Source organism: Pelobates fuscus, chromosome 9 (assembly GCF_036172605.1).
Source record: "Pelobates fuscus isolate aPelFus1 chromosome 9, aPelFus1.pri, whole genome shotgun sequence".
Classification (NCBI taxonomy): Eukaryota; Metazoa; Chordata; class Amphibia; order Anura; family Pelobatidae; genus Pelobates; species Pelobates fuscus.
Genome location: NC_086325.1, coordinates 51,856,130 through 51,928,218, shown reverse-complemented (window position 1 = coordinate 51,928,218; position 72,089 = coordinate 51,856,130). Strand labels below are relative to the sequence as shown.

The following is a 72,089-nucleotide window of genomic DNA, read 5'->3' as shown; positions in this document are numbered from 1 at the left end:
CCCCCTCTACACTATACTGGCTTCCGAGGACCCAATGGGGCAGTGGTGGAACTATTGTAGAGAGGGCCCTGGTGCAAGAATTTATTTAGGGCTTTTAGCAAGAGGATGGCCAAAATGTAGATCCCCATTCCCCATCTGTCGTACAAGTCCCACAAATTGGGCAAATTGGGGATCTACAATTTGCCCATCTTTACAGGGTTGTATTTAGCTCTGAGAAGTGTCTGTGTGTTTCAACTTAAGGCATGTTTTTGTATGGAGAATATGTGCATGTGAAAGTTGGCATTTTGAATGCAGGCATACATTTGTGTGCAGTGTATACACTGCCACACATGCTGATATACATACAGATACACACACTGACACATACACACATGTCATAATGTTTTATTTGCAGCCACCCTCCTGTTAGCATGCCTTTTGTCTGGAGGAGGGTGGCTTGCTTGGGATGCTGCTGGCTGAGGTTGATGTGTGTGGGACCTGCAGCAGCTCACTCCTTTCTCTCCCCTGTGGCTGCCTGTGCTGTGTCGCACACCATCTCTCTGGGAGGAAGTGACAGACTCTCACTTCCTCCCTGCATCCGATATCACAGGTGCCTGACCAGGCCCCTGTTATGCAATATCCATCACGAGGCCTTACGTTCATAAGCCCCCATGATGCCCCTGGGTCACAAGCACAAATATGGGGCCTGAGCCCATGGCATCCCAGGACCACCGGGGCTCTGACAACTGTCACAGTTGTCACACCCTGATGGCGGCCCTGCCAGAAGCTAACGTAGAACTAAAACCATTATAATAATTATAACAAACTTATCATACTTCTGCCTTTTGTCCTTAAAAACTTCCCGTTTCCCTGTCCATTTTGTTACCATTTACAAGCTTCAAATATCTCACAGGTGCAGAAGGTGTATGTGTATAAAAATAAATGACAAAGATAAAATAAGTGATATTATTGCATTAACAGAATTATCATGAGGTTACTAAAAGGATAAAGCATCATGTCACCCAGCAGTTTGGAGCCACCTGCATTCAGGAGTTACTTACAATATGCATTTAATAAGAAACAAACTAATTAGGTGAAACTGTGTGGATTTTGCTTCAAATAAATGTTGAGATTTGTCTCTAGATAAATGCGGCAAATAATCTTCCTAACTGTGGTGCACTGATTATAGATTCTTGGGTCGCCCTAGAAATAGGAAGTTCTATAATTTTAAAAAAATGCATCCTGCGGTTAATCATTACAACTAACACCGCAGGAGGTAAGCTACAAAAAATCTATTTCTAAATCCCCTTTTAAAGTTTTACAGTTGATTGTCTTTGGCATCAATATGGAAAAAATAAATTACCTGCTGATCATTTACTCATTTACTAACGTGCAGAATTGACTGCAGACTTTCCTAATAGCACAAAATAAATGAAAAAAAAAATATTAAATCAATACATTATAAAAACCCCAAACTCTGAGACTCTTACATATGCTTTAAGTTTATTTAACACAATGGCAAGAAAACTTATGTGATAGCACGTATGTATACATTTGGTTTAATGTTCAGCTAAGTTACAGTAATCAACAAACCACATTTGAACTAATAAGACACAAACTAGTATATTGTTCGTGTACGTATTGCATATATCACTCACATAGTCACAGTATAGATCAGAAAAAGTATGTGCAGTATGTGGTCCTAGGATAGTGATTTCAACATAAACTAATTATGTACAATAGTAACAGCATCAAACGGTGAGATGTTTCTCAGCTTATATCCCACAGCTTTTACTTGCACAGCATGGGGACTCTATGCATGCTCACGCAGTAGAGAGATTTGCATGTCTCTTACATGGCTTAGGCAGCAACATCACTATGGTTAATGTTACCTAATGTGGGAACTCATGGTGGGACTTCCCCCATGAACCTTTTTCTTTACTAGACCAGAAGAGATACCTGGTGGTCAAGTGGAGAGCTCTTCTGGCCTGCACATTTCATTTGCAGGGTGAGGTCTCTCCCTGTCAATCACAGCATTGGAAAATGTTATGCTTACTAAGCCAATGGTTCTGCAAACACCTCTAATTGCTGTCACTCAGACACTGAAAGTTCCCCATTGAGATTAATTGAGTCAATGCATCTCTATGAGGAAATGCTGATTGGCGCAGCGCTGCATTTTGCCACTCAGGCGCCATAGCTTCCTAAGTGCTTGTCTATGGGAAAGAATTGGATTGGCTGAGATCATCAAGACTGATGATCTTAGTCATGGAAGCAGAGCCAGCCGCTGCAAGTCCAGCACAGCGATGGAGAAAAGGTAAGTAAAATCACCTTTTTAGCTCAATCGGAGCAGGGACGGGGACCAGGGCCGGACTGGCCCACCGGGATACCGGGAAATTTCCCGGTGGGCCGCGGCACCTGGGGGGCTGGAGAGTGAGAGGGAGCCCTGCTGTCTAATAAAATCGCGGCCGCCGGCCGCATGGCACACTCTGAGGTGATTACTCACCTTGCGGCTGGCAGCCCCATCTCCTGTGCTGACAGCTATGCTGCTGTCAGTATCAGTGAGTGTGCCGGGCGGCCGCCTAAGCGATGCAGCAGCACACTCACTGATACTGACAGCAGCATAGCTGTCAGCACAGGAGGACTGAGGGAGGGAGCGGAGCTAACTACCAAGCTCCCTCGCGGTTCCCATAATTCCCAGCATCTACAGATCATAGAGTAGGGATTACTCTATGATCTGTAGATGCTGGGAATTATGGGAACCGGGAGGGAGCATGGTAGTTAGCTCCGCCCCCTCCCTCAGTCCTCCTGTAGCAGCAGCAGGTACAGAGAAAAATAGGGGAAGGGGAAGGGGACAAAAAGAGGTGAAGGGGGGGGGGGGACAAAAAGAGGTGAAGGGGGGGGGGACAAATAGAGGGGAAGGGGGGACAAATAGAGGGGAAGTGGAGGACAAAAAGAGGGGAAGGGGGACAAATAGAGGGGTAATAGAAACACTGGGGAAGGGGGGACACAGAGACTGAGGGGTAATAGAGAGACAGGGGATGGGGGGGACAAAGAGAGGGGTAATAGAGAGACACCAGGGAAGGGGGGGGACAAAGAGACAGAAGGGTAATAGAGAGACAGGGGATGGGGGGACAAAGAGAGGGGTAATAGAGAGACACCAGGGAAGGGGGGGGGGACAAAGAGACAGAGGGGTAATAGAGAGACAGGGGATGGGGAAATAAAGAGAGGGGTAATAGAGAGACACCAGGGAAGGGGAGGGGGACAAAGAGACAGAGGGGTAATAGAGAGACATAGGGGTTGGGGGGACAAAGAGATGGGTAATAGAGAGACACAGGAGAAGGGGGGACACAGAGACAGAGGGGTAATAGAGAGACACCAGGGAAGGGGGACAAAGAGGCAGAGGGGTAATAGAGAGACACATGGGATGGGGGTACAAAGAGACAGAGGGGTAAGAGAGAGACACAGGGAGGAGATGGGGAAGAGAGACTCAGGGAGGAGAGGGGGAAGAGAGACAGGGAGGAGAGGGAAGAAAGAGACACAGAAGGTTTGTTGGCTGGGGCTAAGAACAACACAAAAGGGGCTAGGGAAAGAGAAATACAGAGGCTGGAGAAGGGTAAAAAGAAACACAGGGACTGGGATGAAGTAAAAGAAACACAAGGGTCGCTGTAAGAGAAAAAAAGGAGACAATTGGAGACAAGATACACTAAACGAGGTAAAGGTAATAGACATAAATTGATGTGATCCTGACAGTAATACACACACACACACACATATATATATATATATATATGTGTGTGTGTGTGTGTAATGAGCACGTATTGGCCCAGTCTTGTTGCTAGTTGCATACTCATGCACCATAACATATTTAAAGTGAAGAGCGCACCCATAGAACTTCAAAATAAACAAGCTAACTTCATTTTTGTTTAGTTGTGCAATTGCAGACATTCAGCATTTCAGTCCCATTACTAAAATGTCCTTAATAGGCCAAAGTAGTTGTACTGGAACATTGATTACATGCAAATGTACGTCTACTTAAAATATAGGCACTCTTTTGTTTATTTTGAAGCCCTATATGCGTTCTTTCGTTGGAGTAAGAGTTTTCAATTTCAAGTTATTTTTTCACCCTCTATATCAGCACACTATGCTGGCGCGACGCATTATTGGGCTGGTATAGAATTTTTTTCCAGGGCTGCTTTTAGTTTCCAGTCCGGCCCTGACGGGGACCTAAGCCCCCATACCAGGACTACAGTGTCATAAATACATGTCTGTATTCCTGACACTACAGTGTTGCTTTAAGGAGACAACCGTGCAACATGGGATGCATAAGAAGACTAATCCAGGGTTTCACTTATTTTCCATAGAAACCCACTAAATGTGACTTATATAAGTTGAGTTCCCAGGTATTCCACTCTTAGTGACCAGGCTCTGATATAAACTCTCTCAATAAGGTTATAAAATGGCATATGGGGTTAAGTGGAAGCCTCTAATTTAACCCCTTCTGGAATAAAAGGGAATCATGACATGTCACACATGTCATGTGTCCTTAAGGGGTTTTAAACAGATTAGATGTTGCCGTGATTTGATTAGGAGAAAGGGGAATTGTTTTAATGCTTACTGCATATTTGTTTTCCTAATCAGTTACCATGAAAGCATTACATTCACCCCTTCTTCTGTGAGGCTTGTGGAGCTAATTACAAAACCTGTATAACAGAGAGGGGGCATTTCTATTTAAATGAATTGCTGAATTATGGTTCGTTGTCCTATCTGCCATGATTGGAGGAGCTGTCCCTCAGGTTAAAGGGCCACTGTAGTCATTAGAACCATGTCATGCCTTTGGAATGATTATAGTGCCTGCAGTCCCCTAGGATTGTCCCTCCATTCAGTGCTAGACCATTTTAGAGCAGTATTACACTAAATAATAGTCCCTTCTGGAGGTGTGGCTATGGCATATCAACCAATCACAGCTGCCTATTGCTGCTATGACTAATACTTCCTCATTAGCTAAAGCCGACAGACAGATTGGACTGCTAGGGACTCTTGTTGAGCATTTAAACATAAAATAATTAAAGGATCACTAAAGGGTCAAGAACACAAACATGTATTCCTGACCCTATAGTGTTAAAACCACATTCTAGCCCCCCTGGGCCCCTCATGCCTCCATAAATATAGTAAAAATCGTACTGTATTCAAGCCTTAAAGCTGTAACTCTGCATGCTGTTAGACTCCGAAAAACAAGCAGTCTGCTGACATCATCAGAAGTGGTAGCCTGATCCAATCACAATGCTTCCCCATAGGATTGGCTGAGACTGACAAGGAGGCAGATCAGGGGCAGAGCCAGCATGATTCAAACACAGCCCTGGCCAATCAGCATCTCCTTATAGAAATACATTGAATCAATGAATCTCTATGAGGAAAGTTCAGTGTCTGCATGCAGAGGGAGGAGACACTGAATGTTTGGATGCATTTTAGGCAGCCATGACCCAGGAAGGATCTCTAACAGCCATCTGAGGAGTGGCCAGTGAAGTTATCACTAGGCTGTAATGTAAACACTGCATTTTCTCTGAAAAGACAGTGTTTACAGCAAAAAGCCTGAAGGTAATGATTCTACTCACCAGAACAAATTCAATAAGCTGTAGTTGTTTTGGTGACTATAGTGTCCCTTTAAATTGTTTAATGTGCATTAAATTAGTGCACCAGGGGATTCCAGGTACACTATAACCAATTTAATTAGATGAAACATAAACCATGCCTACAGTGTCCCTTTAATGCTACCATAGTGATCAGGAAAATATTGATAGGTTAAACATTTTTCCTTTTCACTGAAGCTCTAAACTTTTCTAAGTTGAAAAAATACTCGCTTTGAAAAACCTGCAAAAAATGTTTTTTTGTGTTTTATGTTTTGCAACTTATCGACTTACAGTTTAGTAAATAAACCCAGCTAAAATGTGCTCATGGCAGTACCCTCACACACCGGTACAGCTTGGACTTTCAAACAATACCCTATTAAATAGGTTTTTGGTAAGTAAATTCCTTATTATTTCCAAGCAAAATTGAATGAATAGATATACTTAAATATTAAAGAATATAATTAAAATACAGTAAAGACTGTCTCCAAGGAAAACAAATAAGAAATAGAGACTCAGCAATATTTTTCTAAACTTTACGGTTTTATTTTTCATTTCATGTACAAAAATATTTATTTTTGTATGCCGCAATGACCATTTAAAGAGGAAAAAAAAAGATATAAAGCAGTGTTTTGTACAGACTAACCAAATTGCTTTTGAAATGTGCTGACATTGCCACTTTATTTTATCCCTACAAGACATAAGCACATGAAAATAAATTATAAATTTACATATGTAGCACAAGCCATCACTAAACGTCGATGCTGGTACCTTTTATGTTCTATTGATGGACATAGAGTTTGTTTAGGCAGGTTTCGCAAACATCTATAAATGCTGAAATATTGAGCAAAATAGATATTTGCATGCACTATGCATATAAATATAAAAAAATATATATAGGTACAGAGCCCTTTCCAATTTCACATGTTCCAATGAGATAAGTTAAAGATATGATTTTTTTTCATGCATATTGTATTCGATCATTCAGGATTTTATCATCGAATTTTAAAAAGAAATAAATAAAAGCACAGAAGAATTTAGATGGTTTAGAGAGAGAATACAAACGTTTTAGAAAAATAATTCTTTTGAAGGCTAGAATGGATTATATGAAGCACAGCATTATAATTTAGACGAGGAATTCAAAGACAAAATAGTGATTTATGAGATTTTAAAATGTTTTTTTTGTTACTTATGTTTTTATTATGAGATGGTGTTTGCATTATATAACATATAACTGACTATTTCAACAAGAAATCAGAGGATAGAATATTTGAAAGGATTCAAAAAGGCCCAACAAATATTTATGCTAAATAGTAGAGACCACGTTAAATAGATGTGGTTTGCGGTTTATAAATTGGATAATTACAAAGAAGAGTAAAGAAGGTAGAGAGGGGATTCATTTTTTCTGTTTAGAGCAAATTTTACCCAAACGTTAAAGACAGTTTCAATGTATTGAACTGTTCAGTCTTTTTTTAAAAAACCTCTTTCTTCATATTTATCTTTTTGAAACCTGTCTTAATTATGTGCTTTTAATTATTTTTATTTTTCATAATTATAACTTGCTTTCCAACACATTACAGGAAAATGTATTGTAAATGTATTTTCTGATTGTGTGTCTTTGTAATGAAAAATGACTGTTATTGAAAACAATACAGTTGCAAGAAAAAGTATGTGAACCCTTTGGAATGATATGGATTTCTGCACAAATTGGTCATAAAATGTGATCTGATCATCATCTAAGTCACAACAATAGACAATCACAGTCTGCTTAAACTAATAACACACAAAGAATGAAATGTTGCCATGTTTTTATTGAACACACCATGTAAACATTCACAGTGCAGGTGGAAAAAGTATGTGAACCCCTAGACTAATGGCATCTCCAAGAGCTAATTGGAGTGAGATGTCAGCCAACTGGAGTCCAATCAATGAGATGAGATTGGAGGTGTTGGTTACAGCTGCCCTGCACTATAAAAAAACACACACCAGTTCTGGGTTTGCTTTTCACAAGAAGCATTGCCTGATGTGAATGATGCCTCACACAAAAGAGCTCTCAGAAGACCTACGATTAAGAATTGTTGACTTGCATAAAGCTGGAAAGGGTTATAAAAGTATCTCCAAAAGCCTGGCTGTTCATCGGTCTTCATCATTTGTCTTCATCGGTAAGACAAATTGTCTATAAATGGAGAAAGTTCAGCACTGCTGCTACTCTCCCCAGGAGTGGCCGTCCTGTAAAGATGACTGCAAAAGCACAGCGCAGACTGCTCAATGAGGTGAAGAAGAATCCTAGAGTGTCAGCTAAAGACTTGCAAAAGTCACTGGCAAATGCTAACATCCCTGATACGTAAAACACTAAACAAGAATGGATTTCATGGGAGGATACTACAGAGGAAGCCACTGCTGTCCAAACAAAACAGCAGTACTGGCAAAATATTCTGTGGACAGATGAAACCAAAGTTGAGTTGTTTGGAAGAAACACCCAACACTATGTGTGGCGAAAAAGAGGCACAGCACACCAACATCAAAACCTCATCCCAACTGTGAAGTATGGTGGTGGGGGAATCATGGTTTGGGGCCTGGACGGATTGCTATCATCGAAGGAAAAATTAATTCCCAAGTTTATCAAGACATTTTGCAGGAGAACTTAAGGCCATCTGTCTACCAGCTGAAGCTCAACAGAAGATGGGTGTTGCAACAGGACAATGACCCAAAGCATAGAAGTAAATCAACAACAGAATGACTTAAACAGAAGAAAATACGCCTTCTGAAGTGGCCCAGTCAGAGTCCTGACCGCAACCCGATTGAGATGCTGTGGCATGACCTCAAGAAAGCGATTCACACCAAGAATATTGCTGAACTGAAACAGTTCTGTAAAGAGGAATGGTCAAGAATTACTCCTGACCGTTGTTCATGTCTGATCTGCAACTACAGGAAACGTTTGGTTGAAGTTATTGCTGCCAAAGGAGGTTCAACCAGTTATTAAATCAAGGGGTTCACATACTTTTTCCACCTGCACTGTGAATGTTTACATGGTGTGTTCAATAAAAACATGGCAACATTTCATTCTTTGTGTGTTATTAGTTTAAGCAGACTGTGATTGTCTATTGTTGTGACTTAGATGATGATCAGATCACATTTTATGACCAATTTGTGCAGAAATCCATATCATTCCAAAGGGTTCACATACTTTCTCTTGCAACTGTATAAACAGTCAGATGGAATCTGGCTGGTGATGGTAAGTGACCTCAACCTTTTAATTTGAGGTTCATGGTGGATGTGATTTACTTCTTCGTGTGTATACCTTTTTATATACTATACACATATACATATATATTACAGTTTGGAGCCATCCATTCTTGGACACGTGCGTCATTAGATACTTCTGAGTTCCTTGCTGTGAGACCCGGTAGAGAAAAGTTTCATGTACAGAATTTATTCTTTACACAAACCATTGGGTCAGGGCCTTTTTAGTGTTGCATGGAAACTTTGTTTAAAAAATTCTAGTTGTTTTATGCAGCTTGATAAACTGGTTTTATGTGGATTGATTTTCTGTATTGTATCTATTGACTTTAGCAGCATACTAGTATGAACCGTTATAATGGAAGGACCTGACAAACACGCAGTGCATTGTGTGGCCATACTGTGTAACTAATTCCTCACGATTTCATCAAAGATTTACGTCTTTATTTGAGGTGTTTTTCTTTCTCAAATTTTTATACATATTAGAGGTGATTAAGCGAGAAGTGCACTGAATTGTTGGTGACGTTTGGAGGACACAGACAGGACAAATAATCAGTCTGGGATAGTGTGTAGATACAGCTATACCATAGCCATAGGTGAACGGCAAAAGCATTGCTGGTCAACGTTAATAAATCCTCTTGTTCTCTGGGAGTTGATTTCTGAGGATTGGGATTCAAATTCTAGGCCATACTAGCAGACTGTGTGCTCAGCGTGGCCATACCGTTAGGAAAAACCCTACCAGCTCAAACTTCAATGTTGAGAGATCGCCGTAGATGATACAACTGAACAAAGCCTGTATGGTCATACTACAGACCAGTTAGATGTTGCGAACGCTTATTTTGTATGACATCTAAACTTTCCTATTGCTACATCTTTACTGTATTTTTTCTATAGATAAAACAAGATATTTATTTGCACTTTTGAAAGCAACACGAGTTTGGCTTGGTAGGATTTGGGAAGGCTATTCTGTTTGGGGGACTGTTCTCATATTTTTTGTGTTATTTATTTTGAAACTAGATTCTTCCTGCCCACGTAATGGAACTTATTTTTTTACGCAAGTGGTAATTTCTGTAGTTTTTTTTTTGCAGTCGATTACATACTTTAAGATTTCACGCAACCGGACTGATTGATTCAAACGTACAGTTTTTGTAAGATTTTCCAACTTATATTCTGCAGTTTAATTTTGAGTAACGAAATTGGAAAGTTAGCTCTCCAAGCCAATCCACCAAGTTTTTGTACTGAGTGTAAATCTAGAGCTGCACAGACAGGAAACTAAATGTTGCTTGTTTTTTTAAATTTGATTTCTTGTTCATTGTCTCAGTTGATCCCTAATTGTGCCACTAGCATATGGTTGATAAATTCCCCTGTACTCTTATGTAAAGTCAAGTGTAACATTTGATTTGTAGTTTAACGTTTTTGTGGCGGAATCTGCCTCGCCACTGGACATTGGAGAGGCCTGGCTGCCCGCCTCCTACCTGCTGACTATGACCCCTGGTAAATTTGTACTTTTGAATGCAATATTTGGGCATGTGGTATTTTATATTGCTGCTGCTGGCCCTTTAACCCCTTAAGGACACATGACATGTGTGACACGTCATGATTCCCTTTTATTCCAGAAATTTGGTCCTTAAGGGGTTAAGGGCCATCCGTGGACATATTATGACTTTTAGGAACAATGCCCCTTTAAGACTGTGTAGCAGATTGCATTCAGGCTGTCTTAAATATTATGTATGTTGTTATGTGTTCGGTAAATTGTATATGTGTATTTAGCATTCGTCTGATTGTTCAGTAGAATCACTCCATTCATTATATTGGGTGAAACTAACGAACAACCAGACCATCCAGGAATAAGTGTGCCTCCAATTACCGTTTGCAACAATGTTGCAAACAGGTAATTGGCCATTTAGGTAATGTGTTCTTCGTCCTCTGGGTGGCCGCCATTCGGGAAACAAACACGTGGCGGCGGCCATCTTAAACTCCCGAACAGCGGTGTTTTGCCGTCGAGTGTCTGGAACTAAAATCGGACACTCGACTAGGCAAACACCGCTGAGACCTCCAGACTTCCAGCAATTCGTGTAGAAACTACCGAATCCTCCCCAGGCTCCATAACCCAAGCAATTCGTGTGTTTTCATTCCCTTTTCTGTGACCGACTGCAGGGCCAAAATACATGGAACTATTTTCGGATACTTTTGCCATGCAGTCGGTCAAAACTTTAACCCTCCATAATTCCCGAACCCCTGGTCCGATCTGGGTGATTTTTTGGATATGTGTCTCACCCAGATCAGGGCTACCAGGGGATGTAACCCCATTTAAAGGGGTAATCCTATGTTTAGGGGTACATCCAGAAACCCAGGGAATTTGCGTCTGGAATAATGGGATTATGTGTCACATTAAGAGGAGGAGATGTGTGGGAGGTAACTGGTACATTATTGGCTGTGGTACTAATTGTTGTGGATCCCTCCCTTGCATGGAAGAATGTCTTAAAAGGAGGTTGTGTGAATAAATCTGCAGTTCCTGCTTAACCCTCAAAGTGAAGTGTCGTCTCATTATTGGGGGAGGATTTATTGTATGCTGTTCCAGTTTGACTGCTAGGAGTGTACACCTATTCGCATGGTTTGTCCTATTCGGCTGTATACAGCATTCATATGCTTGAGAGAATTTATATGTTTATCCGGTTTGTGGTTGTGGTGTCTGCTGCAGTGCTTGGAGCATCCTTCAATGGAGGTACCCAGTCGGGGTGCCCGTCGATCCGTTACAGTTTTCATTTTTGTTTAATGAAAAACAGGAATAAATAGGTGCATCACAATAAAATTTGTTTAGACACGTCATGAAGAGTAATGTGTGAAGCGTTGCGGGTACACTGTTTTTCTTGGTGTGCATAGTATCCCTATCTGTATATGATTTACATAGAAACATAGAATGTGACGGCAGATCAGAACCATTCGGCCCATCTAGGTCTGCCCAATTTAGATTTACGGCTGTCTGAAACTATAGCATCCAACCGTGCAGTGCCTTGTTCCATCTACTTTACAGATCAGCATTTTAGCATAAATGTTTTTTGAGAAGAAAAGGCTCTCAGCCTTCCAATAACGATTACTGTGGGTATTAACCCAATGTAATCCAGTGCTTCACTTTCCATAATTAAATGCTTCAACAGCTAATAACCATGAGGAAAATAGCACAGGCATCGCAGACTGTAAAATGGAGTATAATGTTTGGACAAAGTAAATGTTTGATATTCTTAACCTTCCCAGTAACCTCTGGATGGCACCCTCTACACACAAGCCATACCGTATATACTCGAGTACAAGTCGAGTTTTTCGGCACATTTTTTGTGCTGAAAAAGCCCCACTCGACTTACACTCAACTTACATTGCCATAATACAGACCAGGACCGCCAGGCTCATTACAAGCCCAGCGGTCCTGTTGGGGGCCAGCAGGAAGCGTTTACTTACCTTTCCTGTAGCTCCTGTCAGCTCCGTGCAGCTCCCCTGTCAGCTCCCACTGTAAGTCTAACGAGACCGCGGCCATCAGAGCGTTGCCACGGCTCCGCGTGGCATGCAAACCGCGAGACTTACAGTGGGAGCTGAACGGAGCTGCAGGAAAGGTAAGTAAACGCTTCCTGCCAGCTCCTCCCCTGCACAACCCATGCCACTGGACCACAAGGGATTAAGATAGCCCCCCTCCCTGACCAGTTAACAAGCAGATATATTCAAAAGTTTGTGTAGGTGCTTCCAATATAAATATAACAATTAGCTTGTTAACAAGCAGGGAGGGAGGGGGACAAAAAAAATTAAATAATATTAGAATAAAAAAAAAAAATGTATATAAAAAAAGCCCTCCGCCCACCCTGTTCACACACACTACACACTACACACACTCTGCATTCACACAAACACACACACTCTGCATTATATACACAGAGTGTGTGTGTTTGTATGCGTGTGTGTGTGTGTGTATATATATAATGCAGTGTGTGTGTTTGTATGAGTGTGTGTATATAATTATAAAAAATCACAGAATTTTATAGCCCCACGTTTTACCCTTGACTTATCCACGAGGCATAGCATATTTCACAATTGCTGGTCACAAAACTGCACTCGACTTATACACGAGTATATACGGTAATTTGTTTATTGCTCCATGACAGAGCTTATTGCATTGGTGAACTTGCAATTTTAAATAATGGCATTTAGAAATATATTTATGGTTGCACCAGTGTCACACAGCCAGGAGAGGGTTCTCCTGTTAACGGGCATGCCGAGCATAGGTTGTTCACTTCTAGGATAACAGCACTTAAATAACAGGAGGGAAAAGGCCTATTAGGTATTATTTTAGAGATATTCTTAAATATGCTAGCACAATGCACTGATAAAATATGATTCTTTATCATTTAAGATTAAGTTATTACCGGGGCGGAGCCTAACTGCGAAGCAGAGAGGTCGCATGGCGTCGGAGCTCCTGAGCAAATACCGCAAAAAACAGTGCTACAGCCCGATAAAACCGCTTAAAATCACCACGACCGTCAGCACAAGAGAGCAGAGCGATTATGGGTCGCAAATCGAAAAAATCAAAGCCGGATCGGCCAAGCCAGAACCATGACATTGGGGCAATGTGGAGACAGGCCCTCGAAACCTCAGGGCCCAATATGGCGACCTTCGCCGACAGCTACTCCGACTTATCGGAAGAATACTCCCTGGAGGAAGACCCGATAGCAACACCGAGACAACCGGTGGCTGTGCCCAAACCCCAGGACCCAGATGGAGCACCGGTCACAACAGCGGTGTTAAAAAACCTGCTTGCAGGCCTGCAAACCACGCTCCAAGGGGACATAGCCGCGCTCCGCACGGAGCTTCAAGGCATCACCACGAGGCTGGACACCCTGGAAGTCACCTCGACAGCCCACGAACTAACTTTCACCTCCCTGCAATTGGAGGTTACTCACCTTAAACAAACGACCATGGCCCTCGAACGGCGGTTCACCGCAGCGGAAGACGGGCGCAGAGCCACCAACATTAAGGTACGGGGGATACCGGACGATCTGCCCACAGAAGAACTGCCCCATTACGTGCGCAGGCTACTCACCGGCCTTCACACACCAAAAGCAGCCAAAGCCATTCCTCTGGAAAGTATATTCCGGATCCCAAAGCCGGCCACAGCCCCAGCGACGTCTTCCCGCGACCTCATAATCCGCTTTCAGTTCAGAAAAGACAAGGCCGCAACCATGGCAGCAGCTAGAGCGCAGGAGCCACTTACGTTTGAAGGACATTCATTGGCTTTCTTCCCGGATCTAACGGGCGACACATTGGCCTGGAGAGGCTCATTAAAGCCCTTTACCACGCTCCTTAGACAGAAAAATATACCATATAGATGGCGCCCGGACCGTTCCCTTCTCATCGTACGGGGCAAAAACAGGCATGTGGTCCACAACCTTCAAGACGCCCGAAACATGCTGCCAGTGCTGGGATTACCTCCGGACATCATGCAACAGGCGATGCCCCAGAAGAACGCGAGACCCTCACACGATTGGAACCCAGAGAAGGCTAAAATTTTCGTGCCACGACGATCGAGGCTGGATCCCCCTGAGGGGGCCGGTGCACGTGGACCCTAAAGGACTCTCAAGCTACATGTTGTCTTTATCAGGACTTTTGCATGTTTTCTAGTTTACCTACAGCCCTTTGGCACCATGACCTGCCCGCATATAGCCCATCACTTAACTCTGAGATCGCAGATAATCTGCGGAAAACGGCCACAGGAGGCTATTAGCACAGTCGCCTCTCTGCTCCCACCACTCACAGCCAACACGACAGGACACACACAGACTACCCTCCCCTCCCCATTGGTCTAGTGGCCCACGGGGCGACACACGAGGAACAACGACGCACACCATGACTACTCATGCATACACCAAATGAGCACTGACTGACCTGATGCTCACCACATAAGCACGAACCAACCTCAACATATTGTAAATGTCAGTGTGTTCAGTTAGACCACCTCCCACGACAACCAGACAGGTTGACCGAAAGTGTGAAGTGCCTGGCTCGACTAAGCTTCGCTAGCCGACTACCCGACCGTGAATCTCTTGGGCCCCCACAATTACCCCCACGTATGGCACCAAGCTGTCACCTTACCCCAACGTCAGCTCCACGACGATAGTCTCAAATGGCAGATGAAATTTAATGTTGAAAAATGCAAAGTTATGCACTTCGGCGTAAAGAATACACAAGCAACGTATACCCTTAATGGAAGCGAATTAGGGATAACAACACACGAAAAGGACTTGGGAATTGTTATAGACAACAAACTATGCAACAATGTGCAATGTCAATCAGCAGTGGCCAAGGCCAGTAAGGTATTGTCATGCATGAAAAAGGGCATTCATTCTCGGGACGAGAATATCATTTTGCCTCTCTATAAATCACTGGTAAGACCACATATTGAATATGCTGTGCAATTTTGGGCACCTGTTCTAAAGAGGGATATCATGGCACTAGAAAAAGTGCAGAGGCGGGCTACAAAATTAATAAAAGGAATGGAACATATCAGCTATGAAGAAAGGTTAACAAATTTAAACCTATTTAGTTTAGAAAAACGTCGCCTGAGAGGGGATATGATAACATTATACAAATATATTCGGGGCCAATACAAACCATTGTGTGGAAATCTATTCACAAACCGGACTTTACATAGGACACGAGGCCATGCGTTTAGACTGGAAGAAAGAAGATTTCGTCTAAGGCAAAGGAAAGGGTTTTTTACTGTAAGAACAATCAGGATGTGGAATTCTCTGCCTGAAGAAGTGGTTTTATCAGAGTCCATACAGATGTTCAAACAGCTACTAGATGCATACTTGCAAAGACGGAATATTCAAGGATATAATCTTTCAATGTAGGGTAATAACTGCTTGATTCAAGGATAAATCTGACTGCCATTCTGGGGTCAAGAAGGAATTTTTTGTCCTAGCTTGTTGCAAAATTGTGCTTCAAACTGGTTTTTTTTTTTTTCTTTTGGATCAACAGCAAAAAACAGGTGTGAGGAAGGCTGAACTTGATGGACGCAAGTCTCTTTTCAGCTATCTAACTATGTAACTATGTAACTATGTCTCGAAAAACAAATGCCAAAAGTCGACAGTTTTTTTATTATTGTTATTGTCTGTTAATCTAATATAAAAATGTGCAATGTTTATATGCCACCACTATATCACAATGTGACATGTTCAAGCTTATGACCGCTGTCGTGGCAGAGTAAGCTATGTTGTAATCCTCATGCACTCAAAAATAAAGAATTAAAAAAAAAAAAAAAAAAGATTAAGTTACCATGACATTTACAGATTAACTGTGTACTTATAAAATACCTTTATTTGCTATAGGTCTACACAGCAGTAGGTCCCACTGCAGTCCTCAGGCAACACCAATGCTTCAGGTTTTGTCAGAATACCCATAAGCAGAGAACTTAGAAATTGAAGATTATACTAGCTTTAGTGTACTAATAATCTTAATTTTAGTAATGACAGGAGGCGAATATTTGCATATCTTTCTTTACTGAAAACTCCAGCAGCATAGAAACAGTAACAACCAATCAGAGAAAAGATATGGTGCCCATAAAAGGCCCTGTCTATGACATCACTTCCTCTTTCTTTGAAGTGAAACAATAAATAGCAACAATAAACATAATCATATCACGTCAACAGTTCCACAACATAGTAGAATAATCAACTCCAGTAGTTCCGTGATGTAGATTTATGGGAGGTGAGTCTTTGTCTTGAGGAGAAGACGTTCACGCTGTAAGAATAAGAAAAAGGTGAAAGGACTCTGGCGTGATAACTTGTCCGCATACAATAAACATTAAGAATCTGATATACCAATGGATACTAGAATGAGTAACATATCCATATATATATTAATTCTAAAGCAATGATATTTAAGAATCTATAAATACAACATAATTCAAGGTACATGTCTAATTATTCAACCTATACAAGTCTCTCAAGCCACATATCTAAGTAGCAAACATACAACCATAACGTACTTACCTTCCTGAACATAAAGTGTATATTCTGTTCAACACGAGAAAACATGGGAGGGATCCTATAGGGTGGGAAATATTCGCCTCCTGTCATTACTAAAATTAAGATTATTAGTACACTAAAGCTAGTATAATCTTCAATTTTACCACATGACAGGAGGCTTCATATTTGCATTTTTAAAGCTTAGAATTGACCAGTGTGAAGGAAGTATGAGATGTTTGCTAAAATAGAGCGTTCTAAACGTACCCTCTCGCGCTCAAACTGCGCATCGTGTAGTGTCGGTTAGGGAAGCGTCGGCCGAAAAGAACTTGTGGGGCCACCGCTCCCTTGACCGAGTGGGCTCCAAAAAAGGTTTGACGCCCGCCAGATGCAATAGCCAGCGGCTCCATCTGGCCAGTGTAGCGGTAGGCACCTCTCCATGAGGTTCCACGTAAGAAGTCAGGAGTAGACCCGTTGCATGAATACGAAGGGGGAATGATTTCGGTATACTCCATTAGCGTTCCGACCCCACCTAGTTTGGTGTCTGACACAAAGTATGGGTATGACACCGAAGATGAACTGGACTTAGTTCGTCTTGATATGGTAAAGGTAATCCCATCTGGTGTCATAGAGAAAACCATTCATATCGAAAGCCCTAACGTCCGTCACCCGTCTAAATAAGACGAGGCATAACAAGAGGGCTAGTTTGGCTGAAAGTTGTTTCCGTGACAAGCAAGGATTGTCCTGCTATTCCCTCAAGGAATCACAGCACCACGTCCACCTGCCAGAGGTGTGAATACTTGGGTGCCGGGTCTCGATAATTCGGCACCCCGTAGTAGTCGACAACCCCGTGGATCTTGACCTACTGGTCCGTCCTGTACCGGAACGTGCGCCACCGATATGGCGGATCCGATTACGTTGAGGGATCGATATGACCGCCCCAACGAGACCAGGTGTAACAGATAGTTAAGGATCGGTGGGGCAGGTGCGGTAAAGGGATCGGAATCCCTTTCCACCCTACAAACACTCCAGGCCGGTCAGGCAGAAACATAGCATTTCCTGGTGCCGGGGACCTGAGTCCCATCAGAGGTCTTAGTTGATGCAATAGGTCGTGGACATTTCAGGAGGCCCTGAAATCGTCCAGTCCACTAGTGCCAGTCATCCTTCCCTGACAAAGGAGTGGGCTTCCCCTGAGGTCCCGTCAAAAGCAGAGGGAAGGTAGGGAGTGGTAGAGGGTCTTCGCGAGATGTCCCCAGGCGATCCGGGAAATCACGGTTGGCATTGTCCGAGGGGTGTCATGAGTATGAGCGATAACCAGTGTGTGTGTGTGTGTGTGTGTATCAAAGCACCCTTGCCATTGTGGAGAGCGGTTGGGTCAGTTTGCATGGGTTCATCCGCCACTACGTATCCAGAGGAAGAGTCAAAGATCGATTGCCGATCCAAGTTTGCAAGTGAAGTAGTCACCATCGAAATTCCATCCTCACTTCTGCCGACAGTGGGATCCAGTGGTCGCATGAGTGACCGGCGTGTATGTATCTAGCCAGCAGTCGTATGGTCCCGTAGTGTAGTGGGCCAGGGAATCTCGATTGTATGGAAGAGGAGAGGAGGAGAGGGATCCCACCATCCGGTGAGTATTCTGAGATGAATCGTATCCAACCTTAGAGCGTGTCCGACATCCATCCGTATAGGGGTTATCTTGTCGGGGACCGACGCGGAACGTAGTTCTCCAAGCCGATGTCGAAACGAGGAACTGACCCGACACAGATGGGGGAGCAATTAGTCTGCGTACTACCAAAAAACCCATGGAGTCCAGAACGTGAACGCCACTTTGACTGCAAACGTAGCCTGGATTCGCAGAGGGTCAGCAAGTCTTCCAGGTACCCGAGACATCGCACGTCCAAATTCGCGGATGTGAGTCCTCACCGTCTTCAGTAGCTTTGTGGGTACCACGGAGTCATAAACTGCTGTGTTAGTCCTCATCACTGGGATCGGAGGAAAATTAGGTAGTGTAGGGTAGCGGATATTGACAAGTATGTGTCCTCGGGGTCCAGATGTGTAAACCAGTCGTTATCATTCAGGAGGTCTAGTAGAAGGTTGATTTTCTCTATCCTGAAGCGTTTGTATACCACGTAGGATATACCACGTTCCCTTGATGATAGGATGTCTCACTAGTAGATGAAGCGGTTGGTGGTTCGGTTCCGCTACCAACCAGTCTTCCCAAAACACCTTTCCCCAAAGGGGTGTGGAGGATTTGCTTCAGCGAGGTTTGGACTAAAGTTAGTGTGGTGGGTAAGTTCCCGCTGTCAAATAGTAGAGCTTGTGCTTCAGGGCCGAATATTAGTCGTTCTTACATTCCACTTCCTCAGAAGGCGAGTTGTCTTCGTGTGAGTGATCTATTATTGTACAACGTGCATGGTGGATAGTAGTCTTCTTTGTCGGAAGATTGTGGTGGACCGGGTCACAAATTCCTGGTGTTCCGTCTACTTGGTCTGTTCCATGGGCGACTTGCCTTAGACCCTAGTGGCAGGGGGGTTGGAGCCCTTCTCTTGCCGTTTTTTACATGAAGGCTCGTGGGTCTGGGATTCGAACCCACGCCTCCAGAGAGACTGGAGCCTAAAACCAGCGCCTTAGACCGCTCGGCCACGCTACCTTGTTGCTGAGGTCTCCAGCAAGCAGTTTGGGGCAGAGCTCATAACAAGAAAACCTTCTCCACCGAGGCCGCTACTGCGTCGTTTACCAATGCCCAGAAGTCCTAGGGGGTTGAGAGTGTTCTTCATGACCCGTCAGTGGGAGTAGAGTTTGAGGGTCCGCACGTAGGGGTGCTAGACTCCTGGTAGCACTGGGGATCACCCAGGTAAAGCGGCTTGAATCGCCTGCATCAGATTGTCGGAGTGTATGAAATATTCGTGTCAATTGTAGAGGGGTCACCTCCATTAAATTAATCCGGCTATTGGGAGCTGTGGCGTAGGCACGATTGACCGGTAGTGCTGGTCCGGGTTCACCATAAATGCACGCCAGAGCTGTATGCACGGATGTAACTATACAGGCTTATTATAGAAACCCGTGGGACCTGTTTCCATAAAGTCTGCAGCAACAGGGCCCACGTGTATTCGACTGGGGTCATACCAGGTGGTGTGCCATGGTAAGCCCAGAGGACACCCACATTATAATTGTTTGCACTTTACAAGCATTGCATGCATGTCTGGGGGTCACCCCAGGCGGTGTGCCATGAGAATCTACTCAGAGGACACCCACGTTCAATATGTACGCCAGGTATGGTAAATGTACAGATATGTATCCCTGTGAAGGGTACTCCGCAATACACTCATGATCCTGTCTGCAAATCGTATCCAGCAAGGTGGTACTGTTGCTTTAATGTAGAACTGCCAGGCAGTGTTAAAACATCCATATATGTATGCAGTAATCAGTGGTAACGTTGAGGCATAGGACTTTGTGCATTTCATCGGGGTTCACCCCGGGTGGCGTGCCGTGGTAATCCAGAGGACACCCACATCAACGTAATGGTCTATGAATGACCGTGCGTGCATATCTGGGGGGTCACCCCGGGTGGTGTGCCATGAAAAATACCCAGAGGACACCCACATCAACGTAATGGTCTATGAATGACCTTGCATGCATATCTGGGGGGTCACCCCAGGTGGTGTGCCATGAAAAAATACCCAGAGGACACCCACATAAATTTGCACCGTCAGGTACAGTAATATAATATGACCCTTTGTAGGGTACAATAATATAATATAATATGACCCTTTGTAGGGTACAATAATACAAAATGCCCTTGTGGGGTACAGTGATATAGTTGATATTGTAATAGGTACAGTATATGTTTTGTATAACAACTGTGATGTTGTATGGCTTCACAATAATAACATATAGTCATCCAGTGTAAAGCACCATGAGAGATATATCCCTGAGAATAAAATTTATAATTGTATCAATAAATGAATATGCCCAGAGAGGGGAACCCCTGAAGGGGTTAATCCAGATGCAGGGCGCGGTGATCGGGTGATTCCTGTAGGGAATAGTAATATAGTATGACCCTGGATAGGGTATAGTAATATAGAGTGACCCTGGATAGGGTATAGTAACATAGAATGACCCTGGATAGGGTATAGTAATATAGAGTGACCCTGAGTAAGGTACAAAGACATAAAGATCCTGGGGTATAGGAAAAACATTGTGTCTCCTTTAATGCCTGCCTGTAAGTATTTGTCTGGCAGACACTGTTGGCAGGCATTGTGGCAAAAAATCGCAACAGGGGAATGTTAAAGAAAAATCAGCATACATGATCCTCTAGCCAGTGTGTAATTCCACAGCGGATTGAACTCTTGCTGTACAGGGGAGTTGAACTCATGGAGGAAAATTCCCAGTGCAAGCCTGTAACCCCTGAGCCACCATACAATATGTCATATCCTGCCTGTCATTTCCCATAGCACACCTTTCATGTGGGTCATGTGGGTAACTTCATAGTAAATTATCAAACGCAATCATATAGATGTCAAAATACTGCACTAGCATGATATACAAAGAGAGGCAAATGTATGACACGTAAAGGGGGAAGTTGTAATCTCTGATTTAACAGATTTCGTTTTATTAGCTTTAATCAGTGGTAGGTGAATGGTTAATTAAGCCAGACATTGCATTGTGTTGAAAAAATTAGTTTGTCTCTTTAAATGCATGCGTGCATTGTAATTGAGGCAGAACAGTTGGCAGGCACTGAGGCAAATCCCCACAGGGGGAAAAACATGGAACAAAATAACTATAATTTTCTAATTCACTCCCTTAGTGTACACTAGGGAGGGTATACAGATGTGGAGCCCGGCGGTCGGGTGAGTTTCCCATCCGCCGAGCGAGCGGGGAAGGCGGCCGTCCGGTATCTCGCGAGCCGCGAGATCCAAGATGGCCGCCGCCCGCGTGAAGGTGCGCCGCGGTCGCTCGCGCGGCACGAAACAAAGGGAATTAGATACACGAAATAACCGCTGACCCCAGTCTCCCTCCACCCGTCCCCATACAGGCCCCCACGAAATTAGAAGGGGCCGGCCCGCGTGGCGCACGCAGCACTGAGAGCCGTTGTGCTCGCGGGTAACGGCAGAAAAGTGGGAACTAACAGGGGGGCATAAGCATAAAGTCACAGAATACAGGGACAGGGATAAGGGGACCAAGGTAGGGGCAATCGAAAAATAAATCAATGTACAGTGAAACAAACAAAGTTCATTAAACAACAAAGTATAGTAAGCAATTGCCAGAGAGGCAAAATACTCTGACCTGATCTTGGCTGCAGCAGCAAAGAAAGAGGAAGTGATGTCATAGACAGGGCCTTTTATGGGCACCATATCTTTTCTCTGATTGGTTGTTACTGTTTCTATGCTGCTGGAGTTTTCAGTAAAGAAAGATATGCAAATATGAAGCCTCCTGTCATGTGGTAAAATTCCTAAAATCCTGACAGTTTGTGGCTTAGGGGGCTAGTTTTTGAAACAATGTTGCAAGGTGTGGCATGGGGAACTCTGCAGACCAAGAGAGTATCTTTCAGTTTGCTACGGTGGTGATTTTGTGGGTTTTTTTCTAAGAAAAAACCCTAGATGATGTTAATCATCTCTATTTTTTACAAATGTGCTTTTTGAGAGACATTTTCATATTTTAGTTTTTGCCCTAAATATGTTATGGAAATTAAAGGGACACTGTAACCATTTAATCTCAGTGACTTTTTCAGTGCCTTGAGTCCTATGGCACTCTTCCTCTACTTAGTATTAAACCATTTTCGAACACGAAATAATGGTCTCTGACCACCCAAAGTCTGGCCCCTACTGGAGATTTGGTTAAGACAGGATCTTTACACACTTCCTTCTAACCATTGCAATTCGAAACAGAAGTGGGCACTGTGATAGGCTGAAAGTGCTGAACTGATACTCTCAGCCAATCACAACTGCCCACTGCCACTCAGGCTAATCCTTCCTCATTAGTCCAAGCAGCACAGAGGAGACTCTTGTTTAGCATTAAAACATCAAATAAAGGTTTTTAACACTAAATGGAAGAATGATGCCAGCGAACTCCAGACACTATAACCAATTCAATGAGGTCAAGCAGTTACAGTGCCTACAGTGCACCTTTAAGGGTTTCAATTATGGGGAAAGATTTGTGTAAATCATGTTTTTTCCTAACAAATTTTATGAAACTATACAAATATATTCAAGGTCAGTAAAAATATTTCATAGGCACTTTCATCCCATAGACAGTACGAGTGTCACAAGGTCAGCATCTGTGATCAGAAGGAAGGATTTTTTTTTTAATTCACTACTGTAGGATGTTATGAGTAGATAATTTCAAGAGAGGATTTTGGACATTCACGAACAGATAAAATAATATACACTGAAGCAAGGGAATTTCAATTAAGACTTGTGAGATGCTGATCAAGAATAAAATCTGATTGATGTTTTTGAAATTGGAGATTTATTTTCACATACTGCAGCAAAATCAACTGGCTGCAGTGAAGGTTTTTTATATTTGGTTTCCTGTTCATAATATATTGCCTGCGTTTATTATCTAAACCAATGACTTGAAAATAATAACACCGTTTAAGAAGTTTGAGGTGCAAAATTAAATCCCCAGTTTACCTTGGAATACTAACTCAAGGTATTGGAGGTCCATCGCTTAAACTCAGAAGTTACTTCGTAATGTCAATGAAACCGAAGTAGAAAATAAACAGATCAATTTAACAGAGTAGAAATCCAGTGTTTTTTTTTTTTTAATCAGAATTCTGTTTTGAAGTAGAAATGAGTGAGGACTTTAAAATCTAAAACAGCATTCGACCAAACATTGCTTCCAAAAAAAGAACTCTTGTAAAGAAAGACTGCTGATGGCTAAAAATGGCCTCATGATACACCTCTGAATATTCAAGGTGGAAGTACAAGTAATATCTGAACATTAATAGCATGTCAATATGCATATTGGCTCCACAACATGCTTTGACAGTTTAAAAAAAAAAAAAGGAAGAGCGTTCTTGTAGCTGCAATGTCATTGTGTTGTTTTTTTTTTCCCCATTTATTTTAAAATTGTACAATATTCTACAAGTCTAGTGGTATTTTTTCAATCATTTTTTTCTAACCTTATGAATATTACCATGTCCTGTTTTAAAGCACAAGAAAATAATACACTTAAAAGCAGTCAGAAGTGATAGTAACAAGCAATTCATTTTACTGAACTCATTCTCATTGAAATCATTGTGTTCTATTAAAATAACAGACTGCTTCATACCAGGAATATGATTGAATTATTCTCAACAAAAGGAATCTACGGTAATCATTTTAAACAGTCCACAGCAATATTAACGTCCAGAGGTGCACATGCAATGTTTGGCCTGGGTGAGGGCTGGGGAATAGCCTTTTTTCCCCATAGAAAACTAAAAAACAGTTCCTAGATCTCACCAAAAAAAATAAAAATCCCAGTGGGCCACTATAAGTCTGGAGATCAGTAAGACCATTGGCCACGAGACAAAGCACAAACGAACACATTGTTGATCTAAGCTAGGGCCCTGAAACATTTATTCCAGCTGCCTTACTTCCCAAGTAGTGTGCAGACAGATATTCCAACACACTGGGTTGACTGTGTTAGGATTCACTGTTCAATGCCTTTCCCTACAGTGGGATATCTTACATATGATCAAAAGAGATGGATTATCAGTAGTGAAAAACAAAAAACAAAATGATAAGCTCAGAAGCAAAGCAATGGACAACAAAGAAAATTTTATTTTAAAAAGTTATAGCTTAAATGTATCAAAAAAAAAAAGTAAAAGTAAATATCAAAGCAAATATGCCGCAGCACATGTAAGAAATTCAGTGTTTAGAAATTGACCTTACACAAACAAACTTTCAGTTCAATAACTGCCAATAAAATGTGTTTGCGACCCAGAGGGAAATTGGTACTTGGAAGGAAGTACCTGTTTCGGTTTGGCTCCAGCTCCAGTTAAGAAAATGTAATTTCTAAACAGATCACGTTGACAATACATTACACATGGTTGGAGAGAGCAAGTACACATCATTACAAGCGTGAATAGAAAATTTATCAGTTATTTGAAAAGAAATATGCGCTTAAATAACAGAAAAGTGCATTTTTAGAACATGCCTATTTAAGTACAAATAGCATTTCTGGAACATGTATTATACTTGGATTTAAACCATTATTAAAATAACTGATCACATTTTTCATAATTACGTATGCAAACTCTGCACTCTGCATTTTGGAATACTTACTAACTACATTTGAATCTTGTGGGGCAGGAGCCCAATTCATCCAGCACCCATCAGGGCAGTGCTTCCTAAATATATTGTTCACATTTCTCAGAATGACACGGGATACAATCTTCATTTAGTTACTGCAAGGACACTTTTACATGGACTGGCTTCACTATGTAGAATTTAGAAAATATAGAACAGTGCCTATCACTTGTAATGACCTTTCAATTAAATACTCTACCCACTTTCTTTTATACATAACTGTGTCACTGTCAAGTATACTGAAAATAAATACCGTATATCATAATTAGCAAGCATCATAAATTAATGAGACTGTTAAATACTGTATTTAACTTATGAGTTACAATTCAAAGTATTCACAGTGGAATGTGAGATTACCAGAGTTTTAAAGAAATAGTGCAAGCAATGGTAAAGTCACACACTTCAACTCCCCAACATAAAAATAAAAAAGTTACACTGCTGCATAATTTAGCCCAATTACATACCGTATTTTAAATAGTATTGGTTTTAAAAAATATAGTTTTTTTTTAAAGAAAATGCTCAACATTTTCTCCTTTTGTAAACTACAAGAAATACACTTTATTCCACAAAATGGGATCTGTATTAAGTGCTTATGTATTAAATATTTCTATTAATGCAATATCCTAAAATATTAAAAAAAAAATGAGTAAAAATGTGAAATAAAAAATATAGTGATAATGTACAGTACAAAACGAATGATGACTTCAAGTTACGGGTACTGCTTCGTCAACAGGATTATAAATTCTGTTAAGGCAAACTTCCACTTTATCTTCTTCCAGGTAAAAGATATCCAGGATACAGATGACATGTAGTCTGTCATGGGCACGCACAAAGTTTGCAAGTTCACCTAAAATGGAAATAGAGGCATATTTAATTATTAGCATAGCTACAATGACTTCAGGACAGTAGACCAAAATACCAGCAAAAGGTGTATGTTTTTAATGTCCACTATAGACACCTGGGGTCCTTAACAGCACTATGAATTAATGAATTTGTTTGGCTCTATTAGCTATCTCTATTTAAAGGATGATGGGGGGGAAAGTAAATGGTAACCGATCAATGATCTGGTATGACAATCTTTCTCTGGATCATTCTGCCTACAGACAATAAAATAAATTATACTTAACAAAAAGGACTGGACCTGCACTGCTCCAGAAGAGCCAGATAAATGCACAAAACCAACCAGGCACCAGCACAACCTCAATGAATATCAGACAATCCAAGAAAAGGTTCAGGCACGTGGAGCCAGTCAAAGAGAGTGGGAACTTATTTGATGTGCATAAGCCATATGCATGCTTGCACAGGAAATGGGTAGCATATCTGATGTGCTACTTTATCCATTCTAAGAAAGTTATGACAAAATGTGCTTTGTACTATATGAATAACTAGAAACAGAATTAAAGAGACAAACTCCTAATGTGAATCAAAGACACAGCAAGTAGATTGTTGAGCAACTTGCAAAAATGTATAAAAAGTTAAAAGTAGAAGGCACAAAGGAAATGTAAAATTAAGATCAGCTGTACTTTCATCCTGGACATAAAAGAAAAACGACAAAGGAAAAAAAAAATATCACACAAAAAAAAAAAAAAAAAACACATCCTTCCCAACATAAAGATAGAACAATCCTGCTATGGCAAGACACAGAGGCTCATAGTACTTTACCCTTTCTTTACTGTCCACCAAATGCAACAAATAAAATAGAAAAAGAGAAAAGTCAACTTATATATTGACCCCAGCAAATCCCCATTCTGGTCCCTGTATAGCCAAAGACCACCCCCAGTAATTCCTCTTTTTTGCCGCTTCACAAAAGTCCATTGTGAATTCCATTATAGCTGCTATGGCATCAATGTCTTCAGTCTGCCGCAGACAATTTCTCAAGCCATTAACACTCCTGCCCAGGGGACAAAGGTCCCTGGGCCATGCACCTCCTGTAAAGATAGAACCCCGCTGTGAAAGCGCCTAAGATGGCAATTTCCAAATTGAAATCAAGAACAGTTAGGAATCAAGGTTCCCAGGCCATCCTGAGAGCGTGTTCACATCATGCAAGAGACTTTCCGCTCTAGAATGGGCGCGTTGATGGAAATATTCTAGAGCACAGTTAGAGAGTGCCGAAATCGTGTCTAGAGAGGAGGCTGTGGTCAAGTCGGACAGCTATTTTGAGTACCGCTATCTTGGTGGCAGAATTGCACGACCCTCTAGATACCCCCAAGGGCAAATTTCCAGGGTCTGACCCTGTGGACACGGTAGACACTCTTCTGGATCTGCTGGGTGAGCCACTCTTTGACCCGAATAAACACCATAATCCCAGGTCGGCTGAGTGGCTCCCTGTGGATCATGTTACCCAATATTTGGAGAATTGGGTGAGACGCACCTATGGTAAAGTGGCCTGTAACAAGCTCAGGGCTGAATGTCCAAGCCTGTCTGTGACACCCCGAGTTAGATCCTAAGGTGACCCCCCCTTTTTTTTTTTTTTTTTTTAATCTATGTTTTTTTTTTTACTCTATACCAACAGCTATGATATCTGTATGGTTAGCCCTGCTAAATTCTAGGTTTTAAGACTTATAGTGGTAAATAGGGGTACTAGCAGTTACAGGATGGAACCCCCTGTAAGGTGGTATCAACATTCAAGTCATGCTAAGAGAAGCATTTGAACATATTTGGGCCACTTGTCAAACTATTTGACTGGAGGAAGACATCAGAGGCGAGAATTGGATGGTGACCCAGAGGAACTTCAGGGGTAGGTTCAAAGGGCGATTTGTAGCTGGCAATGTGAACGCCCAAGGTCTGTTGTTCAGGGATAATTTTATGAAAGACCTGGGTAGATTTGTGGGAGCCTAAATGGTCCACCAGACCAAGAGGCTATCTAGCAAACCACAATTGCACAGACATGCACCAAATGAGATGAGGCTCCTTCACACAACGCAATTCCTATCAGGAGAACAAGTCCTTCTTCCCCCTCACAAGAAACAACATGGCGTTCCAGAGGATATAGAGGTGGTGCTGGTGCAAGACTGTGATTAAGTAATCCATTAGGTCTATCTTATGCCCATGTCTGTGTAGGGCGGGGCAGACTCCTGCAAGTTTTCCAAGCCTGGTCACGCAGAACGTCAAATAGGTGGGTACTCTACACAGTTCGAGGCTACTGCATATAAATTGGTTTGTGTGCCTCCCCCTCCTTACATTTTATTTTCACGGCAGGAGGTTGATCGATGGAAAATTGCCAGCTCTTCTCAAAAAAGAAGTGATTGAACTGGTTCCTCCTTCAGCCACAGATTTTGTCAGAAACATTTTTCTAGTCGAGAAAAAAAGGTGGCCAGATGTGACTGGTTATCAATCTTCTAGCCCTTAATGCTCAGATATGTTACAACCACTTTAAGATGGAGGGCTTATACTTTAAGGGACATGCTTCTCCAGGAAGATTGTCTGGCATAACTTGACCTAAAGTACTCATACCTGACGGTGCTCACGTTTTAAGTGTCCTCAATTCGAACTCTTGTTGGTGCCTAGGTGTTTCACCAAACTTCTTTGCCAGTTAGTGGCTAGGTTGCGTAGTCGGGGCAGTGTAGGTGTTTCTTGCGACACCTACAATGGCCGATAGATCTACCTCGGTTGATCATTTTAAAGAAAGCCTGTGAATTGGCGAAACGTATTAAGTGCATTTTTTAAAGATTTTTTTTAATAAAAATAAAGAGTATACTTTTAAACTTCTTTGGACCCTCTTAATTAAGATTTTATCCAAGAGGACTCCATAAATATCCTTGGTGGGGATTATACATTTTTGCTCTGCTTTTGTGTGTACCCCTCTTTTTATTTTAATACTGCTTTTTTTTTTTTTTAGCACTATTGGTTGTTTTTATTCCTTTTATGCCACATCTGCATGGGTGAGCTTCTACTACCAATGCCAGGACTCCCATACAGTGCATCTGGATCCTGACACACTTCCTGGCAAATTGTTGCTGTACCAGTATATACACAGACGGGGATCATACCACCCAAGCGCTACTATTTGGAGCTGATCAGAAGTGCGTTTCTATATTTCCTTCACCAAGTTCTCCTGCTCTTTTATATGCACTGAGCACCATCTGGATCAGAAGACACTTACAAGGCGATGCAACCCTCTTTCTTCATTTTACATTGGTGGAGTGTTGTGTATTTCTGTTATTGTTTTTATATGCTGGTTTGTGAGTTATTGGTTCATGATTTTATCAACACTTTTATGAACTTTTTTTTAGCAAATTTGAGTAATTTGCACAATGGGTGTGCATTTTTTTTTAGTTTATTAACCGATGAGCTCCTGTTTCTTATGTGTTGACAGCGTGATTTCACGATGACCGTCCTACATTCTGTGCGGCTTTGGATGGAGAATCTTCATTTGTTGAAATTCGTGTTCCGGTTCCTCATGAAATCTATTAGATTGATCCCAGCATAAACTCTTTCATTTTGGATGTCTTGGACTGTTGAGGTTTGCCTTGTTTTTATTGTTTCTGCTGATATTGGTTTATTTGTTCACTGTCAAAAAAAGAGGAAGCACTGGCGGTGGTGCGTATGTTTACAGGGACCTGAATGGTGGGTTGGCTGGAGTCACGCTATATGTTGACTTTGGGTATTTTCTTTGCTGTTATTGGTGGACAGTAAAGAAAGGGTTAAGCAATAATAGCTTCCATGTCTTTTATAAAATCATGACTTTTCATCATAAAACAGCTAAATCATGTAAATCCCTCAGCTTAAAATGGTCTGTCTAAATCTGCTGATGTCTCACCTTCAGAAAATAAAGAGTGAGTTGTCCATCCGGTATTATTATTTGTGGACGTTCCGGGACAGGGAATCTGGTCGGTGCTTGGCACCCGATGCATTGTAAACACATATGAATTATCAGAACACAATACAGGAAGAGCAACAACATCTACTGCTAGGTTTTGATTTATGCCTGGAAAAGGAATGATATTGGCTGTTAAATTAAGGAAATCCTAACCATATGTTAGTGTACAAATAAATACATTTTCCACAGTAATTATAATCAAGTAGGAAGTCTGGATACAGTCAACACCAGCCTACTATTGAACCTGTTGCAGAGATGAATAATTATTATTTCAGCAGCTTACACTTCAATTACCTATAATTATTATGCATTATATTTGAATTGCTAAATTATAATTTTAAATATTGCATCTCTCACTGGTTAAATTCAATTCCCTGCATAATTATATTGTATTACTTAACCCTAACATTTACAATCAATTTAAACATGTAACATCATGAATAGTGTTGTCAGAAACTGTTATTATTTTAAAGCACTACTACAATCCTGCATCTGCAAGCCAGTGTACCAAGCTGAAATACTGGTTTTCAGAGACAAATTATCAGTGTTCCATTCTATTCAAATTTACCCCATCCCAGTGCAACTCTGCAGTATCACAGACTCTGCAACAGAAAAGGCAGACCGCTTTCCCCTCCTAAGCAGTCTGTGATCAATGCTGAACATAACTAAAAGAACGCCACCCCCAATTTCTCTTTTTAAAGGACCACTATAGTGCCAGGAAAACCACTCGTTTTCCTGGCACTATAGTGCCCTAAGGGTGCCCCCACCCTCAGGGTCCCACTCCCGCCGGGCTCTGGAGAGAGGAAGGGGTCCCACTCCCGCCGGGCGGGGAGCTTTCCTCCTCCTCTTCTCCTTCCTCGCGACGTCATTGGCTGAATGCGCAGACAGCCACTAGAGGCTGGCTTAACCCTCAGTATAAACATAGCAGTTTCTCTGAAATGTTTATAAAAAAAAAAGGGTAAAAGCTAGCTGGACCTGGCACCCAGACCACTTCATTAAGCTGAAGTGGTCTGGGTGTCTATAGTGGTCCTTTAAGTATGTAAATGAATGCAGTACGAAAAGCATTCTGAAACCTCAGCATTAATATCTAGACAGGGTATATTGCCGCAGAAAGATATTTGTATTACATTTGCCACCATAAAGGGATACTATAGGCATCAAAACAACTTTAGGTTAATAAAGCAGTTTTAGTCTATAGATCATGCCCCTGCCGTCTCACTGCCATTTAGAAGTTAAATCACTTTTGTCTTTGTTTACACAGCCCTATGTCACACCTCCCCTGGCTGTGAATGATACAGCCTGCATGCAAAGAAATTGCTTCATTTTCTATCAGATGTTCATTTACTTTAGACGTTTTTATCTCCTGCTCTGTAAATTGAACTTTAAATCAAACACAGAGTTGAGGATAAGACATTCTAAATTAAACAAAATGTGCAATAAAGGAAGTTTAAGCATTAGTTCTCTCACATGCCGGGAGGTGTGACTAGGGCTGCATAAACAAAGTGATTTAACTCCTAAATAGCAGAAAAAACACACACACACACACACACACACACACACAGACAGACACTTTTCTAAACTGCCCAATTTTACTCCACACGAAATTCTCCCCTACTGAACCCTTCTTAACGTTAAAGACAAACACTAAAATAACTTACTGAGTATGGTCAGTTCACAGTGACCAATGCTGTTGGCAGATGTAAATTCTTCTATATTCTTAGAATGGCACATTGTTGTTGAACATTTTGCAGGGTGGAGATTGTAGTGCTGCATAAGAATATCCTTATGAGTATAGTCAAATTTCCGAGGGCTGCTTCCTGGGAATACCTGGTTATAATGCAGGTGTTCTGTTATGCTATGGGCAACTTCTGACCACAGATCACTTTCCCATAAATCTTTTGATGATTTGGAAACATAATTTACCTCTTTGTTGCCTATAAAAAGGTTGCAAAATATATAATTAAAAGTTGAAGGCAATCTGTAGTAAATATCTCTTGCTTTTGAAAATATATATATATATATATATATATATATATATATATATATATATAATGAAAAAGTTCATTTAACAACAAGTAACCAACAGAATACTGGAAAAAAAATCATTTTGTGATAGGTTTACATGAATTTGGTTTAAATTACAGCAAAATTGTTGTCTTGTCTGCCAGGCTCAGTCAAATAAAAACCAGCGGGGGCAGTGAAATGTACCTTCTTATACTGTACTATGTTCCAAAAGTTGAAAGTGCTATACAAAGGGGGGGGGTCTCAGGATGTGTGTATGCATATTTTATATTATAAAGTATACATTATAGACTGAGTAAAACATGTTGTTTGTAGAAATACAAATGCCCACCAGACCTCATTAAGCTCTCCTATAGCATATAAAAAAAAAGTAACCGTTAAGCCATCATTGCATGCTTAATTAATTCACAGAGGGATCAATTTTACACTATATTTTATTGAGCAACATCAATTTAAATAGTACAGTTGTTAACTTAAACCACACACATTAGCTTTTGTAATTTGCCATACGAAATATAGTGGCAGATGTGAAATTGAGACGGCCTAGTGAAAATGATACCCTTTGGCATGGATTGCAAAAGATAATATTTTCAATATTGATTGCAAAGGACAGCAAACAAAGATGTTTTAGGAGCACAGTTACTCAGATCCACAATCAAACAACATGAACATTAGGTAAACACAGTAATAGCAGTGCAAGGTTTATGGCATAACCATCATATAAAAGCTACAGGTTATATTTAACTCATACGCCATAACCGTTTAACAGACAAGATATTTTACACAATAATGTGCCAGTTATTCTGGATGCCAAATAACCGTTCATGTACAATTGTGAACCTTGCATGACAAGATGCTGAACAGTACCACAGTAAAAAGTTCATACAGAAATTAACAAAAGTTTAGGCTAGTAATTTTTTTTTTTTTTTTTTAAATAATACAGACATTATTGATCCCTGCAGAAAATCAGTTGAAAATAGTTATTACAATAATAGATTTCATAGGAATCACTAAGAAAAAATATGGGATTTGTCTTGTATTGCCATTTTACTAGTGCAAAATATATTATTTTCGTGAAAGGCTGCAGGGAAAGATGGCGGAAAACCAAGAACTGTTATGCTTGAATTTAAAGCTGCCTTTTGATTGGAGCTTTGTGTCTATAAATTGTGCAGGTGAGAATAAGTTAATGGCAGCATCCATTGTACTTCAAAATACAGGACTCCTTTGGCATTAACAGAAAGAAAGCCATTTTATATAAAAGGAACTTAATAGGTCTGTTCACAAGTACTGAATAGGAGAATGGCATTTGGTTGTCCAAATTAGTCTTAAACTAAAGTTTGTATTGTGAAACCTATTTGGCTACTCATATAAGAGAAACTTATTTCACCTGCATTTTCACTTCGGTTTGTCTGCCATTGAGTTAAAAGAATTTAAATATCTATTTCAGTTTGCTTATCTGGCTATTCACAGACAGCTGAAATTAAACTTAATCCCCTTCATTAGTTCGACTCGATTCCTGGACAAGAGGAATTGTATTTATAGACATCAACCCTGAGTCAATCTAATATTGCCTAGGGCTGGATTTCCCATTAAAGAGAGTAGGCACCAGCTTACAGGCACCTGTTCTGTAGGAGGTACACATTCTCAGCACTTATAATGTGCCTTTTGGGAGATTAAGTGGACTGTTGGAGATTTATAAGTACCAGGAGCCTTGGCCAGCATCCTCTGTAGGTCAGTCAGCCTGCTATGCTTAAAGGAACACTATAGTCACCTAAATTACTTTAGCTAAATAAAGCAGTTTTAGTGTATAGATCATTCCCCTGCAGTCTCACTGCTCAATTCACATACAGGAGGCTCTCACAGGGTCTAACATAGCAGGGGATAAGAAAATCTTAATTAAACAGAACTTGCAATAAAGAAAGCCTAAATAGGGCTCTCTTTACAGGAAGTGTTTATGGAAGGCTGTGCAAGTCACATGCAGGGAGGTGTGACTAGGGTTCATAAACAAAGTGATTTAAGTCCTAAATGGCAGAGGATTGAGCAGTGAGGCTGCAGGGGCATGTTCTATACACCAAAACTGCTTCATTAAGCTAAAGTTGTTCTGGTGACTACAGTGTCCCTTTAATAGCAGATCTGAGGGAGAGTTAGAGAGAGTGTAAAACGCAGTGCTGCCCAAGATCCTCCAGTGTCTGTGTGGACAGGAAGTGGAAGGTATCACTTCCCATCTGCTACCAACACCTCTCACACAAGGAACGCCTTGCAGGAGTAGCATGGAAAGCACTGAGTGATGCACATTATGTAACAGCTACTGCAGCACAACAATCAATTATAGGAGTCTGACAAGACTACAGAAGACATTGTAGGCTAAGTACTCCACATGCCCTAACCATAAATGTAACCCCCGTCAAATTGAAAAAACAAAACTTTACCTTAACTCTAGATTTAACTCCTCCTAAATACTAAACACCTCATGTGGGGGAGTAGGGGGTGCCTTAGAATTATAGGCCTACAGGAACAGGACATATAATCTGGCCCTGATGTTAGCCCCAAACCTTCTTACACTGTAATAATACCCCAAATCACTCTTAACTTTTTCCCTTGTAAAAGGACATTTAGCGGTCATTTGGGTATGACTGGAGTAAAGCTAATATTTCCAACTAATCTCCTTGCTGCCACGAAATTCATTTTTTAAATATTAGGAACCCATTTGGCTATATGAGGTTTAATTTTTTTCTAACTGTGAACTAAATGAATTTTAGCAGACAAATTTAAGAAAATTGTGCCAAATTAAAGGACAACTTTCACCTCAAAACTATTTTTTTTTTTATAATAACTCAATTTTTAAAAGGAAATCTATATTTTTTAATGAAGTATATGTAAAAAAGAAAACAAAATGTGAAAAACCTCATCCAATACTTTTAGTGTGACAGGATCCTTCAGCCATATACATACACCTTGTGAGGCAGTCAGACAGTGTTTAAAAGCAGACCGTTAGTCTCTCTGTTATTCCTGCTTCTGTGCAGGGAGTGAAGTGGGGAAGACCAGAGAGACTAACTGTTGAATGTCCTTGAAAGCATCAAATTTTAAATTTATTGAATATATCCCCCCAAAAATAATTTTTGACTACATAAACTTTTTAGGAACATTTACTATGATGATGACTAGAAAATTATTTCAACTGAAGTTGTAGATTTGTATTACAAGTGATATCCATCATCTTATGTATGAACAAACATTTATTTATTTTTAATGATTGGATATATTGTATGTACAGTATATTTCAACCATAACACCAAAAGTTATACTTAGCATCTTAAACGCATTGCATAACGTCTTCGGAAACCAGGATGCTTAGCCGATGCAATCAAACATGCGGTCGACAGGTAGATCAGCAATAATCAAGAAGATGTCATTTTTAACCATGCAAGTAACAGTAGAAATGTTGGTAAATCCAACGCTTCTATAACTATCTCTCATTAAAATTACTGAGCGGTAGGATCGAACGGTCCATGATTAATACTGCAGTAGTAATGTTTAACTATTAGCGGGCAGCTCTGAAGGTTTTGATGAAGTGTAGCTTTGAACAAATTTTTCCTGATTCATAAAAGGTTATTATAAATCTTATTATTATTATTAATTTTAAATCAGTTTGGTCTATGGGTGATACACTTATTAATCCTAGCCACCAGATCTACAAGCAGGGGCGGGCTGGGAAGGGGGGCAGGGAGGCAATTGCCCCCCAGGCCGCCCTAAACCCAGGGGCCAGGGCTGCCCACATCCAGCAAAAAAAGGAAAATCTGAATCCCCTGCCTCTGATTTTTCAACTTACCTCACTCTTCCTGTAGCCTGCAGTCAGTGGAGTCGGCCGGCCTCTCCTGATGATGTCAGGAGGAGGGGGCGTGACTTTCACTGCTCTTCTCCCAGGACCGCTGGGGAGTCTGGGAGAAGAGCAGAGGAAGCCACACCCCCTCCTCCTGACATCATCAGTAGAGGCCGGCCGACTCCACTGACTGCAGGCTCCAGACTTCACTGACTGTTGCTTTATGCTGGCTGCTGCCCACCCCTCCCTGGCCTAAGGTAAGACTCAGGGAGGGGGAAATACACTTTAGGTTTTTTTTTTTATTCCCCTCCTCAGCCCTGCCCCCCCTTCCCCCCTCCTGAGCGCCTGTCCCCTCCTCAGCCCTGCCCCCTCTCTTTCCCCCTCCTCAGCCCTGCCCCCCTCCTCAGCCCTGCCCCCTCTCTTCCCCCCTCCTCAGCCCTGCCCCCCCTCCTCAGCCCCTGTCCCCTCCTCAGCCCTGACCCCTCTCTTCCCCCCTCCTCAGCCCCTGTCCCCTCCTCAGCCCTGTCCCCTCTCTTTCCCCCCTCCTCAGCCCTGTCCCCTCTCTTCCCCCCTCCTCAGCCCTGCCCCCCCTCCTCAGCCCCTGTCCCCCCTCCTCAGCCCCTGTCCCCCCTCCTCAGCCCCTGTCCCCCCTCCTCAGCCCCTGTCCCCCCTCCTCAGCCCCTGCCCCCCCTCCTCAGCCCCTGCCCCCCCTCCTCAGCCCCTGTCCCCCCTCCTCAGCCCCTGTCCCCCCTCCTCAGCCCCTGTCCCCCTATTCAGCCCCTGTCCCCCTATTCAGCCCCTGTCCCCCTCCTCAGCCATCCCCTGTCCCTTAGTCAGGCTCTGGTCCCTTAGTAAGGCTCTGTCCCACCCTTTCCCTGCTCCTTTTTTTCCCCCTATCAGCTCCTGCCCCCTTTCTCAGCCCCATGCCTCCCACTACAGCCCCATAACATCCCCACTACCGCTCCTCTTCCCCCAATTGCAACCCATATCACCCACACCACAACCCCTTTCCCAAATTGTAGCCATCAACCTACTTAAGCCCCTATCCCCCCCTACATTTCCTAAACCCCCAAATTACAGTTTATACCCTCCACTACAGCCCCTGTCCCCCCACTACAGCCCTGTCCCTTTACTCAGCCACTGTCTACTGGTTTTAAAAGTGTAAAGTTTGGGTGTATGTGTGTGTCAGTATGTCTGTGTGTGCCAGTTTGTGTGTGTGTATGTCAGCCAGTATGCCTGTGTGTGTGTGTGTTAGTATGCCTGTCTTTCTGTGTGTGTCTGTGTGCCTGTCAGTGAGTGTGTGCGTGTGCCTGTCATTGAGTGTCTGTTTAGGTGACTGCTCCCCCCCCCCTCTTTCAATCACATGGGAAAGGTGTTTTTACTCTCCTCTTGGTGCAATGGGCCACTTGACTGGATTTGCCCCCCAGGCCAAAGGCTGCCAGCCCTCCCCTGTCTACAAGGCTCACAAAATTATCATGGAGAACATCCCCTCTGTCCATGTTAGAAGAAGAGACAAAGGGGTCTTGTAAACAAAATGTACCTGCTGCATCATGGGACTCCTTGTCACTTCCCTCTAGTTCGATTGCTCTAGGCACAAAATTACTGTCTTCATCTACATCACTGAGAGAAAAGAAAACAAACAAACAAAAAAAAAACAGTGATTCAGTGTTTTAATCTATAGTAAATCAGATTTTTGCAACCTATGGAACCCCCCCAGAAGGTTCCCTTTGAGAACCATCTGTTAAAGAACCTGGTATGCTAACTTCAGAAGTTTAATGAAAGCCACAAGTACATGTTGGGTAAACAGGGAGATATTAGTGCTAGTTAGCTGGAATACTAGTTGGTGCTAATTGCTCTGAAGTAAGTTAACAAGCAGTGTTATCGGTGAGTATAAATGTAACTAAAAGGAAAGATTCTACATTATTGAAGGATGTAGCATACATTGGGTATTACGAAAAAGCTCAAAAATATATAGTTTTTTTCATCAAAATCATAAAAAGAAAATCTAATGTTATTGAAGTTACTCTAAAGTTTTACTGCACTGCTAGAGAATTAGTGCAAGTAGGCAGAGATCAGATTCCTTTAATCTGCTTCAAAGCTGCATGGTGCATTACATAACATGTTTTAATTGGAATGGTCTTACCCCTTGGAAGTGTACAACATGGATTTGAGATATAGCGAATCTCACAATTCTTTCTAACCTAAAGGTGTCTGTTGTAGAAGGCCGATTTACTTAATAGGACAGTATAATATTTTATTTGGTTGGCAAATACACAAGAAAGTGTACTTGATATGAGGACGGTGTTTTGGACAAAGGCACATTGAAAGAAATAATCTCAAGGCACACTTTTCTGTGCCTTTATCAGCACCTTTTAAATCCGACATTTACTTGGTATCTTAATGGAGAGATTTGTTTTTTTTGCCAAATTTACAAAACTTGTAATGTCATACGACTTCCAATTACTTCACCTAATTTAAAGGACAACTAAGCTTGAAAGGAAATGACATAATACATTCCATGATCAATATGTGGTAGGTTACAATTGCCAAGCCAGATGATGCAATCTTTACAAAAATAAAACTAGTAATTCAGGGGATGGAATTATGGAGGCATCCTTGTATAAACAAAACAAAAAAACAAAAAAAGCTTCTGCTTGGCCCTTATAAATACGACGCTTGGATCTAGAAATAGACAAGGCAGAGCAGGACAATAAAAAATATTTACACTGTTACTAGCAAAATTCGCAGTTTCTAAACTACAGAGTGTTTTTTATATTATTCTAAAAACACTGTGTGTGTGTCATAGATGATATTGCTTTAGGTTTTAAATACTTTTTTTTTTCCAGTATACTTCTCTGTATAGGAAAGAGGCACATAGCATTTTGAGACATGGTGAATATAACACCCCTGTGAAATATTTCCTTACTAGACTGCAGAAAGTTCATGTGGTCTTTTTCTCTTCATTACAGGATTCTTGCCTATGCTTTTTGGTTGCAAGCATGGTACAACTTCTGCTTCTTGTAACAGTAAACCCGACATGCTTTCTTCTGCTGGCTGCTTCCCTCCTTGATCATTAGGAGCAGGGTATCTCTGCAAACAAAATTACAGGGAATGTCAGAATATCAGACTAAAGCAAGTAACCACCCTAATGTTAATTCATTTAAAAATGTTGGAGCGGTAAAAGTGCATCCAATACTGTTAAGAGGGGTACATGCCAATTTTATTTTGAAAGACTATCTCCTTGAGGAATATCCAAAATTTACAATTGTGTATACCTTGCTTAGAATTTATAAGGGTGCTTCCAATTTCATTATTCCCTTGATAGTGTGTGCATGGCTTATTAGATTATATAGGCAAGTGGCTCGCCTGTGCTTTCACTATTCCCATGTGTCCATGATACAGCAGATATCATCGCTAGATTTAAAGACATTTCTTACAGTAACTCTGAGACCCTGTTAGCAACACTAGAGGTGAGAAATTTGTACATTGTGATCCCAAATTTTGGGAGAAAAGGGCGATTGTTGTGATTTGTTGGAAGGAGAGAACTATCGTGGCACTCTGACAAAATTTATATTTTAAGTCCTTCAATTCACTTTCAGCATGAGCATGATCTGAAGATGGATGTTACATGAAACTAGGCATGTGTAGAATTTACCGGTAGGTAGCTTTTTAAAATCTGTCCATTCAAAGAGCACCTAAGAGATACTCAGTATGCTTCTTGAAGTGATATTTGAAGTACCACTTTTTATCTCCAATAGGGCATCTCAATTGGATGCCCAATGTGTGATAATTAAAAAGTTTTAAAATCTCACAGAAATCCATTATTTGTAGTGTAGCCTGGAGGTAGTGCACCAAGCTTAAAATTAAATAAAAAGTTTGCAAGTAAAATTCTGGCCTTTTGTTATGCTTATTCTGAGTCAGGAGTTGAGTCAGGAGTTGTGATGATTTCCAACTCCTGAATTGTGATTCTTTTTTTCCGGCTCATGAGGTATCCACAAATGTAACCACTAGGCTACAGGGTAACACACAACTAATGGAGCCTAGTTTCAATACTAGCACTTCGCATGTCTGCTGTTAAAGTGTCATGTCTGTTCAAAAAGGTTTCCCCCCCCCCCCCCCCGACCCGCCACACTGACATGTATGTTGAAGCATGCTGCCGGACAATCCCCGGGAATTCAGATACAGCTCTATTAATGTATTGTCCTGTATCCTCAAGTCTTCTCTCTTTTTTTAAATTGACTTTTTCTGTGCTGACTGCACATAGCATCATATGTCAGAGCAGGAATAACTCATTAACCTAAGTAATTTCCTTCATTCTAAGTAACAAGCACAAGCAATTTCCTGCATGCTAAGTAATACGCAATATGTTTAATCCCCTCAGTGCCAGGATGTGCTACTCACATTTCTTTACAATGTGCTGGCCATATCTCAGCAAGTCAAAGCATTAAACCAATAAAAAAAAGTGGTTTTATTTTAAATTTTAATATTTTAGACAAAATATACAGAGGTGTGGTTTCAAGACATGGGTGGAGTCAAATTATGTGGGTGCAGTCTGGCACCATGTAAAAAACTTCCCTAGCCATCACTCCCGAATACAAATATATTCTTCCAGTTATTGGTGGCAAGATCATTAAATAGATTTGTTTAATTTGACTTCTAGGACACTTGTTTTGTCCAATCCCTGCACCATATACAATTCATTAATACTATGTATTACATACAATGCTATATTACTACGTGAATGCACCTTCCTTCGTATGCAAATAACTGCTGTTCTTTTATTACACAGGTGAATCACTGAACAGACGGTAACCAGTTATTGCGGTGTTAATAATCTAGTGCTGCACTTTTTTTTCCCCCTCCCTTTCTGTACCATCATATTCTTTTTTTCTTACGCTTCAAAATAAAATAGGAGTCTAAACAAGAACTCTTGACAATGGATATATTAGGCACCAAGACCACTTCATGTCAATGAAATGGTCTGGTTGCTTTGCACCTGTCATTTTAATCATGCGAAGAAAAACACTGCAGTTTTGGAGAAACCAAATTTTTCCCCCCATGGCTAACTCCACCTCTAGCAGCCGTCTCTTAGACAGCCACAAGATGGAGCTTCCTGGTTAGTAACCAAGTAAAACCAAGCTACTTGACGTTCAACATCCTCACGCTATGCAGGAAGACATCCAATGTCATCTATATTCTATGCAGGAGGACGTCCAATGTCATCTATATCCAATGCAGGTAGCTCTGATGTGAGTGCGCCTGCTTTGAAACCTATTACTGCAGAAACTTAAATGTGCAAGTGCAGGGCCGTCTTTAACAAGGGGCAAACTGGGCAGCTGCCCCGGGCCCTGTTGCTCCTGGGGGGCCCAAAGCAGCTGCCCTGTGGGCCCCCTGCCCGCAGCCAGGTCTGAACAGCCCACGGGATACTAAGAAATATTCCGGTGGGCTGCTGCAGGTGAGGTAATCAAGGGCCCCCGGCCCTTTAAGAGAGCTCCAGACCGGGCCTCTGTCTTCCTGCCTGCTGGGAGGAAGTGTTGTGAGGTCACTTCCTCCCAATTAACTGAGTGCCGCTGGGGAGGAGGAGGCATACAGGGAGAGAAGGTGACCAAGAGAGAAGGTACAGACCAAGAAGAAGAAGACTCCCATCAATCTCAGCCATCCAGCTCCCACTGGACTACAGGGAAGCCACACTTCTGTAAAGGTAAGGAGGGTGGCTAAACTATGTAAATTGATATGTGTGTGTGTGTGTGTGTATCTGACTGTGTGTGTATCTGACTGTATGTGTGTGTGTGTGTATCTGACTCTGTGTGTGTGTATCTGACTCTGTGTGTATCTGACTGTATGTGTGTGTGTGAGTATCTGACTGTATATGTGTATATCTGACTGTGTGTGTATATCTGACTGTGTGTGTGTGACTGTGTGTGTGTGTGTATCTGACTGTATGTTTGTATATCTGACTGTGTGTGTGTGTGTGTTCTGACTGTGTGTGTGTATATTTGACTGTATGTGTGTATATTTGACTGTATGTGTGTGTCTAAATGTGTGTGTCTGACTGTATGTGTGTATATCTGTGTGTGTGTGTGTGTATATCTAACTATGTGTGTGTGTGTCTCACTGTGTGTGTATGTATCTCAGTGTTTGTGTGTGTATCTCACTGTGTGTGTGTATCTGACTGTGTGTGTATGTGTATCTGACTGTATGTGTATATGTGTATATCTGACTGTGTGTGTCTGACTGTTTGTGTGTCTGACTGTGTGTGTGTGTGTATCTCACTGTGTGTGTGTGTGTCTCACTGTGTGTGTGTGGGGGGGGGGTGTATATCTCACTGTGGGTGTGTGTATCTCACTGTGTTTGTGTCAGTGTTTGTGTGTATATGCGTGTGGAAATGCATACATCCCATCTAACATTGCACACAAATACATTCCGGGGGAGAGGGGGTGGCGGGGGGGGGGGGGGGGCAGGAAAGGGGGGGGTGGCAGGGGGCGGCGGGGGGGGCAGGAGGGCAGGATCCAGGGGGCCCAAGCAAATGCATGCCCAGGGTCCAATCAATGTTAAAGACGGCCCTGTGCAAGTGGATTGAGCGTTCAGCAGAGGCGGCCATTCCTCCTTTGTGACATCGCTGAAGGAAGAAAGGTGAGTATATCTTATTTTTTTTAAGCAACCAGGGGCACCTAAAAAAAGACTAGGGACTGAAAAACTATAGCATTAGGGATTCAGAACACAATCAAATGAATGTACATTACTAGAATTTTTTATGAAAGTATTATAATTCACTGGCAATCATACCATTGATGCTGAATGTGCTTCTTTGTCAGGGGTATTCCTGGCAATATCATTGTACTCTACATATCTCAAAGCCACAATCACTCCATGAATTGCAATGCGTTTGTGTTCTCTGTAGTGCAGATGTTCAATTACATTCCTAAGTTCACCAAAAGATGTCAAAACAGACTCAACTGTTGCATGGTGGAGAAGAAGAAGAAGAAGCACAATTAAATAAAATACAATGAGTACATTAACCTTTTACAAATTACATTAAAGTACATTATATTGCAATACATTCGCAATACTAATTTTAATGAAAGACCAAAACAAATGTACCCGATTTAAAGGACACTCCAAGCACCAAAACAACTACAGTGCACTGTATTGATTGTGGTACCAGGAGTCCCTTCTTATCTTGGGTCTGCCGGTCACCGCATCCTGCCTGTCTGCTGGCTGAAGTTCTCATCAGTGAGGTAAGCCTGGCAGTGCAGGGCATAACTCGTAGGCTAAGAGCGATCAGCTGATGCTCTGGGCCAATGAAATAGCCCTGCACGGCAGAGCTTGGCTCAGGAGAGCTAACTGATGCTGCTAGAGGTCTTGAACTGCTTTTTGAGGATAAACTACTTGTCCCATAAACACTATACAAACAGGAAAATTACTTTAACTTTCTTTTCCTGAATTTAATATTTTATTATTTTAATGCACAAGCTATACATATAATAACATTTTAAAATTTTGGGGTTACATTTAAAAAAACATCATGCTCTGAAAACAGGTATGTAACTGAGCTCCAGTAGTCCCGACTGAGTAACTCAGTCAAATTTGCTTCCTAACTGCAATCACGGACGCTGGAGCCCTTCAGACTGTTGCTGCAGCTTGACTGGGGTATCTGCGCAGCTCTGCCACAATGGACCAAACTGCTGTGGTTATAGCGCTCTGCAGTGAGAGACCCTTTCTCCTGTGAAGCAGTGATTACGCATAGTTTTCCCCACACATTAGGCGAGACTGAATGTAGGGGAATAGAGAACAGCTTTATTGTACACAGCTTTTTATGCACAGAAATGTGTACATACACCAGGGGGTCCTACATGCAATGCAATGGCCCTTACCATAGTCTCACCTGGGAGCCCCTCTTCCTGGAGTCTGGATTGCATCATCCCCAGCTAATCAGATATACACCCGGCTGTGCCTTTCCAAACCAAGAGACAATATGTACAAAATGTCCTTTTGGTCATTTCTGTCCATGTGGTGATAGAGGTCAGTGACAAGGTGCAAATAAGTAAAAGAGACAGAGTAATCAATGTAATTTGGCTCTGGTTCCATTGGTTTTGTCCCCGTTTTACTACTTTAGACCACTTTCAGAGCATAATGCGTTTTAAACAGAGCTACCATTGTGTTATAGAGTAGCCCTTTAAGGACACTGGTCTCAGATCATTAAATGCAATAATTCTCTGATGACATGTAAGTCTTAGAGACTGACTTTCTAATAAGACCTATATAAATGAAATTGAAATTTCGGCTACATGTCCAAGTGAAATACAGGTTTGTCTGTGAATTTTAAACTGGTGGAATATTTTCCTTGATGTTTAAGTCATACTTCCCAACTGTCCCAAATCCTCCAGGACATTCTTGATTGGGAGCCGTGTACAACTGTTCTAATTTTCTGATGTATTAACAAAATTATAGAGTTCTGCCATTGCTTATTATTTGTAGAGTTGGAAGAATGGGAAACAAAAGGCCATGCAATCAAATGGCCTCACAGAAACAAAATCAGAACCAACCTTTATTTTCATTGCAATACTTCGTGAAAGTTGCTGGTGTTAGAGGGAATGGATGATAACCACCGATCAGAACTTTCTTTTTCACCTCGGCTTCATTTTGAGTTTTCATCCAGCTGATAAAGTTTCTTACTTTGCGATCACTGATATACGGCTGTCCTTTGTGGTGACCTGTGACAAAAATAAATAAATAATGTAGTTAAGTGTAAATTATGAAGTCACTACTAACAAAAAAAAAATACAATAAAAAAATAGCAGTAATATCAATACTTGCTTATCATAATGAAAGTCTTACGGAGACTGCAACTAAAATATCAGTAATATAGTGCCACGTTGTGATTGGGGTCTAAAGCCATGTTAAGAAGCAAATAGTGGGCCAAGGTTCACATGTACAAACAATCTAGCTCTGGCAGATCAACATAGCTCAAAGACAATAAAAGCTACCCCCCTCAATATTTCATAAAATAAATGCCTTTGTGGTTAAAGTATACATGACAGTGGCAGTATATGGACAAATCCAGCATATGGACATGAATGAACAGAAACTATTAATGAAACACTCCAGCATTGTAAAATATTTATTTATAATAGTGAAGGGCTGTAAAATCTCCTAGGCCTTCTAACCCTGCCAATAAGCTGTAAAAATAAACGATTAACTTCCTTCAAACCTAGCAGCTCTGCTACAGCAGTACTGCTGATCTCTCAGTTAATTAAATGCTTCCCATAGAGAAGCATCAGGAGACCAGAAACATGGGCGGCAATTGGTGTGCTACAGCAGAAATGCTTCTCGTAGAGAACCCTAGACATAACAATCAGCAAAACCACTAACCAACTAGGGAGGATGCAACCTTGACATGTTATACAAGTGATGACTTTAGTGGAAAATCAGCACATCCATAATGCTAACCCCTAAAACACTTGAGCAAGCTGAAGTGATTTAGGGTTTTAGAGTATTCTTTTTACCAAAAGTCAGTGATCTCTTGCAGTCAAAAAAAAAAAAAAAAAAAAGCCTTTACCAATACATGAACAGATTATTAAAGACAGGAGAGAAAATTGTGTATTATTATATTTTTTTTTTACCAGATATAAAGACCTGACTCTCATTAGAAGTTGTAAGGAACACAGCACCGGGAGAGTCCAGAGGATCTTCTCGGATAACTCGCATCTGTGTACACACTAAATAAGACACTAAAAATAAAAGAAATACATTTTGTAAAAATTCCAGTTGAAAAATTATTGTTTTTGTCTAAACTTAGAGATAATGGTAAATGGATCCAGCATACCTTCAATACTTCATGCTTTATAGCATAGTGATCAATTTTAATAAATGTACCAACATTTTGATTTTTTGAAAAATAATTAGTCTGTAATATATCTACCCAATCAGGTTCTTAAATTTAATGTTAGAGCGTTCATTGGTCTTATTTAGATTCAGCTTCCATTTCCATTTATAAACTACAAACAAAAAAGAACAAAAAAAAATGACTAGGTTAGTCTTTGTCAAACGGTTGCTCATCCTTTGGTGAAAGCATCAACTTTGTTAAACCCCCTGCAGCTCATAAGAGGATAAAAGACCTAGGGCGCATTGAATTCAGAGTTCGGTGTCATTATACTGCATTTGAGCATGCTGAATGTAAAGGCTATCACTTTTCAATGCTCTTGGATGTGGAAGTGCCTCTAGTGGGGACCTTTGGCAAAATGTAAACAATTTCAGTCCCCTAGATCAGGGGTAGGCAAACTACATCTCCCCTGACGCTTTGCCAGCATACTGAATGTAAGAGCATGATGGGGGATATAGTGCACAAAATCTGGAGTGCCAAACATTGCCTACCCCTGCTCATTCAAGCAGGATACTCATTAACCTATTGTTCCGGTCAAATGTAATTGTTTGTCTCAATTATTGTTAAACTCCCTCCTTTATAATAGTGTAAAGTGCTGCAGAATAAGCTGGCGCTATATAAATGCTGATAATATTAATTTACTATTATTATATGCCATTGGAGATTGTGGTTGGTCTTGAACTTTGCTCCACTTTTCAGATCGCAGCACTTGAATCATGGATCTCCCTACAGTTTTCCCTCAGAAAGAAGTTGGTTTAAGGAAAACATGTGACATTTTTCTATATACAAGTAATTTAATCTTCCAGATAAAAAAAAAATTAAAAAAATTATTACGGTCCTTACTTGGGTGTATCTTTTCAAAAATCTCTGGCTGTGAGGTTGCAAATATTTCAAGGAGAAATGGTTGATCTGAGGTCCCATCAATGATCTGAACCCAACGATATAACCAGAAATCCTCGCTATCGTCTGGTAAGAAGAAGGAGAAAACAAACAAAAACACACAATTGAGAAAAACATAAAAAGTCTTTAAAAATGAATATCCATAATTCATTCAAAGTAATCATTCTCTTACCAGAAAATCTTTTACGTTCACACCTTCCTACAAAGTTTACAAGACCTATCACATCACAGACCTTGTTGTGAGGTAGATCATTGAGTTCCGCTCTATAACAAGAACAGTAAAAAAAATCCAGTATTACTTAAACCCAGTACCAATTACTCATTACACTGGCTCTACATAAAATACACTTACATACCACAATCTTGTACAAATAATATTTCAGCTGGTGAACAAGTCCTTTACATATAACATTATGTTCTATCTATGGAAACTTACAGGAGTATTAAAGTTTAGAGGTGAAAAAGAAAAAACCTTTAAATAAAAAAGTCCACTTATGGGACAATCACCAACACAAAAGAAAGAGCCAAGAGATTCTATTAAACATACATTACCAGACCTTAGAGTGGTTGCTAGGTTTTACATAAGGAGTATAGAATTTAGCCTGGCGAGAAAACAAGGAGAAGGATAAAAAGGCCAAGAAAAGGAGAAGGTAGGATAAACGAGCACACACAGCCAAGGTCAAGGATTCCAGAGATAAGTGACAAAAAAGTAAAGATACAATGCAAAGTCAATACCAGAAAACACAATGAACACTATAACACACTCTATGGCGAAACACCTGGCACAGCGACTGGGTGCCTCCGCCACTCTCTGCTTCCTAGTGTTTACAGAGTACTCCAAGCACTCCACCAGACACCATCAGCACTGTAAACAAGTTCCTGGGTGGTCTCTGGTTAGCGCGGCTTTTCAGTTCCCGAACCACATATTCCCAATTGCATGAACAGAGCCTTTTTAAAGTATATTAGCCAAGGTCTATTGTATGGGCCATAGTCCTGAGGCAGGCAAGCAGGCCCCTCCAAGAACATGTGGCAGAGGCATTTCTGCCACAATTGCTACAAAGAGCATTACAGGACAAGGAATTGGAGTTGTAGACAACTACATTTAATGAACAATCACATGATATATTTTCTTAATTATAAGGTCCACTTGCCAACATGGAATGCTAGTTTTACCTACACCCCTTCTGGACAGCCTTGCTAATGTTTAATGAGGACATTCCATGTCAGAGTAGAGTATATTTGTACCAGATTGGGGAGAGTATAAAGATTACTTTTGGCACTTAAGCTAAAAAGCAGTTAAAAGCAGTCTGTAGCTACTTCCTGCGGGCTGTGAGGCTACTCCATTATCATCAAATTAAATATGGAACCAAAAACTATGGATGTCTTGCTTCATCAAAGCAGTGATCTACCACCTCAACAAGTAGATGTGTGCTTATTATATTATTCCTACTCTTTCCAGAGGCATTTTATTTAGTCTTACAAGGAATGCTAAACTGGATGCTTGCAGCTTCACAATATCTAATCTCTGAAATAAAAAAAATAAAAAAAATGATGAATATCCATCCAGTGCCTGTTTTTGTATGCAGAAATGGGAAGTGCTCGGTTTACGTTGACATGATTTGGAAAACCACTATAGATATAATAGGTAGAGAATATAATACTCGCCTTGTAACAAATTGGTACGTGACTGCTGGCAATCTCCACTCTGGTTTCACAAGGTTTTCTTTGATAATGTTAATACTTGCTGGGGGATCTCTGGCATTCAAACTTATCTCTGTAAATAAAAATAAATAATGTCAAAACAAAATGTTTGATGAACAACAATTCATTCCAAGCTGCAACTTGGTTTTATAAAACAAATATTAAATAAAATGCACCAATGACTTTCTTCCTTCAATGAGAGAGATAATTTTTCAAACGAAATAGTGACTTTTATGAATTGATTTGGAACAATTTGGCAGTCAAGCTGACAGCCAGTAGGGCTACCTGGTTCGCTCTGCTTTGTACACTCATTCAACAGGAAGCTAAAATCTTCCATATGGAAGTATCAGTCAATGTTTTCCTATGAGAAGCATTCTGTTGGGCGATTGGTGCATTTGATCGGCACATTGTACGTGCCATGTTTGCTCCAATTTTCCCAAAAGAAAAATATTATTTGAACAAACATATTAAGCAGTTTAAGTCAAAGCTATAGTACCAAGTTCAAGCAGTTAAAATCATGGAAAGGTGAATTATATGCATTTAATAATATTCAATAAGCAGCACGTACACGGCCAAATCTAAAATTGTAATATCTGCCTCCAACAGTCAGAGAAACAATTATATATCTGAGCGCTATTAGAAAATGTATATGGCAGATGAAATACGAAAAAAAAAAAAAAAACATTAAAGACAACTACAGTTATTAAGGCTGTTCTGTAAAGCATATATATTTTCCCATTAATAAATAATTCAAGAGCAGAAGACTTATCCACAATACTACAGCGATAACAGAAAATATGAATTCATCCACTTAAAGGTCATAGATCATATTAGCTGCATTGGCGTCTCACCCTGGCGGTTTCCAGTCAGCCCAATCCTAGTAATAAGGCCCTTGACTCATCCATCAGCCTCTGACAAGTAATTTGCTTAGTTCATGCAGGGAAACAGAAACAAATCCTATCTACTTGTCAACATGAGATAGTTCAAGAACAGAAGATGGAGTCCAAATCGGAGTTTAAACGCTAGATGTAGCAGGGTAAGCAAGGCTTGAAATACATGCTGCCTGGAGATTTCGGTTTTGATGTACTGTGGCAATCATTTTGGTTTTGCAATTTAAAATGGGAGTGATGTTGTACAAAAAAATAAATCATGATCATAATTAATTGACCAGGTTTTACTGTTGTAAATATGTCATTAAAATGTATTTTCCATTATTGTTTGTTCTTGAAGGGTCATACCAAGCAACAATAGGGCATGATTCTAATTGAATCGTGTGGCGATATTAACCTCGCCACTTGTGCCTGGAGACAGGGCCGGCCTTAGGGGTGTGCGAGCTGTGCGGCCGCACAGGGCGCCATGGAGCAGGGGGCGCCGTGCGGCCGCACAGGGATTTAAAAAAAAATATATATATTTTTTTTTTTTTAAATTTGCAGCGGGGGCGGTGCTTACCGTGTGGCGGGGGCGGAGCTAAAAGCGCAGGAAAACTGCTGCAGGGGAAGCAGGAAGGAATCCCTGCTTCACCACCAAACAGTCACCAGGAGCTGCACTGCCTCCACAATGAACTCCACAGGTAACTGTGGGATTGTCAGGTGAGTGTGACTCTCTGCCTGTGTGTATTATTGTCTGTGTGTGTGTGTGTATGACTGTCTGCCTCTGTGTGTCTGTGTGTATTACTGTCTGTGTGTGTGTGTGTATGACTGTCTGCCTCTGTGTGTGTGATTGTGTGTATGACTGCTTCTGTGTGTATGGCTGTCTGCCTCTGTGTATATGGCTGTCTGCCTCTGTGTGTCTGTGTGTATTACTGTCTGTGTCTGTGTGTATAACTGACTGTCTGCCTGTGTGTGTCTGTGTGTGTTTGTGAGACTGTCTGCCTTTGTGTGTGTGTGTGTGTGTATGACTGTCTGCCTGTGTGTGTGTGTGGATGTCTTCCTGTGTGTGTGTGTGTATGGCCGTCTGACTCTGTGTGTGTGTGTGTGTGTGTCACATACAACCAATACACGCATATCACACACTGTTAATACACCCATTACAAATATCACACATAGCATACATATCACACACAGTCATCACACCTACTATCACATACACAGACAACACAAACATTAGAGCATACATGGATGATGGGGGGGGGGGGCGCAGTGAAGATTTTTCGCACAGGGCGTCTAAATGCCTAAGGCCGGCCCTGCCTGGAGAGGACTACTTGCCAGCCTCTTGCCATGTGATTATGGTCCCTGGGAGGTTTGGCCCTTTAAATACAAGATTTGGGCATAATGGATTTGTGTTGTGCTGCTGCTGGCTCTTTAACCCCTTAAGGACACATGACAGAAATATTCCGTCACGCTTCCCTTTTATTCCATAAGTTGTGTCCTTAAGGGGTTAAGAACCATCTGGGGTTAAGAAGACTATGGCCCCTGGAAGATATTGCCTGTTAAAGACTATTTTAGCAGTTTGGATTTTAAAAGACTTGCTGCCCCTTTAAATCGTATTGGAGCAGTTCTGCAGCTTTAAATTGGCACTTCGGATGCAGCTTTAGTGCCGAAGTGGCCGCCATTCGACAAACGAACACGTGGCGGCGGCCATCTTTGTTCATTCAAACGAGGTCAGCGGTATGTGTAGCCAAATCCATGGAACTGAAATCGGCTACACATTTCAACAAACACCGCTGACCCTTACCTTCTCCTACACTCCGTTTTCAGCTGCAGAGACTAAGTTCCGTTCGGCAGTTTAAACTCACTGCTATACTAAGCTAAATGCGCAAACGGCCCCGTTCGTGCATTCGAATGGGACTTAGTCATTTTTCTGTGTCGGTCATAAAGGACTCCCAGCTAATTTTTTATCTACTGGGGGGATTTGTATGATTTTTGGTTATGTTTATATTTAAAGTATGCTGATTCAGAATATGTTTTATGTGAATACGATGCATATTTTTAAAGTTACAGTATATGTATAAAAAGTTTATTTTTCCTGCCTGTGATAAATTACATTAACCCATTGTGTTCTGTAATTATATCAGAGGCAGAGGGGAGGGATTGTATGTTGGTGCTGGGTGTGTTTTACGGTTTTCCTGTAAATGATTGGTTGTACTGTGTCCCACCCTGTGGGATATCCCCTTGCATGGGGACTTGCATTGATCATCTTATATCTTCATGAAGTTTCGGCTCATGTTTGAGGGATTGGAGAACTACACTCTGGGGATTGCTATAATCACTATACTCCCCAGGGTATGATCACTAAGTTCTGCTAAGAGCTTGTTCCTGTTCCTGCTCTCTGGGGAAAGAGAGGTTCATCCACTGGAAGCTGGACCCTGGCCTTGGGTCCAGGGTGGGTGGAGACGGCGAGACCCCGGCGCAGTTGCATCGCTGGAAGTGAGGTCTGCAGTGCTGATAGTGTCGGTTGGAGTGCTTGGAGTCCTCAGCGAGCACTAGGAGCATCGATTGGTGGAGGTACTCAGTCGGAGTGCTAGCGGTCCGTCACAAATCAAAAAAGGGTTACAGAAACCCTTTAATGAAGCAATTTTGGAAAAGTTTATAAAAAATCATCCTTGGCTTCTAAAAGGTTGTGAATTGATTACATTAATTTGTCAAAACTGAAGTTAGTCACAGTTTTAGCCTGCAATTTTTATGTAATCATCTAACTATTGCAGATTAATAATTGACTTTGTGAATAACTCTATCAGGGCTAATTGTCACTATTCTACATCTTCATTTCCATACAGGATCACGCATATCAAGAACACAGATCCGACCAGAACTAAAGCCCCGTATATAGAACCTAATTTCCTGAGAGGAGTCCTTGGCTTAACTATACTACTACTGTTTAAAACGTCTAGAACTCCAGGTTTATTTTGTAAATTCAGTATTATGTAAATTATGCTTTTGATCTGATTAGAACTTGCATGTGTTTCCAAAACGGTTGTCTCTTCACGGGACTATAGTCACCAAAACAACTTTAACTAAATGGAGCCGTTTTTGTGTATAGATCATACCACTGAAGTTACACTGCTCAATTTGCTGCCATTTAAGAGTTAAATCACTTTTGCGTCCATCCATGCAGCACTAGCCACACTGCCCCTGGCTTTGACTAACACAGTCTGCATGAAAACTAAATTTTTCAATCAGATGTAACTTACTTTAAAAGTTTTTATCTCTTGCTCTGTTAATTACATACAGGAGGCTCCTGCAGGGTCTTGCAAGCTATTAACAGGAGATAAGAAATGCTAAATTAAACAGAATGTGCAATAAAGTGTAAACATTAGATGATTCTTTCCAGGAAGTGTTTAGGAAGGCTATGTAAGTCACATTGCAGGGAGGTGTGCCTAGACTGCATAAACAAAATTACTTCACACATAAAAGGCAGAGAATTGAGCAGTGAGACTGCAGGGGCATGATCTATACACCAAAACTGCTTCATTAAGCTAAAGTTGTTTTGGTGCCTAAAGTGGCCCTTTAAAGAAAAGGCATTGAAGAGACAACCAATTCGGAAACACATGTAAGTCTTAATCGAATAAAAAGCACTATTTACATAATTCTGAAGTTACAGAATAAACCTAAGATTTGATTTCTAGATCAAGTTTCAGATAAAACCCCTATCAACATAGAACTCTTTAAAAGAATTATGATAATTGATTTTGGCTTGATAGGAGTTACTAGCAGGCAGTTAAAACTCAAGAGCTCTGAACAAGAAGGAAAACAAAAATGCTGCGTGGGAGAACGCTCACTAAGCCGAGAAAGAAAATGTCTGACTCACATAGTAAGTATTCAGCAAAGAAGGCAGAACAGATAGAGGAAGTGTGGAGTGTATTATAAAGATATGACTATGGTCTAAAATGCTGGGATAAAATCATGTCCTGTCTTTTTGAAGAAATCAAGTGTTGGTCTTAACCTAAACTATCGAACTGTCAGAAAAGTTGCCACAAAAGGCCCTTTCAACGCCACCGTAAGAAATACTGGAGCATACCTTAACCTTACAGCACAGCACAGAGTTATTGAGGAACCAAAACTGGGCAATGGAGTTTATGGGCACTAGACAAATTATTCATGGAATTTACTTGCCTGCTCCGCTATGTGGGCAAAGACCCGGTTGTATTTTTTATTTTAAATAGTTTTGAAGTTCTGAAACATGTCATAAGAAGAGAACACTAAACAGGGGCACACCCAAACTGCATGCCAGCGGCAGGGAAATAGCCACCTAAAGTGTCTACTTTCCATCTACTCCACATCTTGGTACTTCATACAATTAAACTTCACTTCAGAGATAAACTCTATTAATCTCAACACTATATAACCAACAAACCAAATAAAACCCTTAAATCATGCTTTACTATTTATGTAGATGGCTGTAAAAAAAATAAATAAATTGAAGAATTGTTCTGTGAATTAAATTTCAGATAAAAATTAGCTACGGGAGTAAATATCTATACAGTGATACATGCCAACTACCTCAGAGTGTAAAGTCCCTTTGTGAACCATCCTACCACTGCACTCCCTATTTTATAACAATATCAAACATTTCTTTACTCCATAGTAGGGGAACATTCCTCTCCCATGATGCATTGTTTAATATAAAATATATAAACCAGGGGTCTCCAATAACCAACTAGGCTGACATTTCTGTCCCCCTAAATACTGTAATGTGGCCTGAACCCACCTATCCGAGAAAAGAGGAGGTATACACTCCATATTCCAGATTGGTGGTGGCCTGGTCCGAATTTGAACCACAGTCATACCCTTATTTTGCCAGGTTTAAAGGGGCTGGTAAGCTGGGGAGCAGTGTCTGCCTGCACTGAACCTCCTGCCAGTTTCACTTCTAGAGTTTCATTATTCTGCAGTTGCATGCTGGAACTTCAATGAAGACGTTGGCTGGTGCACACAGTGTAGACAAGCAGTCTATATGGAGAACTTGGAGTGTATATTGTGTATGAAGATATGTATGTGTGTTGGAGTGTGAAGTTATATGTTTGGGTGTATTGGAGAGGGTAGCTGTATATGTAAGGGTGTAAAGATTTGTGTGTATTTGCGCATCTAGCAGTACAGCACTTCTGCCCTCATATGAGAAGATGGATTGGCAAGTGGCCCCGAGGTAAGGTGACTTAATGATCTCTTATCTAAATTATTAGTAATTTAGACTGGTCTTCTATTGCAATACTGGACATACCTGGCACATAGTTGCCTAAATCTTCCAATTCACTACAATTGTGTTTTTAGTGAATAAATCCCATACCCTCCTCTAGGCTGCTCCTAGTCATGACCAACATTTAGATTGTTTTCTTTGGTTAATCCTGACCCCTTATCCAGCATTTATGTGCCTGTTCTGTACCAAATCTGCAGCGGTTCGTTGTTAAAGTCAATCAAGTATAACCCTTGGATCATAACAAAAATTACAAGAGAATTTCTAAAAATGGCTTAGTCACCCTACATGGCATTACTTTTTATTTGGCTGTGATACTAGTAAAAGTACATAGTAACTAGAGAGGAATTAGAGTTGCCATGCAATTGTGATTATCTTCAATTGAGCATTTGCACACAGGCAGCGCTTCTCTCATTGATTTTAATGGGAGAGCTGGCAAAGGCCCGAGATATCTCAGAGGGATATTCAGCGGCATAGACTTTATGAGTTAATTTACTCATTTACTTAATGAGAAAAAAAGTTGAATAAAATTAATGGGGAACCCTACCCAAAAGTGCAAACACACACATATACACATATATATTTGTGCTCGGAATTTCTAATACGTAAATAGAATGTAGAAGGAGAAGCAAAGTTGGTTGAGGTGTGCCGAAACCAACGTACGAGTAGGCCTGTAAAAAGAGGGCCTACAAAGGTGAAAGGTATATAAAGAAGGGTGTAGGTGGGTGGGGACAAACAGCTTGAACGACAAAGGTAAGTAGGGAGGTAGGGGTTTAAATAGGGTCATAACTCCTCCCACAAATTCAGGCCAAATGGCCTTCCGACTTGTGCTCGGAATTTCTAATACGTAAATAGAATGTAGAAGGAGAAGCAAAGTTGGTTAAGGTGTACCCAAACTAACGTACGAGTAGGCCTGTAAAAAGAGGGCAAAAAGGATTCGAAGTAAACACACTTTATTGCAAGTTTAAACAGTGAGATTTCTGAAGGCTTGTCTGAGCTCCCTCTCTGGTCGAGGAATATAAGTGTTGTATATTGAGGATTTCCAGCATCCCAGTCTCTTAATGATGTGTACCTGGGTGTTAGTGCTTGATGATGCTGCGCCTATGCGGAATGAGTGACCAGAGAAGGAAGCTGGGTTGTAGCCCAACCCTGATAGTAGGGTTCTGACGTGTGAATGAATTTAGCTGTGGTGAGTGGGTGCCCTTGGAGTAGTAGTAGTGGAGTGTCTGGTGAGTGCGTGTTGTGAGACAACAGGAGCAAATCCAAAATATTAACTGGACACCAAAACTTCTCGATAGGGAAGAGAGGAATGATAGTAGGATAGGCAGAGTGATTAGTTTTCAGTAGAAGGTAAGGAGAGTATGTAGTGGTCATCTACTTTCTTTAAGTGAGAAAGTTTAAGACATAGAGCGGTATCTCCTTGACGTAGGACGGTGAACTCCCTAGGTCTGAGGAAACCGTAGAAAGCCAAAAAGTTGGCAGCTTTAATTTCCAGATTTGTATTATGATCAAACGGGGATTTGTCTAATAGATCACTAAGAAGCATGAATATTGGACCGTCTATCGGCAATCTAGTAGTACCAGGGGGAACTGTGACCTTATAAATACCTTTGAGGGGGGGCGGGGCCTGACAGCCAAGATGGCCGGACGTGTCCTCTGAGGGCTCCTGCACCTGTGGGCACACAAACGTCCAAAATACCTGATATATCGAAGCCCACAACACAAGCTGTCTGGATATCGATCCGGGACTCCAAGCGGAGCAGATTGGTACCACTCCGGTACCGAACCGCCACAGTGAAGCCCGAACCGGCCATGCGGCCTAATACTGAGCGGGGCCTAGAGCATGGAGGAGGCGGCCGATCCCCCGGCTCGGGGCCCGCTCACAAGCGAGAGGAAAGCGAAGCCCTGCTACCCCCCCTTCGGACCGGCGGGGGTTATCCCGGTCCAGCCTGGGGACGACAACCCCTGCGAAACCGCAAAAGCAAGCGACGACCACACAGGACCCACGAGGTCCAAACAAGATGGCGACAACGAAGCAGCCGGAGACGAAGCTCACAACACACAAGCCCCCCGGAAACATAACAGAGTTCTGCGGCAGACTCATGGCTTACCTCTGCACACAGTTCCACACCCGGGGACAAGCCTTTAGGTGGGCAAGGAGCGAGGCAGCAGCTTGGATCCGCCCGACGACCAGACGGCGCATGAGCTTGATCCCTCCTCGGGCCTCCAAAAAGGCGCCGGGTAGGAAACGCCGGCACCTCACGAGGCGGGAACAGCAGTCAAGCCCATTGAGCACTGGCACTCGCTCCCGACTAAGCCAGGGCGAGAGCCGCAAACAAGGCCAGCCAGAAGACCATCGGGTAGTACCGGACTCCTCAAGCCAGCGGCAGACCTTGCCGCGAACCTGGACACACGTCGTCCGCAACAGAGGACACCAAGCAGCTGAAGGGACTGGTACTACAGAGCGAAATGAGCGGAGAGCTATACCACGACCTGCCGGGGGGAGACCCCCACGAGGACAGAGACTAACCATATACACACTGGCATGGCGATTCCCAGCCCTGGGAGTGGGCTGAAGAGACACTAGCCGACCAGCACAAGCCCAAACACCAAGAGACTTACTCATTTATCCTGCCTGTGCTATTGTCGGTAATGTTAACAAGGAGAGCCCCGGCAGTGCACCCCCAAGCAGATCCCAGCCATATGTTTTAAGTGTTATGTTTTTCAGTTTGCTTAACCTTCAGTAGTCATGTAAAATTTACAATGGCATAGCCGGTCGAGACCTCCCCAGCTTTTATCCTATCCTTATTGTCAGTTAACCTAATCTGCTGTCTCATCACGATATACTATTTCCTGACATACGCTTTCTTTGTTTTCCTCACTATACATCACAATTGTACCTAGCATGTTCCAACGCAATACAAAAAAATAATGTGCAGTTTTTACGTGCCTATATGAATAATCTGTTGACTAATCTATGCGTGCTGTTGTGGCACTTTTGCTATACTTGTAATTTTTCTTGCACAGTAAAAATAAAGAATTTAAAATATAAATACCTTTGAGGATTTTCTTGATAGGGTAGGAAGATAGAAAAGGGTAGGCAGTGAGGATGTGGTGGTGTACCCCGGGAAAGTAGAGTTGTTTTTTTTTTTGTTGTTTTTATTTTTGACAATTTTTATTTTTTGTTTTCTTCGACTTTAGTCGTGGGGTGGGAGGGGTACAGAACAAAAAAAGCGGGGGGGGGGGGGGGGGAAGGGGAGGTAGCATTGAAGATCAATACGTACAAGTTTCAGGTCAGTAACATTTAGATGCGGTAAAGTAGAGTTTAATAGCATTGTGTGAAAGGTGTAGGTGACAGAAAGAGGCAAAAGCCACCATAGTTTTAATGGAAAAGTCTCCTTGTAAGTAAAACTCAGCTGTGAACTTGTTAAAAATAGTCAGTACAGCCCTGGCATAAGTGATCGTGCTGTTGGGTGACAGTGCTTGATGCGCGAGTGCTTTTGCGTAGAGTAATAGTCCGCTTAAACCAGGATTAGCCAGAGGAACAGTGGTATCCTGGAGTATGGAGGTGGGCCGGAGGGAGTGCCTGGCCGGAGACCTGTAATTGAGAGCGTGAAAGAACGTCAGCAGCTGAATTATGAACACCAAGGATGTGAAACATTGGATGTTTCTTTGAAGACTATGAAGGCATCTAACTTAGTTGGCCGGTGGATACAAACCAGTAGCTGCGCAAAATGGTTACAGACCCTGCGCGTCCAGCTGTGTCTGTGAATTTGTGAGTATATGGTATACCTGTCTTGCTTATCCATGACTTCATACCCGCTGAAATAGTAGATTGCCTGGCAGACGATTTTGCATTTTACGAAGAGAAACTACTCGGCGGGTATGAGAGAATTGATGCTGCGAATGGAGGAAGAAATGAGATGCGAAAAGGTCAATAATAAACGTTTAATTAATTGGAGTGAAAGTAAATAGCTACTCCCGATGGGGTAGGTTCGTTTAGGATGAGCAAGAGCTGAACATGATGCCAGCGTATAAATCGTGGACAGAAAGTGTTCCACCGTACGTAATGCAGTAGATGTGGGTAACAAAAAAAGGGAGTTTAGGTCATATGATTGTACCTGAGGGGAAGGTCGCAAGTCCCGTGTGAGAACCTTTATGAGAGAACCCATCAACAGATAAATCCCGGTCGCCTAGCTGGGTGTGAGTGCGAGTAGAAAACCAGCTTATTTGTTGGGTGACAGCCGGGCCGGGCACATGGTCTTGGTGTGGGCATTGAAGCAATTGGAGATTTGCAACAACCTGCATGCGCTGTAACTGCATGCCCCCATATTGAAGTTATTGCACACCTGCGCCTTGCCCAGAAATTTGATGGTCTGCCCAGCTTGTCTCTTTGTCCGCCTTCCTGTCTCGTGAGTGTGGGAAAGGAGTGGTGGGAAGTGGAAGTGGAAGGGTCTGCGTCGCAAGGGCACAAGTCAGTGGAGTGAGAAGTGGAACTAGATGAGGAACAGGACGAGGGACTCAAACCAGCAAAATGACGGCAAAGCAGCTCGGTATCCATCTGGCACCAATCGATTTCAATGTTGAACTGTGCCAGATGAGTAGCTGCCATGGCTGAAACTGATTTGTGGTAGTCGTAAAATGAGGGTCCCCCGTAATTGATGCCCAAATCAACCACCTTGTGCATGTATAAGTCGAGCTCTTCTCTCCTATTTGGGTACACCGTGCAGATAACGTCGCGATAAATGCCAAATGCGATGACAAACTGGGGAATGGTACGTTTTTTTATTAAGTCGTGGATCTCTGGATCTTAATACTACTGAAATGTCCCTGTAGTTATACGCTCTGTTTTCTAGAACATCTTGGGAGGCTATGAGAAGAGACATTAGATTAACAGCCTTTCCATCAAGAATATCCTTCATGATGGAAGCAGGGACAGAGTGGGCTGGTGAGGCACATAGGGTAGTGGGAGTGGTGTAAAAGTGTTGAACGTATGGATAGGTGTGTATCAGAGATACTGTAACATAAGAACCTGTGTAAGCTGAGGGACCTGAACGTTGGTCCATAAATTAGATACAAGCCCCTGGGTTCCCACAGATGTAAAAGCAAAGTGAGGCCTTAAAGAGAATGTAATCGTAGTAAGATTAATGATACCTGCTACTGAAATGCACACTTCCTTAGTGTTTTTTCAGCCTTGGTGCTTCCAGCATAAGGTTTATATGCAAAGTAGAAGAGGTGCACTCGTAGGACTTTTTCAAAAGTGTAATTTATTTTCTCAGTGTAATAAAGAGTGAGATAGATAGATCTACATATCTACAATATTTATGGCCCAGTGACATAATATATACATTAATATATGTTTAAGAAGTTAAAAAGCATGCAATGATGGAAAGGTTAAATAGCCTTGAGGACGTATGGTTAGTACATGTCTCTGATAAGTGACCCCCCCCCAAAAAACAAATATTCTAAAAAAATTTATAGATTGTGTTCTTCACACAATATACTTTACCAAGAGAAGGCAGTCTCTTCACCTGCAAATTTCCTGGGGTTGGGAGTGTCCTTTTAGAATAACTTTTTTTAACTGCATATTGCTGAATCAGGATTACTCTGCCAACCTGAAGTGTATTAAACCATTCAGGACACAGTGAATTCCACAACACTAGTGACATCATTCCGGAGTGATCAGCGACCTCAAAATAGGCCTGACAACAAAGAACAGAAAAAAAAAATCATAACCACAATTTCCTGCTACAGGAACCAGTGAGATTACGGGGGAGAAAAACGGAATTAAAGAGGAAAAAAAAGAAAAGAAAAAAAAAAGAAGTTTACCTTTTCAATTAAATATTAAACAAAGTGTTAGGGACCCATCGGAAAAGATATTGAAAAGAATGGTTTTCCAGTCACCCAGTCCCTGACTGTTTCACTTATTTATCACGCAGCCAACTGCAAAACTTGCTGATATGTGACAGGACTGCAATACTAAAACACCGTAATGCAATAAATGTATATATTTGACTACTTGTAGCTTACCAAGTGTACTTATTCACATTGTTTTATATCTAACCTATTTTAACTTTATCTTATTAATTACCTGGTAAGGAATGTCAGTTTTTTTGTCAGGTTTCCCAAAGAATCTGAGTCTGGATTTGTGCATGATTCGTACCAGCAAAGGAGGTAAAGCAGTTTTGCATCTCCAAATATTTTCCAGGTGTTGCAATGAACATATCTTGGACACTGTGTGAGAAAAAAAACAAACAAAAAAAAAAAAAAAACAGATCACGGCTACATTTTCTATATTTCCACATCAGCAAAAAAAAAAAAAGTTAGCAAAACTTCACATGTCACACACTTATCTCACTTGTGACAGTTCCTCTGACTTTGAAAGGGGGATCGTAAAAAAAAAAAAAAAAAAGTCATACCTAACTGCAGAATTCTATTTTGTTTCCATTTACTGATGCACAAATCAAAATGTACTTTTGATTCTGATATATTTTCAAAATGCTACCTTACATTCAAGAAATAAACACATATGAGCTGCATCTTATCAATGCTACACTGTAAGAGGAAGACTTGGTTTTATTATCACAACATATAAAGTAGATTACAAACTTCCCTGATGAAAACTTTATCAACCCATTTTCATGTGTAATCTATTGTAATAAAACAAAAACTGATCTTAACATATTAAAATTACACAATATACATGGCACAGAAAACTAGATTATAAATGATATACCAGTGAGAGCAGCAATCTTAAAAAGATCACTAATGGCACCCGGACCACATAATTTCACGGGAGCATTGGGTGCAGAGATCCTTTAATTTGAACACTGCAATGTAAAGCATTGCCATTTAGCAGATTTGGCATTGTGTACATTGCGTGGTTAAATACGTCTAACAGTCATTAAAAAGAAGGCTGATAAGTGTGCTCCCGAAGTTATTGGAGGGCTTTTCCTCAAGAATCTAAACAGAAGGAGAGAGAAATAAAAGAGATTATAGACAGCCACTCTGGCGGTTCTTCCAATGATGGACAATTTTTCAAGTGGAAAAAAAAAGAGCTTTGGTGATTGGGGTGTTTATGTACATTACCTAACATTCCTATTTGTGGAATCATGGGTGACATGCATAAAGAGTGACCAATCAGAGGGTGGACTGCAAATACCCAATGTAACATCACAGCATCACTCAACTGCCCTGCTCAGCCACTAACCCAGTTCCAAGTTCGAGAATTGTCCTTCTAAAAAGTAATCTTTGCATTCTCAACCTGATCTGCTATAAATTAAAGGGACACTGTTGTCACCAAAACAGCATTATCTTAATGAAGCAGTTTAGGTGTATAGATCATGCCCCTGCAGTCTCACTGCTCAATTCTATGCCATTTAGGAGTTAAATCACTTTCACTTATACAGCCCTAGCCACGCCTACCTGTATGTGACTTACACAGCCGCGCAATACACTTCCTGTAAAGTATCATCTAACGTTTACACTTCCTTTGTTGTGTATTTTGTTTTATTTAGCATATCTTATCTCCTGCTGTTCATAGCCATCTACACCCTGCAGCAGCCTCCTGTGTGTGATCAAAGTTCAATTTACAGGGCAGGAGATAAAACCATTTAAAGTAAGTTGCATCTGATTGAAAATTAAACCATTTTGTTTTCATGTAGGCTGTCGGTCACAGCCATTGGAGGTGTGGCTAGGGCTGCATAAACTGAATCAAAAGTGATTTAACTCCTAAATGGCAGTGAATTAAACAGTGAAACTTCAGAGGCAAAATCTATACATTAAAACTGCGTCATTAAGCCAAAATTGTTTTCTGGATGATATAGCTATATAGTACCTTTAAATTGAGGTTTAACTAGAAAAAAAAAATTACAATTTTATGAACGTCTAGTTAACAACTATATGCAATGCCTGTCTGTCACACGTATTTGAATAAAAACGAAGTTCACTCAACGACCCTGTTTGTGCTTAGTCTGTCCCTGCTTGAAATGGCAAATTTTAAATGTTATTATACAACTGTGCAAATCAGATACAGATCTGCAAAACCAATGTAGGATATGGGTCTTTTTAAAATTGAACGGTTTTACTTTCAGTTCTCACACAACAGTTATTTACCAGGAACATTTGACTAGTTAAAGAGGAATGATGCTTGGAATAACTGGTTAGTAACACTAGAAATATGTTATAATTTTTCATTTATTTTAAAATAGGAATATAACAGTGGAAGAAAGGATGTCAGCATTAACATTTGTCTTAGATGCTTTACGGTACAGAACCTAATCAAATATGTTAAAACTATTTCACAGGAACTTCAATGGGAGAAGTGACCGTTACAAAATGCGGATATTCAAGTGAGATAATAGGGTGCATCATTCAAAAATTCTAAATAAGTCCTAACCCTAGTACACACCCATAACAATCGAAGCACGGTTAACTATAGCTAGCAGGATTGGGATAATATTTGAATAAGTACTATTCATGTGAAATGGTGATTTATTAACATTTATATTTTTAAATTACTATTACAGACTTTGTTAATGCCGTTTAACATATATCTGTTAAGAGATATCCTTGATTAAAAAATGTGGATAACCAAGGAAAATGTAATATTAAAAGTGCAGCTGGTTATGGATTTTATTATTGTCTTAATATCTGATTTATTTACTATTAATCATCAGCTTCCTGGACTATTCAGTGAGGGAAAAAAAAGGTATTTTATCCCCTGCTAATTTTGAACATTTGCCCACTGACAAAGAAATGATCAGTCTATAATTCTAAAAAAGAGAAAACAAAAATTATAAAAAAAAGGTATAAAGCAATATGTATTTAGAGAATTGCAAGCTATAATAAAAAAACAAAACAAAAAAAAAAAACACACCCGGTCTGTGTAGTCATGACCCTATAGGGTTAATTCCCATGTCCATATCAGAAATAAAAAAAAATAAAAAAAATCAGATAGTGGTCTCAATATAGTTCCTGATTAGGTAAAAAGAGCTTTATTGGTATGGCTCCAATGAAATATATAAACCAGGAGTATTAGAGTTAATATCTGAGTATATTATTTAGATGAGTCTGAGTAATCCTAACGATCAGCTTCCAGTCCTATTTATGGTCTGTCACAGTTTATCCACACTGATTATTTTCTCTACAAAAAAGTAATAAATGGATTATTCTAACTGTATTTTGAATATATATAAAAAATGTAATTCTCTATGTATGTCGCCTTAGTGACCGTGGATGTACTGGGTACGTCAGACAAAAAACAATCGTTAAGGACCGCAGACGTATGTAGTATGTCCGTGGCAAATAGGAGCCCTGGACTTACCTGGACCTGCGATCCGCAGCGATCACGGTCAGGGGGAACTGCCGGAGATCCCAGCAGTCCCCCTGCAGCAGCTCCGGCCAGCCCGGCCCATGTGATCACATCGCCGCAATAGGACTTTAGGAGCTGCCAGCAGTGGGACTGTCTGAGCTGTCAGACAGTCCCCAAGGCTGCTAAAAAGTAAAAAAAAAATAATAATATTTAAAGCATTTTATAATATATGATACATATATAATGCATATACAAGATTTCATTATAAGTGTACTTTGAGATATATACACATCTCAAAATACACTTAGAATGAAAATATATAGATATTCTAAAATGCTTTAACTATATTATACAAAAAAAAAAACACATTTATAAAACAAACCTAATAAAAACGCTAACTTTGGCCACTAGTGGCTACTACAAAAGACTGGACATACCCCATTTTGAATACCCTGGGTTGTATACATTTGAAAATGTTATGCCATGATGGGTTATTTCACATTCCTGGGCTACCATATGGTCTCAAAAGGCAACAAGACCCAGCAAACCAATCTGGCAAACTGAATTGGGCAAGCCCTATACTGACCATGTAACTTTCAAAAACACCATAAAACCTGTACAAGGGGGTATTGTTATACTCGGGAGACCTCGCCAAACACAAATGAGTGTTTAAAAAAGTTAAACTTATCACGACGATAAAATCACCAGTAAAGGGGGGCGGGGCGGGGCAGGGCAGGGCAGGGCTTGGGAGCGGAGCTGAACGGACGCCATCTCCATCGGCTCCCGACCTCGCAGCGCTTAATCTGTGAATATCACGAGCATCTCAATCCAATCGACAACATTAATACTACTGAGAGTATTGGGAAACCGAGAGGAGTCGACTAATGCCCTTCTTTCACCAAACAAAGACAGGAAAGGTGAAACAGAAACAATGGGCCTACCTCACACCCACGAGATACAGCCTGGAGACTCTCCTAGACAGCATCGAGGCACACTATCACCCGGTCTCGGGGGAGATTGTCACCCCAACACACAGCAGCACCATTGCAACCATGGGGCACCGCACGCAGAAACAGCACCCGGCCTCGGCAGCAGACCAGCCAAATATCGGAGAGATGCTGCAACGACAAGCACCTTCCAAAATGGCCACCACCAGAACCTCCACCGCCCGCACTACCGGTGACAGCTCACTCACTGGAGCCAAGGTCTGAGGAAACATGACCCAACTCACCCCTGGCTTGCACAGGCCCGGGCGACAACACCTTCGCCACAAAACAAGACCTGCAAAAATGGATGCAGGAGATACAATCCTTGCAGGCCACAGATATTAGAACCCTAAAGACAGACTTACGCCAAACCGCGGAGCGGGTGAGTGCTGTGGAAGGGGATATACAAACACTGACCAGTGGAGTGTCAAATCTCACCAAAGCCCTGCAAACCCTGCAGAGAGCCCATCAAGCACTAACGACACAGGTGGCCAACCAAGAGGACCGCCTGCGCCACAATCATATCAAGCTCAGGGGAGTGCCGATAGGAATCACCCCAGAGGAGTTGCCCTACTTTATAAGAAGGCTTTTAACCACCATACTACCACCAGCTATAGCCAGAAAACTCACACTAGAGGGCACATTCCGCCTACCAGCAGGAAACAACACACCTGCTGCAGAGGCAAGAGACGTTATCCTGAAATGTGCCACATCACACGATAAAGCAGCAATAATGGCAGAAATCAGAGGCAAGACTCCCCTACCATTCGAAAATTCCCACCTGATTTTTTTCCAAGACCTATCTAGAGCGACACTGCACTGGCGAAGATCGATAAAGCACCTAACAAGCTCCTAGGACTACCGGACGCACCCCAGACAACCGCCCAGACAGGAATATCCCAGATGGGAGACCCAGCCACCACAAGACCATTTACCCCCCGTTCCCCAAGAACGGACTCGGAGACCTGACAATGGCAGCATGCGAAATTAGCCAAACCTATTATGCCTGTACGCAGTACTGTTAATCCTTCAGTTAAACTGTTCGCACATCCGGTGACAACCACACAACACCACACTGACATAGAGAGGCTCCAAACAAGCTCACTACCCCCTCCATTACGGACGTCTAGAACAAAAAGGGTGATAACACTTCACATAAAACTACTGGTAGAACTACCCCTGACCACTCGTGAATACCACAAAATAGTGCACCTACACATAGCAGTATGTAGCCTCACAAATGGTTCAAACTTGAGACTCCAACTAAAACGAGTATAAATATGGGCTAACGCTCTTCCATGAAGGGCCATAAGCCCAGGAGCAAATGTAAGCACTAATATCTGCAATTATTATGCAGCATGGATAAAAGTAAAAATGTGTGCTGACCAACTTGACAAATGCTGTGATATGTATAATCTTATAAACCAAAATGCTTTATCTCCTGTAAATGTCAATATAATGCACCAATAAAATAAAGAATAAAAAAAAAATCACCAGTAAAAGTGCAGTTTTTGTGTAAAAAAAAAAGAAAATACAAAAATACAAAATGCAAAAATCAAATAAAAACGCTACCTTTGGCAAAAGACTGGACATACCCCATTTTGAATACCGTGGGTTGTCTACTTTTACAAATGGTATGCCACGATGGGGTTAATTTTCATTCCTGGGCTGCTATACGGTCTCAAAGGCAACATAGGCCCAGCAGACCAATCTGGCAAATTTTAAAGTGAAAACATGGAATATTTGACCTGTACATTGCTGAACACATATTGAGGTGTTCTTTATCAGTAACACATAACAGGAACTGAGAATCCATGCCTAAAGTACAATGTGTGTGGAAAAAAAAATAAAAAATAAAATACTAACCAAAAGGTTGACAAAGACTGGTGGTAGAATTAGTGTATGGAAAGTGTTAAAATACCACCATTTGAAATACCCTAGGGTGTCTACTTTTCAAAAATATCTGGTTTGATGGGGGTAGATTACATTGTCCGGCTTCAAAAATGTCCCAAATAGGACATGGGTGCATGATGACCAGCTGTTAAAATTCCAAGTTGGAAAACTGGATTGTGCACCTTCTAAATAAGGTCTTTTAGCCCCCAGAGAACCCAACACATGGTAGATATTGTATTTAAGAGATGTTGCTGAACACTTCTTGGGGTGTTCTTTGGCAGTAACCCTTAAAAGGTCTCCGTACATGTATTCTTAAATTGCAATGTGTGTCAAAAAAAACAAACACCAATTATTTTATTTTAAATTTGGCATAGATTGGTGGTAAAATGGTTACGTGAAAAGAGTCAAAACACCCCAAGTTTAATACCTTATCAGGCATTGGCAACGTTCGGCACTGCAGATATTTTGGACTACACCTCCCATGATGCTTTGCAAGCATTATGTGCGTAAGAGCATTATGGGGGATGTAGTACACAACATCTGGAGTGCCGAAGGTTGCCTTCTTTAAAAAAATATATACATGTGAAGGGTTATTTGGGGATTCCTGACAGATATTATTAGTGTTACAATGTAACAACGTTAATTTTGAAGAAAAAAAAAGAATGGTTTGGAAATAGCAAAGTGCTACTTGTACTTATTGCCCTATAACTTCCCAAAAAAAGCTAAGAACATGTTAACATTGGGTATTTCTAAACTCAGGACAAAATTTAGAAACTATTTAGCACGGGTGTTTTTTGGCAGTTGTAGATGCGAGACAGATTTTAGAAAAAGGGTTTATTCTTTCATGATATGATGAAAATAATGGTATCTTTAGAAAGACCATTTAATGCCGAGAAAAACGGTATATTATATGTGTGGGTGCAGTAAATGAGTAAGAGGAAAATTACAGCTAAACACAAACACCGCAGAAACGTAAACAGCCCTCGTCCCAAATGGTAAGAAAATTGGTCTAGTCACTAAGGGGTTAAAGTACATATATGCTCTGCACTGTAAAAATAGCAGGATTTTCCCAATGATCCAGGATAAATATGGTGATTTTTGTCAAATGTGCACTAAGGAGTCCAAACAATATGAGGTATGGCAGAAAGTGTGAATCCCATAAGAAGACATAATAAAATAGAATTTTGCCACCAGCCGAGTTTCATAGTTTAACCAGTTCAATATGCTGGATTTCACCTGGTTATAGCTTTACAGATTATGCTGTAAGCCTTCATTAGCTCCTAATTCTCAGTGTGGGAAATTCTAATTTTTTCTTCTTTTTAAAGATTTCTTCTCTAAGCAATAGACATACATTCCAGAGAACCTTTATTATGTTTACCTTTCTTGCTGTAATAACTATCTTTACATATGAATGCTGTACTTACATGCTACGTGTATACATTTTTTAATACCTTTTATAAAATCCTATTAACAAAGTATAGGATTTGCATGTATATCAAACAGCAAAAGATTATCGAATTTACTCAGATCTGTTCTAATGCACAAAAAAATAAAAAATAAACAAACAACTATATTGCTTTTTGAAGATAAAAACACAGAGAACTGCAATATTTTGTCAATTGGTAGCACAAGCACCCAGCAGTCATATATTAAAAGGGAAACTTGGTCCATTTTAATTTGTCATACGACAGCAGTATAAGGGTTAATAAAAGAGCGGATGGGCGGCAATCTATTACATTTTACAGCTCGGTTTATTTCAACGGATTTATTAAACTACTTGGCTTCTATACTGCACCCTGACTAGCTGAAAAGTACATGTTAATTCTTGCCAGTGGTCAAACATTTTCAGTTTATAATGCAATATGCCTACACTCAGTAATAATCATCTGCAAATTCAGAAGCAAAGTATGGCACAAAGCTCCAACTTAAATAATTTAATATACTTAGGGGGTGTAGGGGGGGAAGGAATGAGAAGATGGGCACAAATCAAATGTATTTTTCTTTAATAAGGCAAAACCAAACAAATTATTCTCACAGTTCTTTATCTGCACATCATTCATCAGAACAATTATTTTGTTCCTTGAAGAAACTATGAAATGTATTCAATAAACAGGGAGTAGTTGACACTTTAAAAATTGTAGCCCAAAATAGCTGATTTGGAGAAAAAAATCTCTCCCTCTCTCTCATTTTGACCGAACAAGACAAGGTTATTTATTCTTGTACGGTTTTGCCAGGAATAGACCAGATAAACTGCAAATTTCAGGCCAATATAACATAACCCTAATCAGGAGTGAAATACATTTTTTAAAACTGACCTTTTTGGGCTTAAATGTTGAAATGATTATATCAAATATAAATTTAGCTAATATTCCCGCGAAAATGGGCATGCCTAAAAACACACCAAGAAGGGGAGGGGTGGGGGGGAAACAAAAAGTTTTTTACTGTTTACTGCATTACACTGAAAAAAAAGTGAGTTCACTAATGTGGTAGACAAAAAGCTTATTGATAAAAAAAAAAAAAAAATGAATGGCAAAAGTGTTTCACCTCCCTGAAATGTTTTAAATCATTTGTGAAACAGAAACATACAAAAAAGGAAATGGTCAACATCTGTTTTAGAACATACAAACATTGTAACAATTCCTAACTGTACTGATAACAAATTATACTTCTGGGGAGATCTATTATTTTTAATTTGTGTAAACATAATTTCTGGATGTATTGTGGCAAACTAACAGCTACAGATACTGGAGCTGGGTAGATTCCAAGGTAGATTACAATATTATATTTAAAAAAATGAATCTACAATGGAAGTCAAGTGCTCTAACCAGACATATACACAGAATGAGCAAAGAAACGGCATAACGTCTCCGAACATGTTAATGGTAGGTAAATCATACCGGTCCTGTCATTATCACATGCATAGGGCGCTCAAACCCATCTACTCCTGTGCATCAAACTCGTCTGGTTACAAATACGTGTCTGTTAGTCCACCAGGGTGCAGCTATGCAGAATTTGTTGGGGCTTTATAAATAAATAAATAATAATAAGATATGCAGTCATATACACACACACGTAAATAGAAGTTACCTCAGTCTGCAATAGGAAAATTTTAATTTAATAGTCACAATTGGTCAAAGGCCTGCTAGCCATGCCAAGCTTACCATTCCCATTGAGCCATTCTCCATGCCAGTCTTACCATTCCCATTGAGCCATTCTCCATGCCAGTCTTACCATTCCTATTGCGCCATTCTCCATGCCATCTTACCATTCCTATTGAGCCATTATCCATGCCATCTTACCATTCCTATTGAGCCATTATCCATGCCATCTTACCATACTCCATGCCATCTTACCATTCCCACTAAGCCATACTCCATGCCATCTTACCATACTCCATGCCAGTCTTACCATTCCCACTAAGCCACACTTCATGCCAGTCTTACCATTCCCATTGATCCATCCTCCATGCCAGTCTTACCATCCTCCATGCCAGTCTTACCATTCTCCATGCTAGTCTTACCATTCTCCATGCTAGTCTTACCATTCCCATTGATCCATACCATTCTTACCATTCCCATTGATCCATCCTCCATGCCAGTCTTACCATTCCCATTAATCCATCCTCCATGCCAGTCTTACCATTCCCATTAATCCATCCTCCATGCCAGTCTTACCATCCTCCATGCCATCTTACCATTCCCATTGATCCATACTCCATGCCAGTCTTACCATTCCCATTACTCCATCCTCCATGCCAGTCTTACCATTCCCATTACTCCATCCTCCATGCCAGTCTTACCATTAATCCATCCTCCATGCCAGTCTTACCATTGACATTAATCCATCCTCCATGCCAGTCTTACCATCCTCCATGCCATCTTACCATTCCCATTAATCCATCCTCCATGCCATCTTACCATTCTCCATGCCAGTCTTACCATTCCCATTGATCCATACTCCATGCCATCTTACCATACTCCATGCCAGTCTTACCATTCCCATTAATCCATCCTCCATGCCAGTCTTACCATTCTCCATGCCAGTCTTACCATTGACATTGAGCTGTTCCTCTGCCGGCTTGCCCTCTTTCCATATCCCCCCATAGGGATCCTCGTTATTCCAGAGGGGTAGGTAGTGTTTCCTGCCCCCCAGTAGCGGTATGTCCTCCCGGTCTCCCTGCCCGGTGACCCCGTCCTGCCCGGCCCCGTGTCCCTCCTCCAGCTCCAGCTCCTCGATGCACACCAGCCCGCTGGACAGCCTCTTCTCCAGGAAGCGGTAGGAGCAGCGGCCGATCCGGGCCCACAGCCCGCAACGGAGCCGGTTCCGGTGGACCCACTGGGCCAGCTCGGGTGACAGGAGCCAGGTATCCCGGCTCACCCCGTCCCACAGGCTCACATCGTAACAATAGGCCGCGGGCCGGGCGCCCTCCCCCAGGTACCGCTGGACGGCCAGCACCAGAACCGGCACCGGGTCCGGGAGAACCAGCCGCCGGCACTGTGACACCTGCAGCTGCTCCCGGGTGTGCTGGAGCCAGGATCCCGCGGCCGGGCCCGAGCTCAGACCGGGGGCTGTCCTGAATGACGGGCCCGGGCTCTCTGCGTCAAACTCGGCCAGCTGTGCCGCCTGCATCCCGCCGCCTCATCCACATAACCGGGCCCGTTACCAGGCAACGGGGCAGCGCGGGAATCCCCCCCACCCCTCTCTCTCCCCAGCTTCCACTGAGTGTCAGCACCGCTCCCCGACCGCGCTCATTCACTAAACTGCGAATCGCAGAACTGAAACTCTCAGTCACAGTGAGGGGGAAACTACAGGAAAATAGATACTGATAGTGTGACATAAATTCAAAATTACTGATCAAATCTGCCATAGGTCATCACAGACTCCTCCCAATGGGCAAACCCTGAACTCAATATATGAAAAGACAAAAAAATAAATAAAAAAACTTTCTTAAAGGAATAGTCTATTAAGTACCATAACCACTACAACACGCTACAGTGGTTATGGTGTGAGGGGTGCATCCTCCAAACAAGCTGTTTGAATATAAAAGTTTGACAGCTTACCTGGGTCCCGCCAGCAAACATGTAAAGCACATTTCTTTTTTAATTTAAAGCCAAAATGGAAACATCCTCCAAGTCATCGATGCTTTTAGTATTTCAACTTCGACCGTACAATTTTGTAGAATTTTCCACGAATATCACTTTACAGAGTAACCATAAGTGTTACTCTCTTTAACCCTTTAAGCACCAAGCCAATTGCACAAGTTGTAATCAAAACAAAACGTTAACAAAACCTTGAATTTGCGCTATATGTCTGTTCAGGCGTAATTCACCTCTTTCATATTATGTGCACCCACACTTATTATATATCATTTTGTTCAGGAGAAACAGGGCTTTCATGTCACATCATATTTTTATATATTAAACAATTTAATATGAATAAAATATAAAACAAAATGAGAAGTTAAGAAATGTTATTTTTTTTTA

At 41.3% G+C, this 72,089-nt stretch overlaps 1 protein-coding gene across 1 annotated transcript; it reads right to left on the bottom strand.

Annotated features, from left to right (window-relative positions):
* Positions 1-24,650: 24,650 nt before the first annotated feature.
* On the bottom strand, positions 24,651-71,354 carry RADX (RPA1 related single stranded DNA binding protein, X-linked). The gene is made up of 14 exons (XM_063431960.1): positions 70,656-71,354; positions 60,506-60,648; positions 59,924-60,116; positions 48,253-48,361; positions 46,760-46,851; positions 46,531-46,653; positions 45,428-45,535; positions 44,351-44,518; positions 42,591-42,760; positions 38,731-38,894; positions 37,345-37,424; positions 31,621-31,896; positions 29,903-30,070; positions 24,651-25,990 (listed from the first exon to the last, which is right to left on the bottom strand). The coding sequence occupies exons 1-14, from the start codon at positions 71,233-71,235 to the stop codon at positions 25,848-25,850; spliced, it is 2,517 nt and encodes an 838-aa protein (XP_063288030.1). The 5' UTR covers positions 71,236-71,354; the 3' UTR covers positions 24,651-25,847.
* Positions 71,355-72,089: the final 735 nt, after the last annotated feature.

Coding starts and splice junctions, on each gene's coding strand:
- RADX (XM_063431960.1), bottom strand. CDS start 71,235: ATGCAGGCGGCACAGCTGGCCGAGTTTGACGCAGAGAGCCCGGGCCCG. Junction 44,519..45,427: donor GAGTCAGGTCTTTATATCTG/GTAAAAAAAAAA, acceptor TTTTTGTCACAG/GTCACCACAAAGGACAGCCG. Junction 38,895..42,590: donor AAGCACATTCAGCATCAATG/GTATGATTGCCA, acceptor TTTTGTTTGCAG/AGATACCCTGCTCCTAATGA.